A 72,089-nucleotide genomic window follows, 5' to 3' on the forward strand; every position below is an offset into this window, starting at 1 on the left:
TCAAACACACTAAAAAGATGTCAAATTAACACTTATCATTGAACTAGTGAGTTTTAATGAGAGTTCGGAAGGCATTCAATTGTTGCCTAAGAAGGGGTTAGGTTTGGGCCGTAAGAAATTGGTACCACAACTTTAGGTAGCTCAAAGCTAGCTTTGCTCCTCTGACTATGGGCATGATACCTAGGACTAGATTTTAACCAAATCTTGGGAAACTAGCATGTTGTTGGATTGAAAAATAAAGATGATCTATGGTCGGGACTCGGGAGGAGCTGGCGTAAGTTGTGGATCAACTTTATTTTGGTTCCACAGCGAGGTTCCTATATTGTTGAAGATGATTTTGAGTGAGAAAGGTGTAGATTTGGTATATTGAGATAAAAAATATAGATGCTAAAGCGATTATGGATCAGATCAATTTTCCTGGGGTTTGGGTCATCGTTACAAGGGTTGACATGTGAAATCATTTCTTTAAAAAGATGAATGTGGTTTTAGAATATAGATGCCTTAATCTTGGCAGATCATTTTAATTGTCCTTCAAATGTCAGGGAGGTTATTAAAATCTGTATTTGGAATTTGTTTCAAATATTTTAGTGGGCTGTTTGACATAAAAAGTGTCTTTAAAGTTATCAACTTAAGGGAGTAACAGAATTTCTCTCTCCAAGAACATATTTGAAATCTTTCAAAGGATACTGGTGTACTGCAAATTAGGACTGTCATAATTGCCCAATGTAAAATGATGAAAAGTTCTATGTTTCATCTTGGTTGATACAAACAAAATGTCGCTGTATAGCATTCTTTCAAAATGGCGTATGGCAAACCAAATATCATATGCATGCCCCAGCAGTTGATACCAGACTAAGGTGTAGCACTATGTCCCAAGTACAAGATCAATTTCAACAGGGCATACCTTATCAGATGCCTCGCTGCCAAGGTTGTCTGAAAGATTTGGCAGTTTTTCTCCATAGCATGTAACAATTGAATCCAATACAGATCTAGTGTCCTTATTTGATTTCATAACTGCAGCACTGATGCATAACGATTCAAATTAGGATGGAATAAACAGAGTTCATGTTAACATCCACCAAATTAATATTCGTTCTATCCAGATGGTGCAGTTTGAAACAGGAAAAATGTCAATGTGAAATTTAGGGATAATTTCACAAACCTCCCCTGAGGTTTCTGACACTTGCACTGAGACCCTTCCAGGTTTTAAAAATTACACCTAACTCCCCTAGCAGATTATTGGGGCCCAAATCTGACATGCAGAGCACTGAAATGACCTATTTGTCCTCAGAGGATACATTTGCACTGACGTTAACTACCTACACAAATGCATTTGGAGGTTTCTAATTATGTTTAACCAGAATAACAGAAATTTTATGTCTAATGAAGGTGATTAAAAAATGATTACTCTTAGGCGCCAATAGAAGATGTAATTTGGCGCCAATTTCTGATGATGAGTGATGTGACGAGGCTGATTGAACATGTCTTATATAACATGTCTTATAATTTGGCGCCAATTTGGCAGATAACACGTCTTATATCTAAATGCTAAGAAACGGGACAATGAAGAATGCAATGGAACTGGTGTGAAGCTGTCTTCATCTGGTGGAAGTTAAGCTTCTTAGAAGCAGAAATTGAGGTACCAATTTTCATTTTCAGATATGCAGTACTATAATCTCGTCCGTTGTAATGAATCAGTTTGTTAAAAAAGTGCATGTTATCTATTAAGGTACTAATCTTGATCAGTAGATGTGTCAAGAAACTAAAGATGTTTGTTGCTTCATGCAGTACTGTAACTAAAGATGTTTCTTGAAATTTCATGCACGATGGATGCATAGAAGATGTTTTCTAGAAATTTCATTAACTTCTATTAAAAATGTGCATGAATGTATTAGCAAATATTGACTGTTTTGCTTGATCAGTAGTTTCTGTAATGCTGAAGTACGTTGATATGTAGTGAGATGTATGCTGATGTGTTTCTGGAAATTATATGTGTTTCTGTAAGAATGTAAAGGCAGGAAGCATACATTTTTATTTAATCACTACTTTGCATCCAAATCTGAAAATGTAGGATGGGGACTATTGCAGCTGCATATGACATTGTTGTTCACTGTAATGCAAACAAAATCAGGATTCCAAATGTTGATCCAAGTGGCTACTCATACATTAACTTGTTGTTTGATGTAACTGAAAACGCACTGAGCAAGATAAGTGGGAATGTTAACATGATTATGCAGATGAGATGTGAAATTCCTGGAAAAAATTGCACGATGGATGTTAATGATGATTATTCTATTAGTGAGATGTTCAAAATACATCAATCTAAGCTAGTGATAAACTTGCATGTCTCTGATATGGAAATTATCCCTGCTGATGAAGAAAATAACTTAGTAAATCTGACTACTGTGAACATGCAAGATACTCTGGTTATTAGTAAACAGAATAAGAAGACAGCAGCTATAGATGTTGATATCTCAGATGATCAGTGTAACGCCCCTGACCAATATTGTCCCACAGTTAACCACCCCATTGGGCCGTGGGTTTTGTTCTTGGAGGTGGGGTTATACCCACAACAAGTGAAGAGCCCAAGCCCGCAGGTCAAGAAGCCCAGCACCCCTCCAAAAGGCCTCGGTCAGGTGGGAGAGACCACTATAGGCTATTAAAGCAGCCCCAGGACTTCCTCCCTAGCCGATGTGGGATCATTACAATCCACCCCCCTTAGGAGACCCAGCGTCCTCGCTGGCACACCGGGGTCGGGAGTCGGCTCTGATACCACTGTAACGCCCCTGACCAATATTGTCCCACAGTTAACCACCCCATTGGGCCGTGGGTTTTGTTCTTGGAGGTGGGGTTATACCCACAACAAGTGAAGAGCCCAAGCCCGCAGGTCAAGAAGCCCAGCACCCCTCCAAAAGGCCTCGGTCAGGTGGGAGAGACCACTAAAGGCTATTAAAGCAGCCCCAGGACTTCCTCCCTAGCCGATGTGGGATCGTTACAATCAGTATGGAGATTCTAGCTCTGATTCTTCATGGAGACACAATCCGTATAGTGACAATGAGGATGAATTAGTTCTGGATAGGGTCTCAAATGATGATAGTGAAGAAAGTGATACTAATTTTTTTGATTTTGAAGACAATGAAATGGAAATTGTGGTGCCTGATTCTGAAAGTGAGGAAGGGGATAATTCTAGGAGACAGTTAATAAGATCAAAGATGTGGATTTACAATCTTAAAGATGACATAGAATTTGAGAAGGGTCAATTATTCACCAATGTGGATGCATTTAGAGCTGTCTTAAAAGATTATGTTATTCAAAAAGGTTTTCCACTTCTGAGATTGAAAAATGAGAGATCGAGAGTGACTGCTATATGCAATGCTGAGGGATGCCAGTGGAGAATACATGCATCACCAGTGGCTGATAATATAACTTTTCAGATTAAAAGTTACCAATCACAGCACACTTGTATGATGGATAAACACTGTGCTGAAGCCACTTCTGATTGGATGGCCAAGAAGCTGGTTGGTGTCATGAGAGATCATCCTAATATGACCAGCAAAGGTGTAGAGGCAGAGTTGAGAAAGTATGGTGTGAAGCCAAGTAAAATGCAGATTTTCAGAGCTAAGAACAAAGCACTTAATGAAATAGAAGGCACACATGCTGAATCTTATTCTAAACTCCCCTCATATGCTGAACTGTTAAGGAACAATAATCCCAATAGCATTTGTAAAATACATTATGATAGGCCAAATCTGTTAATAGAGCCTAAATTTCTGAGAATATTCATTAGCTTTAGAGCTCAAAAGCTGGGATTCCTAGAAGGTTGTAGACCTTTTGTGGGATTTGATGGATGTTTCTTGAAGGGTCCATTTGGAGGTGTGCTTCTCACAGCGGTTGCTTTGGATGCAAACAACAGCATTTTTCCAATAGCATTTGCTGTAATTGAATGAAAGAACAAGGATACTTGGAGGTGGTTCTTCTATTACTTTCAAGAGTTCTTTGGACCATTAGACAACAACATCCCTTTAACTTTCATGAGTGATAGGCAGAAGGGACTGAATCTTGCTTATGAGGAGATATTTCCTGATGCAACTGGTAGGCATTGTTGTAGGCATATATGTAGTAATTTCAAGTCTCAATTTCCAGGAATATTACTTAGAAGTTTCTTTTGGAAGGCAGCAAAAAGTTATGATGTTGTTGGCTATAATGAAGCAATGGCAAGTATTAAAGATATTAACATTGCTGCTTGGAGATATCTGGACAAAATTCCAAGAAGTTCCTGGTGTAGGCATGTCTTCTCATCTGAACTTAAGTGTGATCATGTAACAAATAATTTCACTGAATCCTTTAATAATTGGGTTGGTGATCTTAGAGGAAAGCCTATACTGACATTAGTGGATGGTTTGAGGAGAAAGTTCATGAAAAAGTTGCACAAGAGGTACCAGAAAGGTTGCACTTTGACTGCTAATATCACTCCCAAGATTGTTGAGAAACTCACACAGATTAGCCAAGCATCAAGAAAATGTGAGATGCATATGGCTAGTGAAGATACATTCGAGATTGGTGATGGTGACAGAAGCTACATAGTTAATCTTAGCAAAAGAATCTGTGATTGTGGTGCTTTTCAGATATCTGGAATTCCATGTAAACATGCAGCATTGGGAATTATTTACAGGAGAGAAAAATTGGAACATTACTGTGAAGCCTGGTTCACGAGGGACATGTATTTGAAGGCATACTCAGAAATGATTCATCCTATTCCTGATGTGAAAAGGTGGCCTGTGATGCCTGATTTACTCCCAAAAACTGTGTTGCCACCTCCTTTGCGAAGAGCTCCTGGTAGGCCAAGAGTAAATCGAAGAAGGGAAGCTGATGAGGGAGCTTCCTCTTCACAACCAAAAAGGAGCAGCACTCTCAAGTGTGGCAATTGTGGAGCTTTTGGTCATAATAAGAGGACCTGCAAAGGACAACCTGTGCACAGAACGACTGCAAACAAAACCACAGCTGAACTGGTAGTTTCTCATTTTATCACTGAACTGCATCATCTTACATTGATTTTTGTTATGTGCTACTCATTTGAAGTTGTTATCACAGATGACAAATAGGAGAGGTAGGCCAGGCAGAGGAATGGCCAGCACAGGCTTATCAGGAGCTGTACTTTGGGTATTCTGCTGCCAGTTTTATGTTTCATTTCTTATCTATTACAATTATATATGTGAAAAGGTTTCCAGGGACTCACAAGTGCTCTCATTTCACAGGATTATGCAGAAGGAGCAGTACCTATAGTTCACTCCAGTCAAGGGAGCAATCATAGTCCTACTGGTCATAATGGAGGTGTTAACGTGCAGAATAATTGTCAAACTACTGCTGCAGGCTCTAACAGAAAGGTAATAACTTGTATATTATAGCTTGTGTAAGAGAATAACAAGTTCAGCATGAATGCACCACCAAATATGAACTCCAATAGCATTAGCAGTACCAGCACTTTCAGTAATTGGTTTTGAGTTGCCAGTTCAGACTAGTTAGCATGTAATGATTAGTTTAGCTTCTTTTGAATTCGGTGCTGCTATTTGGAAATGTACCAGAAGTTAGGACTGCTGAAATATTTTGTTAATGGGAGCTCACACTCTTTTACACTATTAGTGGTGCAATCCTCACCATCTATTCTAGAAACTGTCTTGGTAGATGGTGTTTTGTAATTCTGGATTGCATTGATGGAAATGTTATATGTTCTGTTGGCCAGAAAAGTTGCATTTTAGCATGTGTAATGTAACTGCTGCTATTGTTCAGTTGCTATTGATCAAATTAGCATACTGGTGCTATTCCCTTTCACATACAATGACTGTAAACTACTGCATACATGGATTTTACATTAGTTTATGTAGCATTCTAACTGACATAGCTGGATAACTTTTATTTGGCTTTCACCACAAAAGGCATACTACAACTGCTACATTGTTGCAGCAGATTTACATGAATTCAGGAGCTGATTGATTTTACTATTTGAATGAAAATATATATAGCTAACAGTAGCATATTGGTGATGAGCAGCACGTTTCCTAAGACACTTTGAGCTGGCAATTGTCGTTGCAATTCCACATTAGGTTCAGATTGCCTTTCTGAAATGCCAAGCACTCTAGCTCTGCTAATATCCCTTTCCCTGTTTGTGTCTTGGTTGCTTCTTCTGCTATTAACTTCTTCTTCTTCTCCTCCATCATACCATTTGAAATATCTGCATTTTGAGCAGCAGAAATACAATTTGTCTGGATTCTTTTCGCTCTCTGATATCTTCACTGTGGCCCTGCGATTGCAGTAGCAATATCTATTCTTAATACTGAAAGTTGTTGGTGAATTCCAAAATTCTGTTGGTTGGCTTGAAGAGGCCATGGAATCTGCTAAATGTTTTCAGCTTAGCCTTCTGTGACTGCTACTCATAGTCTTTTGGCTCTTGAGGATAAAATGTGCTTTCCAAATTTGCATGAAAAAATTTGGCTTGAAGAGGCCATGGAATCTGCTATTGAGGATGTTTATATGCACAATCTTTTCCAAATTTTTGGCCGTTGGAAGATTGCATCAGACCGTTGCCTATTCCTGTGCATCAGACCGTTGCCTACTGAAGAGTGCTTGGTGTAACAAAAGAACTTTTCCTAAATTGCATTTATACCCCTTCAACTTTGATAATCATGTCTACCTTGTTATTAACTACCAATCTTGTACTAATAAGTTCCATTGAGGGCATTCATGGAATATAATTATCAACTCTATCATGACAGAAATATTGGATTGCTAATTGGACTGAATTGTTACCAAAATATGAAAAGCAAGGGAGCTAGGTGTAATTTTTAAAACCTGGAGGGGTCTCAGTGCAAGTGTCAGAAATCTCAAGGGAGGTTTGTGAAATTATCCTGTGAAATTTACTATCAACTTTTTTTTTATTTTTTTTCCCAGCTTACTATCAACCTATTTATTTTTTCCCGAAATAATTGAGCATCCATCAAACACCTGAGCTTAATTATTATTTCGTATCCTGTCAAACAAGTACATTTCTGTCCAAAATAAACAAATTCAGCAAACAAACATAAGCAATTGAATTTAAGTACTGATGGACTCAAGGGTTAGTAAAACTTTGCCCCTCGAGCTTTGGGGATACTCACAATTTACCATCCTTAAAAGTATACACCTCACTCCCTATGGAGACTAGTCAACCTTGAAAAAATTAACTCCATGAAAGAAATGTGAGTGTTATGACAACATTGCCTTTTTGTTGTTGACATTATTTGTGATTCACAATTGTTACCCTTTTCGGCTAAAAAAATTGAAGTTTGATTTAATGTCTACTTTCCGAATCTAAATTCAATGCATAACAGCCCTTTTTAACAATTTTGATTAAGGATTTATTATTTGACCAATTTGATAAGCAAAAAAAAGATGAATAATATTCTGTTAACAGTTTACATAGACTAATATAATAAAAAACTATTTTTTAAAGTATAACAAGATTAACATTTTGCTTTAGTTTTCAAAAGTTTGTTACTCAATTTATTGTTGTTACTGTGTTATTTACCTGTATTGTTTGATTTAAAGTCTAATCAATTGAACATATCATATATCAAAGTGAACATTAATCCAACAAGAAAAAATTTAGGGATGATAAATTAAATGCAAATATTTTTTAGCTTTCGTATATTTGATATTTTTTGTATAGTAGATAGTGACAGTTGTCGAACCTGTGTAATAATAAAATTCTACTCACAAAATATACAATCAAGTACAATGGTAAGTAGGGTCATCTTCTTAGGGATTAGGAAAATTTCATTTCTTTTCAAGTGAGAAATAATTGGGGGAGTTTGGAAATTTGAAATTAAAATAAATAATCAACTTTACCCCCTTAACGTTCGGTGTCACTATCAATTTCCCCCTTAACGTTATCTTTTAGTCACTTTACCCCCAAGACTAACGGTTAAATTTAACGGAATTTGTTAATTAAAGTAAAAAGACAAGTTTAGCCCTTAAAGTTACTATCACTTTACCCCCATAAACAATAACCTCATTATCAATTTACCCCATAGAGTTATTTTTTAGGCAATTTATCCCATCATTAAACCAATTTAGCAAGTTGAAAAACTTTAGAAGAAAATACGCTCCTTTTTATATAATAAAAATAACAAAAAAAAATTAGAGTGGCTCTTCTTCTCTTTAATATAAAACAAAATCAAAGTATTAATCTCTTTCTTTTTTGCAATCTTATTAATATTTAAAAAATAGAAAGATCGGGAGGGGAAGGGAGGGGGGAGAGAGATAGAGAAAGAGAGCTCAATTCTTTTTTTAAAAAATATAAATAAGAAAGAATTAAATACTTTTATTATTTAAAATTATTTTACTTTATTGTTTACTATCAGATTTCAATCCTAATCCCAATAACCTTAAATTAATACAATAATGTTAGACTTTTTTATTTTTTTCTTTGCAAAATCTAATTTTCTGTCTCCTTCTTTCCTATCTCTTTTTCTTTTCCTAGTATTAATAAGTGTGAAAAAAGAAATTTGAGAAAACTCTTTTATTTTTATATTTTTGGATCTCTTAAAGTGAAAAAAAGAAGAATAATCATTTCAACTTTTTTATTTTTAATTAAATATATATAAGGGTAAATATATTTAAATTTTTTTATCATACTAGTTAGATTAACGATGAAGTAAAATGTTTAGAAAATAATATTAGGAATTAAAGTGATTATATCACTATAATTTAAAGGAATGAAGTAGTAATAACAATGTAATAATGCTATAAAAGAAAAGGATATTTTTGTCCAAAATTTCTTAACATGTTGAGTTGAATTACTTATAGGGGTGAAGTGACTAAAAGATAATGTTAGGGGGTAAACTGATAGTAGCGATATAGTTGAAGGGGGTAAAGTGATAATAACCCTAAAATTCTACTCACAAAATATACAATCAAGTACAATGGTAAGTAGGGTCGTCTTCTCAAGGATTAGGAAAATTTCATTTCTTTTCAAGTGAGAAATAATTGGGGGAGTTTCGAAATTTGAAATTAAAATAAATAATCAACTTAAATAAAAATAGTAAAACAGAAGAGAATTAAAATTTGATCAATAATATGTAGCTCTAGCCAACAGAAGTGGTTCATACAACTGCTCGTTGATGCAATAATTAATTCATCTATTCTTTAACAAATAAGTTATAATTGCCGAACAAGCGATGACAACCAGATTTTCTGTACCATGACGATAGTTAAGCTACGCCGATTAACTAGTTCTCTAATCAAGAAATAACCAATATTGTTTGATCTGGACTGGACCAGTAGAGACCATGAACCGAATTTCTTTCTGAGTTGGTTTGTAGTACAAAACCGCAAAAACCAATCAAAAGCGTCAAAAATTGGTTAAACCAGTGACCTGATTCAATTGGTGACCCGATTCTCAAACTTTTCTTTCTTGTTTTTTCCAAACATAATTTAAGTTACTTAAATTGTAACACTTTTATTTATTAATAGGAGTATGCAAACGCTACCCATTTAGTGTAAATACCAAAATCACTCATTTTTATGAATGATCTCTAAATCAAGATGTTTCATCCCCATCATCTTTATCAATTTAGCATTAGTGATTCCAACTTGCATTAATTTGTTTTAATTTAGTTTTTCAAATAGTTATGAAAAATGGACATATTTTAGTCATGAATTTACATTTTTATATATAATTATTAGGTGTATATTTGATTACAAGTCTAATATTTTTGGAACATTTTGTATGATTGGCCAAATATAACCAAGAACTTAATTTCAATATTTCTGAAACTTATAAAAATGTAAAACAATTATGATATCATGCTGACATCAGCGCATTTTTGAAAACGGTCCAATCGATATGACCAGTTGACCCCTGATCCAGTAGTTTAGCCGAGTCGATCGATCTGAGTTTAACAACATTGGAAATAACGCTACAAAAGAAGAGAGAGGGCGGCTACTTGTTTCTGTTTTGTGCCGAGACTAATAATAATCTCCCTAAACAAAGATGTCCCTATTAAAAGTCAAAGAAGCAACTCCTCTTGTCTCACGTTTCTGCCTTTCCAAACTACTACTACTATCCTAATTTTCCTAAGAAAAGGATATTCCTTAAATTAACAAAAGATAAGTTAAATTGTTTCCTAATACAAATCGGAAAGATGAAAGACCAATCATCTCGGAATAGGAAACATGGTTCTAAGGACTTCGACTTGAACTAGGAAGCTGCAACGCATGCAAATTTGGATCTCTCTGGACCTGAGGGCTAGACTTGGTGCGCCCACGTGGAACAGGAGAAGAGTCTTCTGCTGGAAATATCTTCATTAAACCACTTTTTTACTTTTTTTTTTCTTGCTATACTCCTACAATCTAACACCAGTTGCCAAATATGAGTAGAATCAATCTAATAATCCAATATTTGGCCAAAATCACAAGAAAATATTATCAATTTCATTAACCAATGTGTATCCTATCAGATATCATGGAGAAGATGCAAGTGTGTTTAACCCCCAATATCTATTGAACATGTGATATGACGACAAGAAGTCTTACTTGGAGAGAAACTTGAATCAACTCTACTTTTTTCCAAGTAACTATATAAATTAATTAGTTACAACTTGTAAAAGTTAATATAAACAAATCTTAATTCTCAAGTCGTAAGACCTTGAGCTATGATCTATAGACCTCAGGTTTAAGTGACCATTGGGTAGGTGATATGAAGTGCCGCACTTGATCCATTTCACAAAAAGATAACAAAATTATATTAAAAAAAGGTAAATAAATGAGAATAAAAAAATGAATGAGAAAATAACAAAGATAAAACAAAAGTTCTTCAACAATAATTGTGTTCGAAGAGGGATTCCAGCTTTCGGTCAATAGACTAATAGTAATAGTAATTAGTCAATAGACTATTAAATAGGTTTTTTGCTTTAAATATATTTATTTAATTAATCCAAGCCTCTTCAAAAGAAGATCCAGCTTTCAGTTTCAGACTGCATAATAGACTAATAGTAATTGACTAATAGTAATAGTAATTAGTCAATAGACTACTAAATAGGTTTTTCTCTTTAAATATATTTATTTAATTAATCTAAGCCTCTTCAAAACCACTACTAATTACTAATAGTCTAATTACAAGAAGGTGGAATCCCATATCCATTAGGGATAAAAACATTATCATATGCACAACTATCACGAAGCTAGGATGATTCTTTAAGCAAGTTTGGACGAGAGGAAAACCTTGAATGTGCGAGACGTATATTCTTCAAGGCAGTTATAATCGTCCAAGAGTTGGCTTCTAATTTTAGAAAAATTTTGTTTTCACAATAAAAAAATAAACATTAGATAGTAACAATAAACCAAAAGAACAGAAAATGTGGCAATGAAACCATTTATTAAAATATGATCCCTAAAAGACATTGAAAGATTCTTTGGCTCCGCAGTTAGCTTCCTTCACTTCATGCTCTTTGACCTTTGATGGTTTTCAATATAAGTGCAAGTTTAATCCAAAATATACCCGTTTGACTGCAAGTATACAGGTAAATTAGTAATTTAGGGCATAAATCGAGTCGATCCCACAGGAGCAACTTTTACAAATATTAGATCCTTTACTTGCTCTATTATTTAGACTAGCTATCAATAAAAGCAATGAAAATCACAATACTAACTAACTACCTAAATTAACTAGATAACTCACAAGTAAACAATGGAGAAATTTCACTAAATACTTGAGTCTAGGAAAATAGAGTCCACTTATGGCCTGAAAGATACAAGTAAAATAGATTTACCTCTTATTACTATTCTTATTTAACTAGGAATTCATTTTCATATTTACCAAAAATCATTCTCATGATGTAATGGCTTAGATTCGACTAGTTTTTCCCATTCTCATGGTGAATAATTAGATCTACTCTTATTTTCTTCGTTTATGTTGTTCCATTATTATTTTCAGTTTTTATTGAATAACAATAACTAAAAACTTGCTATTGGTGATCAAGTAATAACAAGGGATAAGCATGTATAAATAAATAAATTAATACAAAATGTAATAAGTGTAAATCATATTCAACTCATATCAAATGGCCATAAGTTTTATATACTCCCTAAATCTAGAAATGTACCTACTCATGTGATAAAAGACAATAAAGAGCATCACTTCATTACATGCAAACATAATGAATCATAAGTAAAGAGAAAGATAGAGAAAGCTTAGCCAAGATGATGAAGAACCTCCCAATCTTCTATTTCTTCACCAAGATGAATGATACAATGAATTTTTTCCAAGTTGTTCTTACAATTTCTTAGCTAGAGAGAATGAGAAAAGGCTAAAACTAAATTCTACCAAAACTAGCAAGAACTTCCTTGAACCCCCGCCCCCCCCCCCAAATGATTCTTGCATATGTATTGTTAGAAGAGTCAAAAAGTGGTCAATGACAAGACATAAATCTCATTTTTTTTTCTTCCCTAATCACTCTTGAGCATGTGCAGCCGAAATTCTTGTCTAAAATTGAGTTGGAAAGCAGTGTGAAAATAGAATAAGCTGTAGAACAAGTTGTAGAAAAATAGGGAAGAATAGCGGCTCCTCAATACGCGACTTAAACCCATGTATTGAGGTCGCGTATTGGCTTCTGACTTGAATTCTCGATTGTTTTCTGCTACAATTCATCATTAATACCTCAAGCAAGATGTTCATGTTGTTGTTCATGCATTCCATCATCAATACTTGTATTTGATGCTCTTCTACTTTCCAATTTACCGTTGAATCAAGTGCTAAATGACTTCGAATCGGATCCATCTTGAACCAACATTGAGAGTTCACATCAATTTCTGCAAATATAACCAACTTTTACACATTAAGTTGCTCAAATAAAAACTTGCAAAATATAGAAGACTAGGGAGCAAGTTACATCTTAAAACATCCTAATTTGTACTAAAAACACACACCAAATTCTACTAATAACCATATATAATAAACACTTATCAACATTTTTATTGTGAGATAAATTATAACTAAAAAATCTTTAAAATAGAAAGAAACTTGAAGGAGAGTATTTGATGTCTACAGAAACTTGAAGTCAAATTAGGGTATTGAAAATGTAATGTAACTTTAAAGAAAAGACACTAGAAATCTGTAAGCATTATAATAAACTAAAAGAAAGAGGAATTTCAAACATAATAAGCTCAATAGCTCTCAATTCTCCTAACCATTTTATGTTACCAATGTAGCCTGACACAAGATAGTTATAGGTAAGGAAAATAATTTTTCTAAAGATTACTACATTTAAAACTATTTATGCAACTATTTTAGTACTTGATTGTACATTCAAAATCTCAAATATTAGTTATGACAACATTTATATGATGGATTTAATGCCCAAAAAAATTGATGTAAAATAAATGTAAGTTATTGGTTTGCCGGCAAAATTGAAATTTGCCTGAGAATGGTAAAAGAGAAAAGAATAGACCAAAGAAGGCCAAAAGAAGATACTTTCATTGTTCAATAAGAAAAGAATTGTTTTAGGGTGGATGTTAGCCATCTCATACATTGAACTCCTAAAAATTTTGTTTGAAAATTTTGCAAATGATCCTAAGAATATGGTTCAAGCAAATTCAAATATAGATTGATCTTGAATGCATGATAGTAACATTTTCTAAGTTAGTTACATATCTCATCTAAAGTATCAAATCTAATAAAGAATTGCTTTGCTGCAAAACATAATAAATAGTCCAAAAGTTGGCTCACAATTATTACCAGATGCGTATTTAAGAGAGGGAGGGAGGGAGAAAAAACAGCAAAAGCTCAATAATGACATAAAAAAATAAAAGTTTAAACCCTTAAATCTAGTTAGTTTTTTTTAGCAGGAGAAATATGGGATTTAAGAAATGGGGAGAGGTAGGGAAATTAGAACCCATGATCTCTAATTCTTGGAGTCTCAATTTTAACAACTAGACTAAGCCTTTCGAGGCTAATTACACCAAATAGTTCTTGGTGAGGATTTCTCCCAAGAAATTGTAACAAATTGATCCATAAATACTTTTCAATTAGCCATGTTAAGTAGGAGTGAGCAATAACTCTAATTAATATAAGAACATATAAGAAGTAGGGTGGGGTAGGGAAATTAGAACACAAAACCTCTAATTCTTGGGGTTTTAATTTTAACAACTAAACTAAGGCCTCCAAGACTAATTACACCAAATAGTTCTTGGTGAGAATTCTCTAATATATATATATATAGACACACATTTCCCTTTATTTAGAAAAATTGACACTTGATGCACCAAATAAACTTTTCATTCCACAAATCTAACAGTGCTTCTTGTAAGGATAAGAATCCTGGTTTGAAGTTTAATAAGATCCTTCTAACAAGTCCCAAAGTGGTCATTGGCAACACTTTCATCAGATTTTTGCACTTTTCAATTAACTCAACTGCAAAAAAAGGGGATAGATTAAGAAGAATCATTGATAAATACGCGACCTTACTTTTGCCTTTATTCTTGTGTGCAAGGTTTACGCCAATGCTGCTTGATTCCTAACAACTGGAATGTGAACATCAATTGTTAAAATAGATCAAGAGGAATGACGTGTTGGTTAATTGAGTGTGCATCAAAGTAAGGAATTTTTTATGCTGTTTAATCTATAAATACCCGAACTTATTCTATTTCATCCATTGTCTCACAAATTAAATTGTGAGTAAGGCTTTTTTTTAATGATTATTAAAATTAGAAATATATAGTCTAAATTAACCTAAATAAATATTAATCATGACATAATATTGATCATTAAACTTGTATGATGAATTTAGTACAATAGATTATGTTATATTAATCATTATTTAGTTTAAATTATACAATAGATTATATGTGCATGTGATTTTGTCTAGTGCCTTGGATCTCATTTTTATGAAGAATCTCTTGAGGAAACAAATCCAAATCATACTAATTATGTTGTACTAATTCTGTCCTTTTTATTGCTATATTAATTGTTATACTATTTGTCTCATTTTGTTTTGGCTACATTAATACAAGTTTATCTCTTATTAATTCTTGTATCCCAGACATTAAATTTATTAAAAATTTATCATCTTATTAAATTTATCTCACTTTCTTGTGAGATAAATTATAACTAAAAAATCTTTAAAATAGAAAAAAACTTGAAGGAGAGTATTTGATGTCTACAGAAACTTGAAGTCGTATTAGGATATTGAAAATGTAATGTAACTTGAAAGAAAAGACACTAGAAATCTGTAAGCATTATAATAAACTAAAAGAAAGAGGAATTTCAAACACAATAAGCTCAATAGCTCTCAATTCTCCCAACTATTTTATGTTACCAATGTATCTTGACACAAGATAAGTTGTAGGTAAGGAAAATCCTTTTCCTAAAGATTATTACATTTAAAACTATTTATGCAACTATTTTAGTACTTGATTGTACAGTCAAAATCTCAAAAATTAGTCATGACAACATTTATATGATGAATTTAATGTCCAAAAAAATTGACGTAAAATAAATGCAAGTTATTGGTTTGCCGGCAAAATTGAAATTTGCCTGAGAATGGTAAAAGAGAAAAGAATAGACCAAAGAAGGCCAAAAGAAGATCCTTTCTTTGTTCAGTAAGAAAAGAATTGTTCGAGGGTGGATGTTAGCCATCTCATACATTGAACTCCTCAGAATTTTGTTTGAAAACTTTGCAAATGATCCTAAGAATCATGGTTCAAGCAAATTCAGAAATAGATAGATATATACTAAATGCATGATAGTAACATTTCTAAGTTAGTTACATATCTCATCTAAAGTATCGAATCTAATAAAGAATTGCTTTGCCGCAAAACATAGTAAATAATTCAAAAGTTGGGTCACAATTATTGCCAGATGCTTATTTAAGAGAGAGAGAGAGAGAGAGAGAGAGAGGGAGGGAGAAAAAATGGCAAAAGCTAATGACATAAAAAAATAAAAGTTTAAACCCTTAAATCCAGTTATTTTTTTAGCAGGAGAAATGTGGGATTTAAGAAATGGGGAAGGGTAGTGAAATTAGAACCCATGATCTCTAATTCTTGAAATCTCAATTTTAACAACTAGACTAAACCCTTCGAGGCTAATTACACCAAATAGTTCTTGGTGAGAATTTCTCCCAAGAAATTGTAACAAACTGATCTGCAAATACTTTTCAATTAGCCATGTTAAGTAGGAGTGAGCAATAACTCTAATTAAAACAAGAACATATAAGAAGTGGGCTGGGGTAAGGAAATTAGAACACAGAACCTCTAATTCCTGGGGTTTTAATTTTATCAACTAGACTAAAGCCTCCAAGGCTAATTACACCAAACAGTTCTTGGTGAGAATTCTCCCAAGAAATTGCAACAAATTGATCCGTAGAAACTTTCAATTAGCCATGTTTTGTAGGAGTGAGAAATAACTTTAATTAAAATAAGAACTATATATACACACACACTTCCTTTTATTTCGAAAAATTGACACTTGGTGCACCAAATAAAATTTTCATTCCACAAATCTAACAGTGCCTCTTGTTAGGATAAGAATCTTGATTTGAAGTGTAATGAGATCCTTCTAACAAGTCCCAAAGTGGTCGTTGGCAGCACTTTCATCAAATTTTTGCACTTTCAATTAACTCAACTACAAAAAAGTGGAATAGATTAAGACGAATCATGGATACCTTACTTTTGCCTTTATTCTTGTGTGCAAGGTTTACGCCAATGTTGCTTGATTCCCAACGACCGGAATATGAACATCAATTGTTAAAATAGATCAAGGGGAATGATGTATTGGTTAATTGAGTGTGCATCAAAGTAAGGAATTTTTTATGCTGTTTAATCTATAAATACCCGAACTTATTCTACTTCATCCACTGTCTCACAAATTAAATTGTAGGCTTCTTTTTTTAATGATCATTAAAATTAGAAATATACATTCTAAATTAACCTAAATAAATAGTAATCATGACATAATATTGATCATTAAACTTGTATGATGAATTTAGTACATGATAAAACTGTCTCATGAGCATATATTTAGGTGAAATGTGATTATTAGCCTCGCACGCAACAATGAAATTAACGTGGATATGGTAAAAGAGAAAAGAATAGAAAAAAGAAGGCCAGAAGAAAATCCCTTCATTGTTCAATACGAAATGAATACTTTAATGGTGGATGGTTTCCATCTCATTTCTATAGCTCAGAAATTTGTTTGAAAATCATGCAAGTGATTCTGAGATTATGGTTCAAGCAAATTCATATCAGAGGGAAACCTTGAATGCACGGTTGAAATATTCATCTAAGTCAATTACATATTTCATGCACATTATGATAGTCAACAAAGAATTGCTTAGCTGCAAAGCATAGTAAGTAATCCAAAGTTAGCTTCTAAATTTTTATCTTCAAATTGAAAAAAAAAGAAAAAGAAAAAGTTTAGTAGTGACATGGAATCTTTAAGAAAGAAAAAATATATATATATTTAAAACCCTCAAGCTGCTTTTGCTGCATGGAAATCCTAAGCAATTGTTAGTTTTAGCATAAAATTTATATGGTAGAATGCATCAAGTATTACAATTGAAAATTTTTAATATCAATCTTCAATTATTCTAAAAATGTCAAAATTCCATGTAAATCAACATATAATATAGTAGAACAAATAAAACAAAAGTAATCAAGCATATTATGTCCTATAAATTAATCATGGGTAATAGTTAAATTTTATATTAATTATATTCTATTTTGACATCTACATATTGATTATGATAAATATTGGAAAATGAATGAGCATTCCACTCTAACTTGTGTACTAGACACTTTAGAACGGTAAATTTTTTTACCTACCATTATGAGCACATGAAACAAGAGGTTAGATCATCCAATGAGTACTCGTTAAAATGTTTAAAAAGAAATTGTTAACCAATATCATACTATTGTTATATGACCCTTTTATATAGATCACCTATAAAGTATAGAGTAGATACTCTATGACAAAAAACATTATCCAAAAGAAAAAAGAAAAAGATACGATAAGAAATCATGGTCGCACATTGCATTTTAGTCACTTTTCATATTTAATTTCATTTCATTTGGGAGAATTGATACTTGTTGCCTTAAATAATCTTTGTATTAAAAAAACTAGCAATTCATTTTGTAAATATAAGAATCCCGACAATTCGTTTTACACTTTTCACATGTTTTGCGCTTTTCCACAACAAAAAAGAGGGTACACAACTTTGCTTTTCTCTTCATTCGTGTGTGCAAGGTTAACGTCAATAATGTTTTCTGATTCCAAACACTAGAATAAGGAATGCTTTATTCTTTAATTGAGTGTGCATCAAAGTAAGGAACGTATTTGTTGTTTCTAATTCTAAAAAAACAAACAGTTTTCCACTTCGAAATACACAAATTATCAGCTAAAAACCATAAACGATGGCTGAATTGATTGTTCCAAAGATAATTGATCAATTGAGTGATGTTCTCATGAAGCAGTTTGGGGAGAAGGTCAACTTGGTCATGGGGGTTGAAGAAGAGGTGGAAAATATCTCCTCTAAGTTGGCAACCATTGAAAAAGTGCTGCATGATGCAGAGAGACGAAGGCTGAAGGACAGAAGTGTTGGAATTTGGCTAGAAAAGCTTGAGGACATAACATATGAGATGGATGATGTGCTGGACGAATGGAACTTCAAGATTCACAGAGCAAAGAATGAAGGAACTGACCAGAATGCCAGATTGCAGCCAACATTATGGATCAAGGTTCGTTCCCTCATCCCGTCCCTTTGTTCTTGTCTCAAACAAGTTCCTGTGCGTAGTGATATAGCTCAGAAAATAAAGAAAATAAATGCACAGCTAGAATTAACTTTGAAAGAAGCAGATCAATTCAAGTTTATTACAAGTGGGGGGATTCCTGATTCTCAAGATTTTAAGCCAATTATGACTACCTCAATCATCGACGAATCAGAGGTCTATGGTCGAGCATCCGATAAGGATGCTTTACTTGACCAAGTTTTGTCTAAGAGTAGTAGTCAAGGAAGGGATGGGGTTCAAATTATCTCTGTCGTAGGGGCCGGGGGTAGTGGAAAGACCACACTTGCCCAGCTGCTCTTCAATAATGATAAAGTGCAGAACCACTTTGAACTTAGAAATTGGATTTGCGTATCAGATCCTTTCGACCAGAAAAGGGTCGCGAAAGCTATCCTTGAGAATGCTGGAAAAAGTTCTCATGAAGCAGAGTTGGATCCATTGATCCGACGTATAAAAGAAACTTTTTCCGGTAAGAGATTCCTTCTTGTCCTAGATGATGTCTGGACAGAGGACGACTCAAAGTGGAAACCTTTTCAATACTCTCTCAAGGATGGGGCTCCCGGAAGTGTAATCTTGGTAACAACAAGAAGTCATAGAGTGGCCACAGTGGTGGGATCGACTGATACTCACGACCTAGGCATGATCTCTCACTCTGATTGTTGGCTAATAATGCAAAGGATGGCATTTGCCAAAAAATCAGGGGACTTGTGCAAGAAGGTGGAAAGAATTGGGCAGAAAATTGCAGAAAAGTGCAAGGGGTTGCCACTTGCTGCAAAGACTATGGGAAGCTTGTTACGGTTCAAAGATACCGTACAACAATGGCAGAATGTTTTGGACAGTGAGATATGGCAATTGGAGGAAGCAGCCGTGGAACTTTTCCCTCATTTGTATTTAAGCTATAACGAGTTGTCCCCAGAGCTGAAACGTTGCTTCTCATATTGTGCTGTCTTTCCCAAAGATCATAAGATAGATGTAGAAGAGCTTATTAGGCTGTGGATAGCACAAGGTTATGTTCGCCCAAATCGAAGAGGTGAGCGCTTGGAGCTGGTAAGCCTTGAGTACTTCTACAATTTGGCAATGCGTTCCTTTTTCCAAGAATTTCAAAAAGCCAAAGATTTTCCACGTATGAGGTGCAAGATGCATGACATAGTGCATGACTTTGCACAATTTCTCACAAAAAGTGAATGTCATGTACTTGGTGGAATTGGAAGAAATTCATGCAGTAAAAGACCACGTCATCTAACAATTTTGGGAGGCGCTAAGGAGGAGATGTTTAGTTCTCGAGTCGTTGATTTGGGACGGCTCAGGAGCTTTTTAACTTTTCCAGGTGGAATAGTTCCCCAAAATCTATTCTGTAGTTTGAAGTGTGTGAGGACTCTGACTTTAAGTCATTGTTGGCTACCTGAAGTCCCAACCGAGATCGGAAGTTTGATTCATCTTCGGCACTTGGACTTAAGTTGGAATCCTTTCGTGGCACTGCCAGAAGCTATATGTGATCTATATTATCTGGAAACTTTGGATATCAATAATTGTGATAATCTTTCGTGCCTTCCTGAAAGGATTGAAGGCCTTGTACACTTGAGGCACCTTCTCAATGATATTACCTATGAATTAGGTCAAATTCCACAAGGACTCAGGATGCTGACGTCACTTTGTAGTTTGACTCGGTTTATCGCCAGGAGCAACTCTGATGATTTGGCAATTTTGAAGGACCTGAACCAATTGGAAATATTGGGTGTTGTAATTGAAGGAGAAGTAGACTTTGGAAGTGCAGAACTTGGAAAGAAGGTCAACATGCGTGAAATGTCTTTGTTCTTTAGATTCGAGGCCCACTTTATAGAAACTCCAAGTTGCATTGAAACCATGGAACCACCTCCAAACTTGGAAGAACTTGTGCTAATTGGCTGTCCAGGAGCCCAGTTACCCAGTTGGCTTGTGACGATGTCTCACGCCAATAATTTGAAGAAGCTATATATTGAGAACCCCTGCAATATCTCATCCTTGCGTGCCTTGTGGAAGCTATCATCCCTAGAAGAGCTTGAGCTCATGGTAGTGGAAAAGCTGGAATGTTTAGGTAAGGAATTCTTCGGAGTTACAGATGCTCTTGATACTTTGTCGAACACCGAGTCATCATTCTCAGCTGAACCAGTAGCATTTCAGAATTTGAGAAAATTACATTTTCGTTACTTCCTAAATTGGACACATTGGGAAGATTTAAGTGAAGATGATGAAAAAGTTGCTGTCTCTATCATGCCATATTTGGAGGAGCTAAAAATTTGGGACTGTGAAAAGCTTGAAGCTCTGCCACATCGCATCCTTAAAAAGATATCATCTCTCAAAATTTTGGAGATTCGACGTTGCTCCAAATTGAGGGATCATTACTCTGACAAAACAGGAGATGACTGGATAAAGATATCACATATTTCTCGAGTTGACATATCTAATGACTCCTCAGGTATGGTTATTCACACATTTTTTTAATGTATCTATCATCTTTGAAGTCAAATAATTGCTCCTTATAGAATTACAACAAACAAAGGCCTACTTTTGTTTGCAACAAACAAATAATTACTACTTGTAGAATATGACATGTGCTTAATAATGAATCAAGTGTTAACAGAGCCATATGTATAATGAAAATATGAAATATTCATTAATAGTTTAGAATTTTTTTTTTAATTGAGAAGATGCAAGTCATTAACTAGGAAATACAACACTAAATTTCTAACAATATCTAACTGTAAACTCTTGAGTTTGGAATTCCATTTATGTTTTGTCTTTTTATCCTTTTTTTTTTGGCTTTTGTCCTTTGTTTTCCAGATAATCCTCATTGATGGCTCAAAATGAAGCTACAGCAGAAGGCATTGGGGGATCAACCTCCACGTCAACTTTCCCTTGGGTTCATGTAAAATTTCAAATAATTGTAAACATGGTTGAAGAGGCACGTCCACTTGCTTTGTTCAAAAATATTTGAGATAAAAAGGTAATTGGATTGTAAATTATTTGAGATATTTTTACTGTAGCACTTTTTGTGATGTGATGTATGTGAGATAAAAAGGTAATTGGGAAGATAAAAAGGTGTGTTGGAAATTGTAATGATAATGTAAGCAAATAAATTTTGACAAATAATCCTCTATCCAAACAAACCATCATTTGTTGAAAGCGTCTGTAACCTTACCAATTTCCAGATTGAATTCTAATCGTTACACAACTAGTCTTTATTTCATCAAATTATTATTGTCCTAGTGTATGTAAGTTTGTGTAGATTTAAGGGTTATTATCACTTTACCCCCTTAACGTTCGATGCCACTATCAATTTCCCTCTTAACGTTATCTTTTAGTCACTTTACCTCCAAGACTAACGGTCAAATTTAACGGAGTTTGTTAATTAAAGTAAAAAGACAAGTTTAGCCCTTAAAGTTATTATCACTTTACCCCCATAAACTATAGTCTCATTATCAATTTACCCCATAAAGTTATTTTTTAGACAATTTATCTCACCATTAAACCAACTTAGCAAGTTAAAAAAAAATTAGAAGAAAGTACCCTCCACTCTGTATACTCTGTATAATAAAAACAATAAAAAATTTAGAGCGACTCTTCTCCTCTTTGGTATCAAGAAAAAAAGTCAAAATATTAATGTCTTTTTTCTTGACAATCTTATTAATATTAAAAAAATAGAAAGATCGAGAAGGGGAGGGAGAGAAATAGAGAAAGAGAGCTCAATTCTTTTTTAAATAATACAAATAAGAAAGAATTAAATACTTTTATTATTTTAAAATTATTTTACTTTACTGTTTACCACTAGATTTCAATCCTAATTCTAACAACCTTAAATTAATACAATAATGTTAGACTTTTCTTTATTATTATTTTTTTTACAAAATCTAATTTTATGTCTCCTTCTTTCCTATCTCTTTTTCTTTTCTTAGTATTAATAAGTGTGAAAAAAGAAATTTGAGAAAATCCTTTTATTTTTATATTTTTGGAGTGAAAAAAAGAAGAATAATCATTCCAAATTTTTTATTTTTAATTATATATATAAGGGTAAATATATTTAAAATTTTTTGACCATACTAGTTAGATTAATGATGAAGTAAAATGCCTAGAAAATAATGTTAGGAATTAAAGCAATTATATCACTATAATTTAAAGGAATAAAATAATAATAATAATATAATAATGCTATAGAATAAAAGGGTATTTTTGTCCAAAATTTTTTAACATGTTAAGTTGAATTACTTATGGGAGTGAAGTGACTAAAGATAACGTTAGGGGATAAACTGATAGTAATGATATAGTTGAACGGGATAAAGTGATATTAACACTAGATTTAATAAAGAAGAAAATTTGTACATTATGTTTATCTATACGGTGTATTATTGACAATCTATTATTAGCGCATCATTTTATGGTATTATTTATTAGATAACTTTTTTATACATTGCCAATGTAAAGATTTTTTATACAAGTAGGTTTAAATCATGCCACATAACATAAATTCAAATTTAAAATTCAAATCATGCACATGTGATATATATCCAAAATTGCTAGTATAAAAAAAATCACTACATTGTGAGTGTATAAAAAGTTAATCCTTATTCTAATGGTTAAAATTTAACAAGTTGACAAATTATTCTTTAGCTTGTTTCCTTTCTTAAAAAAATGTTTACAAAGATAATTGGAATAACAAAAACTAAGACTACAAAAATGCATGTACACTTAAAGGCACCAAAACTCATGATACTTTTATAGTAGTAGTAGCAGTGGTAGTTCCAGTAGTAGTATTTATTGAACATAAAATAGATTTTGACACATTAGTGTTCATTGTATTTATATTCAACTCCAGTAGTTGGTTATATTTTGATTCTTTCTATAAAGGCTGTTAAATCATTTAATCCATAAAACTCATATTTTAACAGTGAAATTGGGCAAAGCTAGCCTAATGACTTTCATAATTGAAGTCACTCTCTCTCAAGTAGACATTACCTGATCAAAAATTCATCTCTGAAGAAGCAAAATTGGTACTTCCTGTTCAGCTTCCAGAAAATCGAAATATGGAAGAATTCCCAAAGAAAATGCTACTAGATTGCTAGTTAAGTTACCAAGCTTGACAAGAAACTGGCACTAGTTTCACCAACAAGTTTGTTTACAAATTAACAAAAATCCACACAAACATCAAATTAGAAACCAAAGTAGTGCATGAGAGTATAGAAGAAACTGTTTATAAGGTTATAAAAATCCCAACAAATACTCCATGTAACCCAATGTAGCAAGGAATCAATCATTGCAAGTGTACAGGATGGCCCTATTCTGCCTGCTGAGAATTACAGCAGTACAAAGCTCTAGTGTTGGTGGACAACGCCTGCTTCCTAAAATTTCAGATGGTGTTCAAACAAAGAAGCCATTTCAATCTGCAATACAGCCCAAACAAGGAAACAAATTCATCCTTGGTATCGGACCATGAATAGACATTATTAGAGAGGAAAATGCAGATCAGAAACATTTATTTCCAAAATATGACACAACTCATTATTTTGTCAGACCCAAGATACAAAATGAACATCATGCCATTAAATATTCTATGACGGCAAAAACAGACTCTTCCTGCGAGAGTTTCTTACTCATAAGATCATGACCTAAAGAAGGACAAGATTATGAGCAATGATCAATCAGAATTTGATTTAGAAACCTACCGATAACTACATGCACTGTCATAAACTAGATGCAACTTGGAACTAATAAAAGCTAGATATTTTAGAGTCCTGCTGAGAAACTCTGGTTGGGAAACCACCACCATCACAGAGAGACCCACCAATGGTCGTTATGGAGTTCAACCCCTTATTTGCCTTCTAACTCCCATTTTTAACTCAAAAAATAATTTATTTTGGATGATCGATAGCTCACTGCTTAAGTAAGAAGGGTGCTTTCCAAGCATTCCTATTGGCTGTATTATACTAAATTATATTGAAAGAAGGCCAGTTACAAGGGCAAAACCCAGCAGAGATGGAGAAATTCATCAAATCTCCCCTTTCCAATGCAACCAAACCAAAAAGAAAAACAGAAAAGGTTCTTTATTGATGACATTTGATTTAAACGGAACACAAACCAGATACTATTCACGAAGCAAACAATTTGCCAGACAGCAAATAAATACTCCATGGAGTAAAATGACAAGAAAATGAAGAGACAAGAAAGCAACTCAACAAAATGAAATTGACTTACAGCTGTCAGCGCTGCTTCAGCACCTTTGTTTCCGGACTTACCACCAGCTTGATTGAGAGCCTGCATTTATCATAATGTAACTTTAAGAAATGGGGTACCAATGGGAAAATTTGTAGAATACTGGTAAAGATCAGGGCGACAATTTCCGTCAGCATAGAAATTTGACCAAAAATTACCCACAGGAAGATTATCATATTCAGCAACATGAAAATTATATGATGAACTCTTTTATGATTTTCAATGCAATAACTCCCATGAAAAAGAGTATAGGAGATCAGAAAAGTCAACCATGAGTTTTCATTGAGTTGTATTAAGCAAAAGAGAAATTTCATGAATTTACCTGTGCCATGTCATCACAAGTCAAAACACCAAATATGCATGGAACACCTGGAATTCATTGAAAGGAAAATTAAATATTTCACAATTAAGGTACTGTAAATGTTTTGAGACTGCATTCCACGGACAGAATTGTCTGTATTTGAAACACAAAAATGAAGTTATAAGTGTGCACACAACAAAGCAAGTTGATGATTCCTAAACACCTCAAGTACTAGTTATGAGGTATGTATCCGTAAGTTCCTACACTAAACAATTTTCTCATCTTCTGACATTTGAGAATATAAGAACCTCTGCTACTGTGTCTATGAGCACAAAATGGGAAAAACAGGCACAACCACTATGCAGTGCACTTATTACAAATCAGACAATTTCAAAGTGGTTCCAAGTTGCAATAAACCATGAACATCTTTCAACAACACAAGATGACTGCTTTTAACACAAAAAACATCTGCCAACTAGGCAAAAATTTCAATCACTGCTACCACCTATGGATCTGTAGTATTACACAGTTACCAATTTTTTATTCCTTTCTTAACAAAACTCGTTTAACTAAGCTACTGGATATCTAGCTAGCTAATACAATCAAATCTACCAAGGCTCCTCTAATGACTATTTCCCCTAGGGCTGAATTCATGCTTTTAGTATTTCAAGTTAGTAAGAATTGTTTCTCCAGATCATATAGTGGTTTAGATAGAAGCCATTCCTAGTATATGAAAACATCAAGATCAAGTAAACCTGCATATCATTTCCATTATGAAGGGCAAAAATATTATTACAGTTTGTAGGTTGACATTTATTGCTTCATTAGGTATTGAAATAAACCATACCCTGGGCTAGTAATCTATACGGAAATGTAGGCAGGATCTGGATAATTCTCTTTCTTGGAAACCTGACCTCTTCCTCTCCCCTCCAAACGTCTCAACAAATAGAAAGTAAGAGGGAAGAATAAAAGACATTGTATTTTACTTGCTTTGCACAAACTACATTTTCATATACAATAAAGAAAACAAAGTCACTTCTGATAATTATATAACTGAATCATCTCTCTTCTGCCCCCAGTAAATTAACCCTCATGCTTGGTATCCCAAAAATTTGAGAGTCAATAAGCGGAAAAAAAAAACTAGGTAAATCACAAAAATCTATTATAGAAAGTTTTTTTTCTTACACAGCATATGAGGAACAGAAATCTCATGCTGAGTAGTGTACTATGATAATGCATATATAAAAAGTGAATTAGCAAATGTGAGAGATATAATACAGAAAGTTACTGCCAACAGTGGAAAGATATCCAAATAGTATTTCATCATTTCTTTTTGTGTTTGACTGCATTAACATTGACTAACCAGAATTAAGGCTTGCAGACAGTACTCCGGATGCAGCTGAATTAGCCACAGCATCATAATGGGAAGTATCGCCTATAGTCTACTGGCCACAAAAGAATGTAACAGGAAAAAAAACACATTAACATTGATTCATGCACTGACAACTCGCACGAAATAAGGAACTAGTAGCTGGTAATGAAGCTGAATGGTACCATAATTCGATAATTAAAATGAATGAACTCAACCCATGAAGCCTCGTACAAATAACTGAGGATCTAAACGACCTACAAGATGTTTTAGCAGTCATTACATGTTTGTACTCTTTAAGAAAAATAAGATTCATAGAATCACTATTTTAAAGCAGAAGCATAAAGTTACAAAAGTTGAAGTGACAATTTGTTCCCCAAATAGAACATTATCATCCAGATGCTCTCATATCCAGATTCAGGTTTTCAATTCTTCAAATGAGTAAGAAGAAACATAACCACCATTTCTCTCCTTTTAGAAACTATAAGCAAGCTCTTATATTATAGCTCTGTCAAATGTTACTAGATGACTAGCCATCATCCAACAGCTAGGATCAAAAAAATATAAGTACAGGGGAAGAAAATAGGTCCACACATGTTTGTGTGCATGAGAGAGAGACAGAGATATATATATATATATATATAGAGAGAGAGAGAGAGAGAGAGAGAGACGGGGAGGGAGGGAGGAGTTTGAGAGAGAGAGAGCATGACCTTCTCATTATGTTTTAAGAGTCCAAGATCCACTTGTATCCAATTTAGAAAGCAGTATTCACACCAAACCCCAATCCCTCCTCTTTTCATAAGCACAATCAAAATTGTTTCTCTACTTCCAACTGAAATTTACATTTTCAATTTTTAGAATACGGGGTTCAAATGTGGAAGAAGAATTTGATAATGATGGTTGATTTTATCAAGTTTTATGTGAAGTTAGAGCCATCATCACCATTCAAAAGGTAGGAATTATATTACAATTAGTAAATACCAGAGAGTCCACTACTAAATAATCTAGAAGTATATTATCAACTCAAACATAAATCAGAATCACCATGACTGTTGTGAATTTTCATTGGAAGAGCCTTAAGTATGTGATTTTGTTAATGGCAGTAATGACCGAACTTTTCCCTATTATATTTGATGCCTTAGAAAATCTAACCCGCCCATTCTACCCTTTATTTTTTTTTCCGCGGGACAGCCAATACAATCAAGAAAGGGAAGGAAACGAGTGTAACTTAAGGTAATCCTGAAGCTCGCAAGAACAGTCAAAATGCAGATTAAGGGAAAACTTAGAAATCTCATTAGCAGCAATAAGAAACCAGTCCTAAGTAGATATGCTTGAAACAAACAACCTGAAATTAAGTAGCATTTCTGCAAAAACTCTCTGTGTCCTTCTATAATGGAAGTTACATTGCAATTAGTTGGAGCATGCCCTATCAATTGAAGATAATAAGACAGTCAACTTAAATCAGTATCTCAGGCAATAAAGAATCTGTTTAACAAACCATCAATGATACATTGGTAGTAGGAGGATTCTAGAACTTTAGAATGTTAAGACACCAGAGTATAGTCTTCAACTGATTAAACAGATGGAACTGGAGTTACATATGTTGCATTCACCCAATAATTGACCATAGAAATGGTAACTAAAAGTTGCCATAAGATCAAATTGTCTAATTTGCTAAGAAGCCTTAAGCACTCAGAACACGAAAAGGCACATAAAGAACTCAAGTGGAAGAAATGGCATCTCAAGCGACATGACTTACCAAGTGCCAGTCTCTACTAACTCCAATACATTCAATCCATAAACCTCTGCATAAAAAGTTCAGACATCCACCATGACGCTCGACTCCTGAATAACTTCCAGCATCACCTCAATATGATCTGAATATTTATCAATATCCAAAAGGTCCTCAATATAATGTAATGGCAAAGACCCTTCTGAATCTTTCCTACAGATTTCACATATAGGTCTTTTCCTAACCATTAGAGGAAATATAATGACCATAGAAATGTTTATCTCCTCTAATTATAAAAAATTAGTATGCATGACACTGAGGGCGAAGTAGAGTCCAAGAATTTAAAGCTTTCAGAAGTTCTCCCCTCCTAAAAAGCAGCAACCCAATCAATAGCATTAGCTGCATAGATGATGGCATAGCTCAAACTTAATCCTGTCTACTAATTACTTGGCACGACGAATATACCCCATATCTTTTAGGACACAAGTCAGATCTTCATTTAACTGATATAACTCCTCAGTTTTCTCATTAGTGTTATGCTCCATAAAGAAAAATTGAGCCTCCCTTTGAATTTCAATCATGCTATGACCAGGCTCCTTCTTCATCTCAGATTCATTCATCACACTCCTAAGCTCGGCTACATTATCCCACAAACCAAAAGAAACACAAGCATTTGATAAGACATATTTTCCAGCACTTTTGGGTTCCAACTCAAAGAAGTTCTTCACTGCAAGCTTTGCCAAGTCTATATCTTACAAGATCCAAGTCAAGCACCCCATACAAAAGGGTGCTCCTTACAAGGTGAACTCATGACAAACTCATAAGCATCCACTAACCTACCAGCACGCCCAAACAGATCAACCATAAATGCATAATGTTTTCCCTTTGGCTAAAGTACTCCCAGCCTCTGTTCACCAAACCTCCATGGTTACAAGCAGCAAGAACTGCAAGAAATGTAACATGGTTGGGACTAAAACCTTCATCTAACACCCTATGCAAGGATTCTATAACCTCTACCACTCTTCCTTGTTGTCCATATCCAGATATCAAAGCAGATCAGGTAACAACATTTCTATCTAAAAACTTCTCAAATACAAGATGCCCTACAGAGAGCCTACTGCACTTGAAATACATATCCATGAGAACACTATTAACTACAAGGTTTCCACAAATTTGGCACTTGATCTGCAAAGCATGGGCTTGCCTGCCCTGTTCCAGGATTGCTAAAGAAACACAAGCCCTAAAGATTGATGCAAAGGTATAATGGTCTAGTGCCAAACCATTTTTTCTCAGCTTATGGTACATGCTCAAGCCCACCTCTTCCAAACCTTTCTGCACATAGCCTGCAATCATCAAATTCCAGGAGACCAAGCTTTAAATTTGTAACTTATTGACAAAAAGAGCATGGTCTAGATTAAGATTTCTGATTCTACTTGAACCCCTGTGTGGCATAATATCCAAACAGCTTCCACTACTGTTCCTGAAAACAGTAATCCTTCAAAATCTCATCCAACTGAAGGGTAATCTCTCTAGCATCAGCCTGAAAACTGGGAATGTCATCAACGATGATTTAATTTGACAGCAAGAACAATTCTAGTTCCCTTGTTCTTCTTCAAAGAAGAGGAACAGGATGTGGAAAAAATTATTCATTCTAGTTGTATTAATAACAGCAATTACAATCACATAATATGCTCAAGTTGTTGTTTGAAAATCCCTCCCAAGAGTCTTACAAAAGACAAAACTTTAGCCTTTAGTCATTTATGATATATAAAAATGTTCACTAATTGACAAATAGTCTTCACTGGAAAAATTACTCTCATGGCCTTCATTGATACCAGTGGCGGATTTAAGGTGGGGGCTCTGGGGGCTCCTAAAATTTCTATAATACCTATACAATTTTGATATAATTTTAAGTGTGCCCTCAGAGTTTTCTTAGAAAGGATGTGAAAGAATTAGATGGTTTTCTAAATTAGTTCATGAACTAAAATTGTTTAATTACTTACATTGAGAAAAATATGTTTTGTGAAGTTCAAAATGAGAAGGCTATAAACCGTTATCAAAATATAAAAACTTGCCGTGAACAATTGTAAATAGTTTAGTTTATTTTTCAAATAAAATTATTATTACATTCATAATTTTGAGTTTGTCTTTTTTATGTTTTTCATGGAATATATGCATCATTTGTACTTGTTGGTGAATATCTATATATTTTTTTGCTTAAAAAACTAGAAAAAAGAGTAGGTAAAAAAAATTTAGTGTTGCTTTTCCCCCACTAAGAATTTTTTCTAGCTCTGCCACTGATTGATACCATTTACTTCAGCTATATAAACAATTATATACTTGTATCCATCCCTCACGCAGAACCCACATATATTTGTAAAAATTATACAGACTAAAAATAATTTTTTTTTGTTTTGTTGTACTAATACGGCAAGTTGTACTAATACGGCAAATTATCAATACGGCTCTTACCCAAGCACGTATAAGACAGCACAAAACCCACATACATTAGTACTTTTTGCTGTACTAATACAGCAATTTGTCAAGTTTTTATAAGTCCGAGCGTTCAGTTTCCACTAAGAATTTAACAAACTAACTAAAAAGTGCATAATTATATAATGCAGTTGAAGTTTGACAACAAAAAAAAAAAAACTAAAAAGTGCAAGATTATCAAGAATAAAAGCAACGCTAACCAAGATATGGTAATTAGTAAAACAATTGTGAAATTGAAAATTTAAAGAAAGGGGAAACTTACCTTCCATATACTGCTCTCGGTCTAATCCTCCGGAGAAGAGTGGAAGTTTTTCCGGCAAACATGGGTCCCACGATCACGTGAATTTCACCAGAAGAAGAATAAGCAGCAGCAGAAGTAGCTTCTGATTTCAAGCTTCGTATCTGGCAATGCTGATGACTAGGTTGTGGGTTTAGGCTTAGCAGCCAAAGATGGGCTTTTGATGGGGTGGTGGTGGCAGAAAAGGGGATTTTGGAGAACCCATTTGATTCTTGAAATCATCCATCAGCATCTGGGAACACTGTTGAATTTACTGGATTGTTTCTCAGGAGTGGAGCTGGGTTGGAGGGAGGGAGTAACACGTTACAGGGGTATCGGGAAAGGGTCCAGGCTTTGGACTTTGGATCTGAGCTTTGGCTCAATTAATAATTAATAGTTATTGAATTTTAATAAAATAAAAAATAACTAAAACGTAGGTTTATGGAAAAAAAATAGTAATATAATAAAAAGTGAAACAGAGAATAGCACAGAAAATAAGACAAAAGATTCATTGTAGAATTTTTAAATGTTATAATCTAAGGAGACGTTTGGTTTGTGGGTTTCTTGCTAAAGTATGAGTGCCAAAATTAATCAAAGTAGTACTTATTATTTAGTTAACGTTAATCAAAATCAGTTAATGAATATATACTTATTATTTAGTCAATGTTAATCAAAATCAGTTAATAAGTATGATAGATTCATTCTTTGAGTTTGTGATTAACTAGTTCATTTTGTTCAAATTTAGGGATTAATTTAGAGATTAATTTTTCCTATATTGACAGTGTACACACTGTCAATTTTGGATGAATGACAACTAAGTAAATTTTGAATTTGAAATTTAATTTTTGAATATGTATCATGGATCCAACAGTGATAGTGTATACACTATTGATGCACATAACATTTACTCTTAATTTATTTGCAAATTCTAGACACCCATTGAATTGATTTGATTTGGTTCTTTGCAATAGTTTGTGCTATCCTCTTGTTTATGTAAAGATTATTCAAAACGTATAATGCAAAGATTGTTCTAGGAATTTCTTGGAACCATATAAATTAATTTTTTTTAATTGCTCTATGAATTTACTTCTTTCTTTACTGAATGTTTAGACTTTGGAGATGCCAAGGATTTTATGATGTTAACCACTGTAAGAAAAAGGAGACCTCCTAAATAGGTGCTTTGAAGTTCCGGTTAGCTGAGTATTGGCAATTCCTATTTTTGTAGGGAGGGTCATACGTTTGATGTGATAAAAACAATTTAATTAGAAATAAGAATTTTTCTTATTATAATTTGTACCTTATCCCTGTGCACATACAATATATATGAAAGGTGTTTTCCCATCTATTTTTTTTGCTAAAAATGAAGAAGGGAGAGAGGTTGAGGAAATAAGTTTGTGGGGGGATATGATGAACTTCTACTTCCTTTTCTGTTTATCCTTTTTCATCCTGTTAAATTTGTTTTATAATTTCTTCAATTTACAAAAATATTCAATACTACATATTTAAAAAAAAAACACGTTTTTTATTTTTTTTAAACATATTAAAGAAATTTTGAAATGGTTTCATGATATTATGCACTCCACTCAAACTTAATTATAATATGCAATTTCAGCGGGATTCTTCTTTCTAACTTTCACCTATTACGCTAAGAAGAGGGAATGTATTATTTCAATGTTTCCAAAATTTTTATAAAATAAAGTTAATTTTCGGTTAGAAGGTACTATATACCAGAATTAGAACAACAGATTAAGACCACCAAAAATCCCAATCATGAGCAAATAAATTTAGACAATCACTCAGCTTCTTATATTAATATTCGATTGTAACATTTCCAACAACTAATACGGTAATTTGATTATCTTTAATTATCTTATGTACATTAAGAAATTTTCGCTGTGCTAATTTACTAACGCGAAGTGTTTTTTTTTCCCGCCTCAGTTTGGTAGCTGCCTTGTTATTTACTTACTAGCAAGGGCAGAGATGAAATAATTGTGTTAACGGACATTTCTTTTAGGAATTTTGGTTGTTGCCTTTTAAGTTTGGTTGATTAATTGTTCAATTACAACTACTGAAGGTTACATGGGATAGATCTTTGATTGAAAGCTACAGATCGGCGGACAAGCAAGCATTCAGCATATCGTGGACCTGGATTCCACACAGTCCATGGTGTTTTCACATCGGTATTCAACCCACAGTCACATATTGGAGGTATTGGATTTGATCTTGGCATCTTCTTCCTCGCTTCTTCTACCTTAAAGCTGCAAGAGAGAACTCTCTTTTGATTGAAGTAGATAAAGTTGGTGAGAGAAAGAGATTATTATGTCCCTTTAATTTTGGTTCTGATGCTTCAATTATAGTTGGACAAAAATGCCTTTTGATTCCGGCTTGACTTATTGTTAAAATGACCAAAAGTCTTAAAACTATATACTTTTAATTGTTTAAAGGCCAATTAGAGACAACATTTAGATCAAGGGCCAAAACTTAACAACGATGATTAGTTTATGGGGTTTATAGGTTTTAGCTCTTATTATTTAGATTATCACAAGTACAAGAAATTAAATTTACTACAAATATGGAATAAAAGTAGTAGAACTAACAATAGAGATCTCCTAGGATTATGGAATTCCTAACTATTCTTACATGTGAAATTATTAGTTAAATGATTATTATTACCTTAACTAGTTATGGCATAATTTTTAAATATACGTGATACACACTTTTGCAAGTATACCAACCATATTTATAACTACTCCACGTCTACTAATATGATATGAAACTAACTATAGATTCATTAGATTCTATGAAATTATATGGATCAAGCCACCCAAGTCACAAAGGTGCAATCCTACATTAGTAAGTTAACTCCCCAAATTTAACAATTTCACGCACTAATATTGAACCACAATTTTCATTGATTAAACAACATCTTTAGATAATCACAATTAATAGCCAATTAATCGTGATTGTTATAACAAAGGTACTAAATAACTCACTCAAGAAATAAGCTCAAATGGCCATCAGAAACTCACTTAACAATCATGTAAGGACATTCACACCCTAGGTTTACAAACTAGCTAAACATGAAAGACAAGAAAACAAGATCCATACTTATATAATAACTAAACATAAAAATCAATACAAGAAATAAACTGATAGAAGAGATGTTACCCTTATCACTTCAATTCCTAACTCTTCTATCTTTATTCTCAACTTCATATATGTCCACCTATATACAATGATTGGATGAAGTAACTATGCTAAACTGTATTGCACTAATGAACTAAAAGTTTTAGTGAAAGATTACATTTTGTGTAGTTTCTCTAGCCTCCAAAGTTACCAAAATAAGCTCATAAGAAGTCTATTTATAAAATAGTGAAACTCGCAAACAACTTGTTAAAGTCGATGCAAATCGCTCCTTGAAATTGCCAAAAGTTGATTTTGCAAGTTTTCATGATTTCTTGGGCAATTCCCACCGAAATTTGTTCAGAAAAGTGGTCCAAAAGTTGTGTAAATGAGCTGCAAGTTAAAGTTATATAGCGAAAATATGAAATGAGGCATGGAAAACCTGGTCTAGGTTACTTTTTAGGCCGCGATTTGTCCTACCCTACACGTTTGCACTTTTCTAATAATTATGGAAATTGCTTTGTTTCTGCACTAATTTGAACTACAAATTTCTTGATGCAAAAAGACAAACTAAGTCTTGTAGAAAATAAGAAATTGTAGATAATTGAATTTGCTTTCCAATGCATAAAGAATCATGTCAATTAGATCTTTGTAGATTGAGAAATGATAGAAATATCCTTAACTAGGCAGTACCCTATTCCAGATTTTGACATTAAAAATGCACTTCTGTATTTCAGAATTTTGACCATGAAAACATATGAACTGGACTTTTATGTTTCATAAGAAATGTAGCACTTTTTCTTATCTTCAAAATGGTTCAATAATTATCTCAATTCAATGCTTGTAACTTACGTTATAACCGAAATACCAGAAGGTGTCAGAGTAACCAATCTTTTCTGCTTTTGATCTGATTTGCATTTTACACTTTAAACAATTTGTACTTCATGTTTACTTTAAATCATTTCAAATCATTAATAATCTTGCAAATGTCATCTTAGTTTACTTCATTTGATGATTGAACTATTAAAGTCAATAAAAACATGAAGTTTAAACTATTTAAAATTGTAGAAATGCAATTTTCACACTTGAATCACAAAATTCAACATTCACTGGAACCCTAGTTATTTAACTATTAAAAAACTAAAATACACCAAAAATTAAGTAATCAAACACACTAAAAAACTGCCAAATAAACACTTATCATTGGACTAGTGAGTTTTAATGAGAATTCGGAAGGCATTCAATTGTTGCCTAAGAAAGGGGTTAGGTTTGGGCCGTAAGAATTTGGTACCACAACTTTAGGTAGCTCAAAGCTAGCTTTGCTCCTCTGACTATGGGCATGATATCTAGGACTAGATTTTAACCAAATCTTGGGAAACTAGCATGCTATTGGATTGAAAAATAAAGATGATCTATGGTCGGGAGGAGCTGGCATAAGTTGTGGATCAACTTTATTTTGGTTCCACAGCGAGGTTCCTATATTGTTGAAGACGATTTTGAGTGAGAAAGGTGTATATTTGGAATACTGAGACCGAAAATATAGATGCTAAAGCGATTATGGATCAGATCAATTTTCCTGGGGTTTGGGTCATTGTCACAAGGGTTGACATGTGAAATCATTACTTTAAAAGGATGAATGTGGTTTTAGAATATAGATGCCTTAATCTTGGTAGATCATTTTAATTGTCCTTAAAATGTCTGGGAAGTTATTAAAATCTCTATTTGGAATTTGTTTCAAGTATTTTAGTGGGCTGTTTGACGTAGAAAGTGTCTTTAAAGTTATCAACTTAAGGGAATAACAGAATTTCTCTCTCCAAGAACATATTTGAAATCTTTCAAAGGATATTGGTGCACTGCAAATTAGGACTGTCATAATTGTCCAATGTAAAATGATGAAAAGTTCTATGTTTCATCTTGGTTGATACAAACAAAATGTCGCTGTATAGCATTCTTGCAAAATGGTGTATGGCAAACCAAATATCATATGCATGCCCCAGCAGTTGATACCAGACTAAGGTGTAGCACTATATATGTCTCAAGGTCAATTTCAACAGGGCACACCTTATCAGCTGCCTCACTGCCAAGGTTGTCTGAAAGATTTGGCAGGTTTTCTCCATAGCATGTAACAATTGAATCCAATGCAGATCTAGTGTCCTTATTTGATTTCATAAACTGCAACACTTATGCATAAAGATTCAAATTAGGATGGGATGAGAATAGGATGAGATAAACAGAGTTCATGTTAACATCCACCAAATTAATATTCGTTCTGTCCAGTCTCCAGATGGTGCAGTTTCAAACAAGAAAAATGTCAATGTGAAATTTACTATCAACATTTTTAAAATTTTTTTCCCAGCTTATTATCAACCTATTTATTTTTTCCCGAGATAGTTGAGCCTCCATCAAACACCTGAGCTTAATTATTATTTCGTATCCTGTCAAACAAGTACATTTCTGTCCAAAATAAACAAATTCAGCAAACAAACATAAGCAATTGAATTGAAGTACTGATGGACTCAAGGGTTAGTAACACATTGCCCCTCGAGCTTTGGGGATAGTTACAATTTACCATCCTTAAAAATATACACTTCACTTCCTATGGAGACTAGTCAACCTTGAAAAAATTAACTCCATGAAAGAAAATGTGAGTGTTATAACAACATTGCCTTTTTGTTGTTGACATTATTTGTGATTCACAATTGTTACCCTTTTCGGCTAAAAAAATTGAAGTTTGATTTAATGTCTACTTTCCGAATCTAAATTCAATGCATAACAGCCCTTTTTAACAATTTTGATTAAGGATTTATTATTTGACCAATTTGATAAGCAAAAAAAGATGAATAATATTTTGTTAACAGTTTACATAGATTAATATAATAAAAAACTATTTTTTAAAGCATAACAAGTTTAACATTATGCTTTAGTTTTCAAAAGTTTGTTACTCAATTTATTGTTGTTACTGTGTTATTTACCTGTATTGTTTGATTTAAAGTCTAATCAATTGAACAAATCATATATAAAAGTGAACATTAATCCAACAAGAAAAAAGTTAGGGATGATAAATTAAATGCAAATATTTTTTATGCTTTCGTATATTTGATTTTTGTATAGTAGATAGTGACAGTTGTTCGAACCTGTGTAATAATAAAATTCTACTCACAAAATATACAATCAAGTACAATGGTAAGTAGGGTCGTCGTCTTAGGGATTAGGAAAATTTCATTTCTTTTCAAGTAAGAAATAATTGGGGGAGTTTGGAAATTTGAAATTAAAATAAATAATCAACTTAATAATCAACTTTAAACCCCCTTAACGTTCGGTGTCACTATCAATTTCACCCTTAATGTTATCTTTTAGTCACTTTACCCCCCAAGACTAACGGTTAAATTAAACGGAGTTTGTTAATTAAAGTAAAAAGACAAGTTTAGCCTTAAAGTTACTATCACTTACCCCCATAAAACTAATAACCTCATTATCAATTTACCCCCATAGAGTTATTTTTTAGGCAATTTATCCCATCATTAAACCAATTTAGCAAGTTGAAAAACTTTAGAAGAAAATACGCTCCTTTTTATATAATAAAAAAATTAGAGTGGCTCTTCTTTCTCTTAGTATAAAAACAAAATCAAAGTATTAATCTCTTTCTTTTTTGCAATTCTATTAAATTTAAAAAAAATAGAAAGATCGAGGGGAAGGGGGGGGGAGAGAGATAGAGAGATGAGAGCTCATTCTTTTTTTAAAAATATAAATAAAAGAATTAAATACTTTTATTATGTAAAATATTTAACTTTAATTGTTTACTACCAGAATTTCAATCCTAATCCCAATAACCTAAATTAAATACAATATGTTAGGACTTTTTATTTTTTTTCTTTTTGCAATTCATTTTCTGTCTCCTTCTTTCCTATCTCTTTTTCTTTTCCTAGTATTAATAAGTGTGAAAAAGAAAATTGGAGAAAACTTTTATTTTTATATTTTTGGATCTCTTAAAGTGAAAAAAAAGAAAGAATAAATCATTTCACTTTTTTATTTTTAATTATATATAAGGGTAAATATATTTAAATTTTTTTATCATACTAGTTAGATTAACGATGAAGTAAAATGCTTAGAAAATAATATTAGGAATTAAAGTGATTATATCACTATAATTTAAAGGAATGAAGTAGTAATAACAATGTAATAATGCTATAAAATAAAAAGGTATTTTTGTCCAAAATTTCTTAACATGTTGAGTTAAATTACTTATAGGGGTGAAGTGACTAAAAGATAACGTTAGGGGGTAAACTGATAGTAGCAATATAGTTGAAGGGGGTAAAGTGATAATAACCCTAAAATTCTACTCACAAAATATACAATCAAGTACAATGGTAAGTAGGGTCGTCTTCTCAAAGATTAGGAAAATTTCATTTCTTTTCAAGTGAGAAATAATTGGGGGAGTTTGGAAATTTGAAATTAAAATAAATAATCAACTTAAATAAAAATAGTGAAACAGAAGAGAATTAAAATTTAATCAATAATATGTAGCTCTAGCCAAGGAGAAAACTTTAGAAGTGGTTCATACAGCTGCTCGTTGATACAATAATTAATTCATTTATTCTTTAACAAATAGGTTATAACTGCCAAATAAGTGATGACAACCAGATTTTCTGTACCATGTCGATAGTTAAGCTATGCCGATTAACTATTTCTCTAATCAAGAAATAATCAAAATTGTTTGATCCAGACTGGACCGGTAGAGACCATGAACCGAATTTCTTTCCGAGTTGGTTTGTAGTACAAAACCGCAAAAACCAATCAAAAGCGTAAAAAATTGGTTAAACCAGTGACCTGATTCAATTGGTGACCCGATTCTCAAACTTTTCTTTCTTGTTTTTTCCAAACATAATTTAAGTTACTTAAATTGTAACACTTTTATTTATTAATAGGAGAATGCAAACGCTACCCACTTAGTATAAATACCAAAATCACTCATTTTTATAAATGATCTCTAAATCAAGATGTTTCATCCCCATCACCTTTATCAATTTAGCATTAGTGATTCCAACTTGCATTAATTTGTTTTAATTTAGTTTTTCAAATAGTTATGAAAAATGAACATATTTTAGTCATGAATTTACATTTTTATATCTAATTATTAGGTGTATATTTGATTACAAGTCTAATATTTTTGGAACATTTTGTATGATTGGCCGAATATAACCAAGAACTTAATTTCAATATTTCTGAAACTTATAAAAATGTAAAACAATTATGATATCATGCTGACATCAGCGCATTTTTTAAAACGGTCCAATCGATATGACCAGTTGACCCCTGATCCAGTAATTTAGCCGAGTCGATCGATCTGAGTTTAACAACATTGGAAATAACGCTACAAAAGAAGAGAGAGGGCGGCTACTTGTTTCTGTTTTGTGCTGAGACTAATAATAATCTAATTATTAGTCCCTATTAAAAGTCAAAGATGTCCCTATTAAAAGTCAAAGAAGCACCTCCTCTTGTCTCACGTTTCGGCCTTTCCAAACTACTACTACTATCCTAATTTTCCTAAGAAAAGGATATTCCTTAAATTAACAAAAGATTAGTTAAATTGTTTCCTAATACAAATCGGAAAGATGAAAGACCAATCATCTCGGAATAGGAAACATGGTTCTAACTTCTAAGGACTTCGACTTGAACTAGGAAACTGCAACGCATACGAATTTGGATCTCTCTGGACTTGAGGGCTAGACTTAGGTGCGCCCACATGGAACAGGATAAGAGTCTTCTGCTGGAAATATCTTCATTAAACCACTTTTTTACTTTTTTGTCTTGCTATACTCCTACAATCTAACACCAGTTGCCAAATATGAGTAGAATCAATCTAATAATCCAATATTTGACCAAAATCACAAGAAAATATTAGCAATTTCATTAACCAATGTGTATCCTATCAGATATCATGGAGAAGATGCAAATTTCTTAGTAATAAATGAAAAATAATATTAAGTTATAAAGAATAGAAACAATAGTAAGTTATAAATAGTCTCATAAATAAAAAATTAATAATATTATTGCACTCCTTTTTTATGCATTTTTAATTTTGACTACCCTTTGTGGGGCCAAAATAGGTACATTTAAGATTGAAAGTCACAAAGTGTGTCAACTAATAAAGTTCAGGGGCAAAGTGTGTTTAACCCCCAATATTTATTGAACATGTGATATGACGACAAGAAGTTTTACTTGGAGAGAAACATGAATCAACTCTACTTTTTTCCAAGTAACTATATAAATTAATTAGTTACAACTTGTAAAAGTTAATATAAACAAATCTTAATTCTCAAGTCGTAAGACCTTGAGCTATGATCTATAGACCTCAGGTTTAAGTGACCATTGGGTAGGTGATATGAAGTGCCGCACTTGATCCATTTCGCAAAAAGATAACAAAATTATATTAAAAAAGGTAAATAAATGAGAATAAAAAAATGAATGAGAAAATAACAAAGATAAAACAAAAGTTCTTCAACAATAATTGTTTTCGAAGAGGGATTCCAGCTTTCGGTCAATAGACTAATAGTAATAGTAATTAGTCAATAGACTATTAAATAGGTTTTTTGCTTTAAATATATTTATTTAATTAATCCAAGCCTCTTCAAAAGAAGATCCAGCTTTCAGTTTCAGACTGCATAATAGACTAATAGTAATTGACCAATAGTAATAGTAATTAGTCAATAGACTACTAAATAGGTTTTTCTCTTTAAATATATTTACTTAATTAATCTAAGCATCTTCAAAACCAACACTAATTACTAATAGTCTAATTACAAGAAGGTGGAATCCCATATCCATTAGGGATAAAAACATTATCATATGCACAACTATCACAAAGCTAGGATGATTCTTTAAGCAAGTTTGGACGAGAGGAAAACCTTGAATGTGCGAGACGTATATTCTTCAAGGCACTTATAATTGTCCAAGAGTTGGCTTCTAATTTTAGAAAAATTTTGTTTTCACAATAAATAAATAAACATTAGATAGTGACAATAAACCAAAAGAACAAAAAATGTGGAAATGAAACCATTTATTAAAATATGATCCCTAAAAGACATTGAAAGATTCTTTGGCTCCACAGTTAGCTTCTTTCACTTCATGCTCTTTGACCTTTGACGGGTTATCAATATAAGTGCAAGTTTAATCCAGACGACCTTTTGTGGATTCTTTATTATATCCACCATTTTCCATTATATACCCATTTGACTGTAAATATACAGGTCAATTAGTAGTTTAGAGTATAAATCGGGTCGATCCCACGAGGAGCAACTTTTACAAGTACTAGGTCCTTTACTTGCTCTATTATTTAGACTAGCTATCAATAAAAGCAATGAAAATCCCAACACTAACTAACTACCTAAATTAACTAGATAACTCACAAGTAAACAATGGATATATTTCACTAAATACTTGAGTTTAGGGAAATAGAGTCCACTTATGGCATCAAAGATACAAGTAAATAGATTTGCCTCTTATTACTATTTTTATTTAACTAGGAATTCATTTCCATATTTACCAAAACTCAATCTCATGATATAATGGCTTAGACTAGACTAGTTTTTCCCATTCTCATTGTGAATAACTAGATCTACTCTTATTTTCTTCATTTATGTTGTTCCATTATTATTATTATCAATTTTTATTGAATAACAATAACTAAAAACTTGCTATTGGTGATCAAGTAATAACAAGCGATAAGCATGTATAAATAAACAAGTTAATGCAAAATGTAATAAGTGTAAATCATATTCAATTCATATCAAATGGCCATAAGTTTCATACACTCTCTAAATCTAGAAATTTAGCTACTCATGTGATAAAAGACAATAAAGAGCATAACTTCATTACATGCAAACATAATGAATCAAAAGTAAAGAGAAAGATAGAGAAAGCTTAGCCAAGATGAAGAACAACCTCCCAATCTTTTATTTCTTCACCAAGATGAATGATACAATGAATTTTCCAAGTTTTTCTTACAATTTCTTAGTTAGAGAGAATGAGAAAAGACTAAAACTAAATTCTACCAAAACTAGCAAGAACTACCTAGAATCCCCCCTCTCCTCAATGATTCTTGCATATGTATTGTTAGAAGAGTCAAAAAATGGTTAATGACAAGACATAAATCTCATTTTTCTTCCCTAATCACTCTTGAGCATGTGCAGCCGAAATTCTTGTCTAGAATTGAGCTGGAAAGCAGTGTGAAAATAGAGCAAGCTGTAGAATAAGTTGCAAAGAAATAAGGAAGAATATGCGGCTCCTCAATATGCGACTTAAACCCGTGTATTGAGGTCGCGTATTGGCTTCTGACTTGAATTCTCGATTGTTTTCTACTCCAATTCATCACTAATACCTCATGCAAGATGTTCATGTTGTTGTTCATGCATTCCACCATCAATACTTGTATTTGATGCTTTTCTACTTTCCAATTTACCGTTGAATCAAGTGCTAAATGACTTCGAATTGGATCCATCTTGAACCAACGTTGAGAGTTCACCTCGATTTCTGCAAATATAACCAACTTTTACACATTAAGTTGCTCAAATAAAAACTTGCAAAATATCGAAGACTAGGGAGCAAGTTACATCTTAAAACATCCTAATTTGTACTAAAAACACACACCAAATGCTACTAATAACCATATATAATAAACAATTATCAACCTTTTTCTTGTGAGATAAATTATAACTAAAAAATCTTTAAAACAGAAAGCAACTTGAAGGAGAGTATTTGATGTCTACAGAAACTTGAAGTCAAATTAGGGTATTGAAAATGTAATGTAACTTGAAAGAAAAGACACTAGAAATCTGTAAGCATTATAATAAACTAAAAGAAAGATTCTCCCAACCATTTTATGTTACCAATGTATCCTGACACAAGATAGTTGTAGGTAAGGAAAATAATTTTTCTAAAGATTATTACGTTTAAAACTATTTATGCAACTATTTTAGTACTTGATTGTACGGTCAAAATCTCAACTATTAGTTATGACAACATTTATATGATGGATTTAATGCCCAAAAAATTGACGTAAAATAAATGTAAGTTATTGGTTTGCCGGCAAAATTGAAATTTGCCTGAGAATGGTAAAAGAGAAAAGAATAGACCAAAGAAGGCCAAAAGAAGATCCTTTCATTGTTCAATAAGAAAAGAATTGTTTTAGGGTGGATGTTAGCCATCTCATACATTGAACTCCTCAGAATTTTGTTTGAAAACTTTGCAAATGATCCTAAGAATATGGTTCAAGCAAATTCAAATATAGATAGATCTTGAATGCATGATAGTAACATTTCCTAAGTTAGTTACATATATCATCTAAAGTATCGAATCTCAAGATACAAAATGAACATATGCCATTAAATATGCTATGACAGCATAAACAGACTCTTCCCACAAGAGTTTCTTACTCATAAGATGATGACCTAAAGAAGGACAATATTATGAGTAACAATCAATCAGAATTTGATTTAGAAACCTACCGATAACTACATGCACCATCATAAACTAGATACAACTCGGAACTAATAAAAGCTAGATATTTTAGAGTCCTGCTGAGAAGCTCTGGTTGGGAAACCACCAAAATCACAGAGAGACCCACCAATGGTCGTTATGGAGTTCAACCCCTTATTTGCCTTCTAACTCCCACTTTTAACTCAAAAAATAATTTATTTTGAATGATCGATACCTCACTGCTTAAGTAAGAAGGCCCTTTCCAAGCATTCCTATTGGCTTTATTATACTAAATTATATTGAAAGAAGGCCAGTTACAAGGGCAAAACCCAACAGAGATGGAGAAATTCCTCAAATCACCCCTTACCAATGCAACCAAACCAAAAAGAAAAACAGAAAAGGTTCTTTATTGATGACATTTGATTTAAACGGAACACAAACCAGATACTATTCACAAAGCAAACAATTTTCCAGACAGCAAATAAATACTCCATGGAGTAAAAAGACAAGAAAATGAAGAGACAAGAAAGCAACTCAACAAAATGAAATTGACTTATAGCTGTCAGCGCTGCTTCAGCACCTTTATTTCCGGACTTACCACCAGCTCGATTGAGAGCCTGCATTTATCATAATGTAACTTCAAGAAATGGGGTACCAATGGGGAAACTTGTAGAATACTGGTAAAGATCAGGGCGACAATTTCCATCAGCATAGAAATTTGACCAAAAACACCACAGGAAGATTATCATCATATTCAGCAACATGACAATTATATGATGAACTCTTTTATTATTTTCAATGCAATAACTCCCATGAAAAAGAATATAGGAGATCAGAAAGGTCAACCATGAGTTTTCATTGAGTTGTATTAAGCAAAAGAGAAATTTCATGAATTTACCGCTCCATGTCATCACAGGTCAAAACACCATATATGCATGGAACACTTGGAATTCATTGAAAGGAAAATTACATATTTCACCATTAAGGTACTTTAAATGTTTTAAGACTGCATTCCAAGGACAGAATTGTCTGTATTTGAAACACAAAAATGAAGTTATAGCTGTGCACACAACAAAGCAAGTTGATGATTCCCAAACACCTCAAGTACCTTTTATGAGGAATGTATCTGTAAACTCCTACACTAAACAATTTTCTCATCTTCTGACATTTGAGAACATAAGAACCTCTGCTTCTGTGTCTGTGAGCACAAAATGGGAAAGACAGGTACAGCCACTATGCAGTGCACTTATTACGAATCAGACAATTCAAAGTAGTTCCAAGTTGCAATAAACCATGAACATCTTTCAACCACACAAGGTGAGTGCTTTTAACCCAAAAATCATCTGTCAACTAGGCAAAATTTTCCATCACTGCTACTACCTATGGATCTGTAGTATTACACAGTTACCAATCTTTTGATTCATTTCTTAACAAAACTTGTTTAACTAAGCTACTGGATATCTAGATAATGCAATCAAATCTACCAAAGCTCCTCTAACGACTATTTCCCCTTGGGCTGAATTCATGCTTTTAGTATTTCAAGTTAGTAAGAATTGTTTCTCCAGATCATATAGTAGTTTAGATAGAAGCCATTCCGGGTATATGAAAACATTAAGATCAAGAAAACTTGCATATCATTTCCATTATGAAGGGCAATTTGTTTGGATAGAGAATTATTAGCCAAAATTTATTTGCTTACATCATCATTACAATTTCCAACGCACCTTTTTATCTTCCCAATTATCTTTTTATCTCACATACATCACATCACAAAAAGTGCTACAGTAAAAATATCTCAAATAATTTACAATCCAGATCATATAGTGGTTTAGATAGAAGCCATTCCTAGTATATGAAAACGTCAAGATCAAGAAAACCTGCATATCATTTCCATTATGAAGGGCAAAAATATTATTACAGTTTGTAGGTTGACATTTATTGCTTCATTAGGTATTGAAATAAACAATACCTGGGCTACTAATCTATACGGAAATGTAGGCAGGATCTGGATAATTCTCTTTCTTGGAAACCTGACCTCCTCCTCTCCCCTCCAAACTTCTCACAAATACAAAGTAAAACGGAAGAATAAAAGACATCGTATTTTACTTGCTTTGCACCAACTCAATTTCATATACATTAAAGAAAACAAAGTCACTTCTGATAATTATATATCTGAATCATGTCTTCTGCCCCCAGTAAATTAACCCTCATGCTTGGTATCCCAAAAATCTGAGAGTCAATAAGCGGAAAAAAAAACCTAGGTAAATCAGGCAAATCTATTATAGAAATTTTTTTTCTTACAGAGCATATGAGGAACAGAAATCTCATGCTGAGCAGTGTACTATGATAATGCATATATAAAAACTGAATTAGCAAATGTGAGAGATATAATACCGAAAGTTACCACCAACAGTGGAAAGATATGCAAATAGTATTTCATCATTTCTTTTTGTGTTTGACTGCATTTGCATTGACTAACCAGAATTAAGGCCTGCAGACAGTACTCCGGATGCAGCTGAATTAGCCACAGCATCATAATGGGAAGTATCGCCTCTAATCTACTGGCCAGAAAAGAAAGTAATAACATTGTTTGGATACAGTATTATTTGAAATAATTACTGTATCTCTTTTTGTGATGTGATGTATGTGAGATAAAAAGGTGATTGGGAATATAAAAAGGTGAATTGAAAAATGTGTTTATGATGCACTGACAACTGGCAGGAAATAAGGAACTAGTAGCTGGTAATGAAGTTGAATGGTACCATAATTCGGTAATTAAAATGAATGAACTCAAGAATTGTAAAAGGAATTTTGAGTGAGAGTGATAGATAGAATTGCTACTTAAAAGATGAAAACCTTGTAGTTTGAGAGGCTGCCTATCAAGTTTTTCGGAGGCTGTCTCAAGTGTTATCTGCGCGTAAGTTGGAATAAGTCACTTCTGTTAAAGTCTTGTAGTTTGAGTTTCAATGAGATCCTTCTAATTTTTTTTTTTTAAGTTTATTTCCTTAGTCTAAAAAATGTTTCAAGTGTATTAGTTGACAAGTATCTCTGTTTTGAAGGAATTTTCAACCAGTGAGCCTTAGTGAGAATTAGGAAGGCATCTAGCATCTAACTTGTCTCCCCTATGGGGGATAGAAGCAGGTAAGGTGGGGGCATGAGATGATTTTTTATTTTTTTTGGTATGAGATTATGTTATTATTAGATGGCTCAAAACTGGGATTGACCCTAAAAATCTGGAAGTTTAACACTAGGACTAATATTCTTGTTGATTTTTGGGAAGTTAGACATTACATTCTACTGAATTCTAAAATGAAGTCTGTCCGTACTCAGGAGCGGCCGGCCTATGTTGTGGATTGACTTTATTTTGATTCCATAGACTAGATTTCCATATGAATTGTAAAAGGAATTTTGAGTGAGAGTGATATATAGATTTGCTACTTAAAAGATGAAAACCTAGATTGTGGAGTGATTATGGTGCCATTCAATATTCTCAGGATTTGGCTAATTGTCACAATGTGTTGACATGTGAAAACATGTCATTTGTGAATATTCAATTGATCTCAGACTTTAGTTTTAGGGTGTATGTATTTTTTACTGATGGTAGATGTCTTTTAAGGTTTTGGGCAGCAAATGAAAAGGATGGATCTGCTTTTTCTGGGTATGGTTTTGCTAGTAATATAAGGTTTTGGGAAGCAAATGAAAATTTTATATTTGCGCTCTGTTTTCGGGTACTTTGATAAGCTCTTTGGGCTGGGAAGCCTTTAAGGTCATCAACTTAATGGATAACAGACAATCACCTACTTTTAAGAGCATAATCGAAAATCTTAGAAAGTTTTGGGGGTTTCGTCATTAATGACATGGTTAACTGCCTGTTTGTTAAGTTCTTAAGTATTCGTGGTTTCAAAGAGGATTCCTGTCCAACTTCCTCGATTGGAACTGGCAACTTTTGGATGCTCTTCAATCCTGATTATGTCACTTTCATGAAAAAGTAAGACTAGCTTACTAAGACAGGGAGTTTGAGAAAGAGGAAGGTTGATACAGCTGAAAGGATAGTAGGTCGGGGATTGTAGAGCTATACAGTTTTTGCTTGTTATAAAATTCTACTGGTTTTGGAATCTAAAACTTCAATTTATCCAGCTGCTGAGTTCTCATTAAATTTTCGCGTTGGATTTTGACAACTTGAGAATAAGTCTACCATACTGAATATGCTTATGCATGGATAAATTACGTATATGAGCTATTAATTCTTGCTAACACAGAACACTACACGAAAGCAAACAACTGTATCTATGTAAAGCCATGGCAATTTCATTTCAGATGTTTCTTCTAGACATCTGTATGTTTGGAATTCAGTGAATCTATATAATTGATTGTAAATAGAAGTGTTATTAATTAGAGATGATATGATTAAACCTGTTAATTTTCTATAGAATAATGAGCTTTCTAAAACTTTTATTCCTTTGCAAGTTAATTTATTAGAAGCAGAAAGGGCGTAAAGGTTGAAAATTAAATTAAGCAACTGCTTCTATTAATTAGTTCACAAGTGTAATTGTGTTTGAGCATCTACGAGACTAATACATCTTCATTCGGACAACAGTCTTGGGAGTTGCGCTGTTACCTTTGAGCTTATTTTTCCTATAGTGATTATTGGGGAAAAAGTTTCAATTGCATACTTTGATGAGTATCTCTGCAACATAATCTTTAGCCACCGAGCCCAATTGAGAGCTGGGAAGGCTTCTCTGTAACTGGTTTTCGCTAAGAAATTGTAACATGCACCTTAGATGGCTCAAGGCTAGGATTGGCCCTAAAAGTATGGAGATCTCACAAATTGGACTGAAATTTCAATTGAATCTTTGGAAATTAGATATTTTATATTTCATTTTATTGTAAAATAATGTTTTCTTATCCATGGTAGGGAGTGGAAGGTCTGGATGTGGGTAGACTTTACTTCAGTTCAATAGACCGGAGTGCGGTATGATCGATAGAGGTGATTCTGAATGTGAGGCAGAGAAATTTGGCACTTGAAAGATGAAAATCTATATATTGACGTAATTATGATGCATTTCAGTATTCTTGGGTTTTGGCAAATTTTCAAAAGGATTTGACAAGTGAAATTATGTGGTATGTGCATATACAACTGGTATTAGATTGTAGTTCAAAAGGTATATGTGTGTTACCTTTGAGCTTATTTTTCTTATATTGATTAGGGTTAATTCCACTTTGTCCCCCCAAACTTTGGACGATTAACCATTTTAGTCCCTAAACTTTAAAATGGGACACTTAAGTCCCTAAACTTATAAATTGGGACACTTAAGTCCCTAAACTTATAAAATGGGATACTTAAATCCCTAAACCCTTATAAAATGGGACACTTCGACCACCACGGCATTTAGGATTCTGTTAACAATTTTTCTTAATTAGGAGGTATTTATAAGTTTAGGGACTTAAGTGTCCCATTTTAAAGTTTAGGGACTAAAGTGGGTAATCGTCCAAAGTTTGGGGGGACAAAGTGGAATTAACCCTTGATTATTGGGGAAAAAGTTTCAGTTGCATACTTTGATGATGAGTATCTCTACAACATAGGTCTTGTTTGGCAGACAAGTTTTTGCCAAGTTTGTCTGCTGCAAGTTTTTTAAAAACTTTAGCTACAGTAACCTTAAAAAACTTCTTAAATTTTTAAATTATACACTTCAAAATATTCAAAAGAAAATAAACTTTAAAATTTTTTTAAAAAACTTCTACAGTAAGTTACAATAAAAGTTTTAGACAAACACCCCAAAAAACTCACTTGCCAAATGAGGCTATAATCTTTAGCCACCGAGCCCAATTGAGAGCTGGGAAGGCATCTAAGAACATAAGCTAGGGTTGAGAGCTGGGAAGGCATCTCTGTAACTGGTTTTCGCTAAAAAGAGCCAGGTGATGGGTATGAGAAATTGTAAGATGCACCTTAGATGGCTCAAGGCTAGGATTGGCCCTAAAAGTATGGAGATCTCACAATTTGGATTGAAATTTCAATTGAATCTTTGGAAATTAGATATTTTATATTTAATTTTATTGTAAAATAATGTTTTCTTATCCATGGTAGGGAGTGGCAGGTCTGGATGTGGGTAGACTTTATTTCGGTTCAATAGACTGGAGTGCGTTATGATCGATAGAGGTGATTCTGAATGTGAGGCAGAGAAATTTGGCACTTGAAAGATGAAAATCTATATATTGATGTAATTATGGTCCATTTCATTATTCTTGGGTTTTAGCAAATTTTCAAAAGGATTTGACAAGTGATAACTTATTAATGTACAATTGGTATTAGATTGTAGTTCAAAAGGTATATGTGTGTTTTATCTATGTACGGTATTTAAATTTAGATATTAGACGTTGTAGAAAGGGTAATGTCTATGTAACATAACCATTATGTTGTAAATTAATTTCAATTATACATTTTGAAAGAGGGGATGTATTATTTAAGGTAATCAAAATGTTAATTATAGGGGAGAAGATACTACGTACCAGAATGAAAACAACCAATTAAGACCGCAAAAGTCTCAATCATGAGCAAATAAATTCTAGACTATATTCTAACATTTCGGATAACTAATTCAGTAATTTAATTATCTTTTAATTATATTGCATATGTTACGAAGTTTTTTGTTGTGCTAACTTATTAATGCAAAGTTTTTTTCTCTTTCCCTTTGGAACCTTTTCCCTTGTTTCCCTTTTCTTGTTAATCTTTGTCAATGCGTCGAAGGGTCGAAGCTAGTTTTCCACGAATGGAATGCCAGCTTTTCTGGCTCCGTAGCTATAGGGAAAATATTCGAGGGAAAATGTAGATAGCTTTTTGACCGGAAATTATTCTCTACCGCTATACTTCCTATTAATGCAGGATTCTTGTAATCTAAACTTGCTTCAGATTGCTACTTTTTTCAAGAAAATGACAATTTTCCTGGACAACAACATGGACATGATTTCTCCGCCCAAATTGAGTGTCTTGCCGTTTAGGTTTAGGTTTCAACCGTATGTGCTTCAGTTGGTATACTGTAGATAACCGTTTTTCATATCCAGACTTAAGTCATGAGGTTTTTCATTCGCTAGGGGCCTTGACCATTCTTTGATGCTAATATCAGCCTGAGTCCTGTCACGCCCTAGGCCCTTAGGCCCAAGATGCGACCTGAATTTCAGCAAACAAGTTCAACTGTTTGGTTTTCGTTCTCACCGGTCCAAAATGGATATTTTAAATTAGATTCGAATGCTCACACTCTATTTGTATATTGTATTAGTTTATCGCACTAACTTATTCGATGTGAGATGGGATATTACATTTATCCCTCTTTTTTAGGCTTTGCGTCCTCTAACCCAATTTCATTTCGTGCAAAGGTCACGTGAGATTCGCTCTAATGCCATAATATCACACCAAGACCAGAATCTCAGTAGCCAAGTCCAACTATTTAGACTCCGTACTTGTTAGCTCAAAGCAAATATTTTAAGTTGGATTTGAATGCTCAAATCCTATCTCCGTGATAAGCTTATTCTACACACACACATATGCCAAAAAATTATAAAGAGAGTATATATCTTACCTTACCAATGTAAAAGTGGGAATGAATATATAAACAGTAATGAACAGTTGCAGTGGTTCGGTTATGTTGTTGCTTCTGTGGATTGCGGGGGTGTTGGAGTCTTTTGGTGTTGCCTGGGTTGGGCTTCTTTGGAGATCGGTGATGCCCATGTGGAGCGGTGGGCTTGTGTATACATAAAATCGCTACATAATCTTTTTTCTAATTTTCTTTTCAATCTAAAGTTACTCATTTCTCACAGTATGAAGATGGCTGCATTTTTTTAATGTCAAATCGTTACATAATCATCTCCTTCATACCTTTTTTTTCTTCCGACCTAAATCTTTTGCTTCATATTTGCAACTTGTCCAGAATATAAAAGGCAAAAAGATTCGCCCTTACACCTTTAGGATGTCGATCTCAAGTTTTTAAATTAATATAAACAACGTGAGGGTTTTTCCAAACCACAAGGAAGGAAATGCTCAAAGGTCTTGTATGTCCAAAAAATTTGTTTGATTGGGACGGCTAAAATTGCTCGAAGGTCTTGCATGTCCCAAAAAAAAAAAATCTATAGCCATGTTTGCACATCTTGATGACTTGATTCTATTGCCTCCGTTTGTGATTTAGCTTTGCGTTTGGGGTTGGTTTTTCTTGGTACAAAAGTTGGTTTTAGTGCCTAGCGAGCGTCAAATATCTCAATTTTTATGACTTTTTTTTTTTCAAGTTTTATAAATTTAATCTTTTCTATTTCATAGAAACTCTTTTATGCTATGTATACAAAAGAGAAATTTGTATTTTGAATAAAAATTATGTGTCATGCATCCAAACCTACTAATGCAAAAAAAAAAAAAAAAAATCCACTAACACATAACCCTATTTAGGAATACGTGTGTGACTCGGGGATTATAACTCTATTTATAGATAACTTTCCTATTATTTTTTAGATTCCTATTTCAACCCATCATAGAAATATAAATTACCCTTAAATAAAGAACCACATCCTATTAGATACATTAAAGTTCAAAGTATGATTGATCACTTTAATTGAATTTAATATTATTTAACAGTCTAAGTCCAACGTTAAGCTGCAATAATTAATGCTATATTAAGAATGTTAGATAACCTGATTTCAAAGGTCTTGTTTCTCCGTATAATGAGGAAAAAACACACGCACAAACATGGCACAGCAGCAAAATAACGAATCTAGGTACCAGACGCATGGCGTCCGGGCAGGCAAAACTAGTCTATCTATCATTATGCTGAAAGAAAGTGTGAGTTGCCTTATGAACAGTGAATGTGGACTGTTTATGGCATAATTTCCAGCAACTTGGTGGTCCTTTGTTCTGTTAGCTACGCGTGAACTTCGTGGAAATTGGTCCAGCCATCTGTGCACCCTTGGATTGCTTCCAATTCAAAATTTGACCATCGATCATCATTTAGGAACGTTAGTTGCTAGAGTTGAAACGCTGGATGGTGGTCGTACGAAGAAGTTATAGTGGGGGGACCTTGCTGCCGACTGATTTTGATGCATTACCAAGAAGTTATAGTGGGGGGACCTTGTTGCCGACTGATTTTGATGCATGCATGCATTCCTTCAGACTGGGTTAATGAATGCGTGTACGTTCTTGGTAATGAGTATAGCTTTTTATTGATTTCTTGTCTTCCTCAGTATACTGGTTGGACCCGTGTCCTTCTAGGAGGGGATCGTCTTCAAAGGTAAGTTTCTTTTTTTCTTCCCTACTGATTTCTTGTCTTCCTTAATATACTGGTTTGAACCGTGCGTTTGTGATTTAGCTTTTTATCATAGAACTCATAGTTGCGCCGTGGGTGTTACCATGTGTTTGTAATATTACCATACTTTCAGAAACGTGTCTTGAGGTGTCTTACATTTTCACTCGACGCTCTTAACTTTTGAAAAATCTTACTTGGCTCTTCTACTTTAAACTTTTTGTAGCATTTAAAACCCGTTTTAGAATATAATATTAAAATTTTCATTTTGGAAAAGAGAATCCAATTTCACTCCAAATTTTCCCTTTTCGTGTGATTTCTTAATTATCACAATACATCAAATTTATCTCCTAACTTTTGTAAATTGATCGATGTAGTCCTTTAAAAAAAAGTAGACTGTAAGATTGAAAACCTCTTTAATGTTTTTGTGTCATTGGTTCGAACAAAAAAATGCTAATTACTTAAATTTATAAATGATTTATAATATTCTTAAAAAATAACTAGTAATAATTTACAACTACAAGAATACCTTTGTGCATCAGCTTAAAAAAAAACACAAACAAGTTTATAAATAATTTTATGATGTTGTATCCTTTTACTTTGCAAACCATTGACTTGGAAAAAAATTAGAAAAATAAAAAATATGCAAAAGATTTACAAAACTTCTTAAATTAACTCAAAACACTTACAGTAAAAAAATATTATCTTTATAACTTGCAAAAATTTCAAATAAACTTTAAAATATTGACTTTTGGTATTCAAAAAATACACTATATTTTGTCCAATCAGAATAAACATTCCTACATTTTGTTTTTGTTTTTATTTGTTAATAATATACTTATTGTTTTGGGAATAAAAAGAAAGACAACAAAAAAACAAATTTGGAGTGAGAGTAGATTTACTCTTCCAAAATGAATTCTTTAATATTACATTTTAAAATGAGTTGTAAATGATATAAAAAACTTAAAATAAAGGAGATAAGTGGGATTTTTTAAAGTTTGAAGGTGACAGACGAGAGATCGTAAACCAAACTCGCAACCTTTATGTCTTGCCAACTTGCAAAGGTTAACTAATTGAACGCCACCAATTTGCCACGAGGTACCTAACAAAACAAATGACCCCCCAAGTTGCTGGAAATTACGCTATAATCGATCCATTGTGCACAATGATTGTGTGTACAACTTCCTAACACAATGCCATTGTTCACCACACTATAAAAGGGTAATAGGTTAGCAAAGCCAGCACAAGCTTATTGATACGACATATAGGCCTACATTCAAGCAAATATTCATCAGGATGGATGCCTCGCTGCAGTTTGAGATAATTTCTGAAACAGTCATCAAGCCTTCCTCACCCACTCCTCCTCCTTTGAGATACCACAAGCTCTCATCGGTAGATCAAGCAATGCCACCAAACTATCGGATCCGGTTGGCTTTCTTCTATGCTAATATTAAGGGAACTCGTTGGCTTGCCAATGAAATATCACAACTGCTTAAAAGTTCTCTCTCAAAAGCTCTTGCCCAGTATTACCCTTTCGCCGGAAGGCTGATGAAAAACGGCTATATGATTGATTGCAACGACATGGGCGCTCAATTTACTGAAGGCCGAATTAATTCTCGAGTGGCTGAGATTCGCAACCAATTAAGTTCAAGTTCTGAAAAAGTGCAAGATCTTATCTTTGCTAGATCTCTATTCTCCGGGCCAGCCTCAGCTAATCATCGTAGTCTAGTATTTGTTCAGCTCAGTTCTTTCAACTGTGGAGGCATAGTATTGAGTGTGTCTATAAATCACAGGATTGCTGATGCATCCAGCGTATCAACTTTCATGAATGATTGGGCAGCAATAGCTCGTCAAACGAGTGACATCCCATCTCCTCATCTTCACGGAGCTTCTCTATTCCCCCCTGTTGACGGTCAGCAATATCGACACCCATTTCCTCCTAAGCCGGATCAAGGGAAGTACGCGAAAAGGATATTGGCGTTCCATGCTTCTAAAATTGGAGAACTCAAGGCTGCTGCTCTTAACTCAGGAGTAGAAAACCCTACTCGGTTTGAAGTTGTGTCAGCCCTACTTTACAGTTGTTTTATGTCTGCAGCATCAAAGGCAAACTCGGGATCACACATCCGCCCATCAATCTTCTTTAATGCTGTGAATTTTCGACAAATAATTGTCCCTCCACTTCCACAAAATTCAGTTGGGAATTTTGTCACCTCTTTCCTGACATCAGTTGACAACAATGCTGAAGTTAAATTACCAGAGTTAGTTAATAAACTGAGGGAAGGCAAAACAAAATTGCGCAAGGAGTGCACAGAAAACATCAATGCCATTCCTAGTAAGCTAAAAGCATCCCATTCAGCATCGCAGACAGCAGCAATTGAAACAATCAACTCTGACTGCTACGGGTGCTCAAGCTGGTGTAGGTTTCCATTTTATGGTGTTGATTTTGGCTGGGGAACACCTTCGCTGGTATACCCAGCAATCATTCCAGAGCAAAATGCCAACATTTTGGTATTGATAGACATGGAAGATGGTAATGGAATATATGCACATCTTATCCTAAAAGAGTTGGACATGTCACTATTGGAAGAAAATGAGGTGCTGCTTGCTTATGCCTCTTTGGATGCTTAAACATGTCCAAGCATTACAACAGGAAAATGAAATACTTATAACTATGATAAGCATTCATATATTATGCATCAGCATCACAATCTGGTAATCCTGAGTTGCTGCCGTGCATACTCAGAGCTTCGAAACTCCTCAAGGGTGAATTGAGTTATTTCTCTTTATGTTGTCGACATATCTACAGTTACGTTACATACACATTGCTCCATGTCTGCTCAGTCGAGCTATTTGAACCTTTGAAATAAAAAATAAAAAAAAAAAACTATCAAATTTGTGGCAAATTTCATGTTGTTTTACTTGAATAGCATAAATAAAATTAGATGATCCTACATTGGATTTGATACCAATATTATTATTTTCAAGTATTATGTCGTTCCTTACTTAGATGCAAGTACTTTAAGCCATTCTGCTACGACTTCAAGTTTGTTTGTTATTTTTCTCTGCCATTTGTTGCAAGTTCAGAGTACATCCCCGCACTTTTGAAAGGAACAGAATTCAATGGCTCGTCATTGCAGGTTTTGAATTTTGAAATTTATATGTCGAAATAGAATTCAATGGGTCTGAAGCACTATAGTTTGGTTATGTGTTAATTTTACCTTAGGGTGTACCTAATTAATTAATTCGACACTTTACAAAATAATGTAGTAGGGAAATGAGGGCACTAAAGATTAGGGAATAAATTACCTGTTAGATATTTTATAACTAACATTATTATTGAATGTATGACAATTCATTTGAATTTAAATTTAAAATTCAAATTCTACGCATGTCTTATACATTCAATCATAATGGTGCATATACTACCAACACACATATATATCTTTATCTTTCCTTATAATATATAAGAAGACGTTTGGAGGGTTACTGTGCATTTTTTTTCAACCGCTCTCTACAGGGGTATTTTTGTCCTTCTAGGCTTTTGCTTGTGTTTTCTGTCGGAGCTATTAGAACTGGTTGTTGCATATTGTAAGCCTTAGCCGAATGTTAGTGGAACATTGGTTGGTGTGCAGCATTAACAAGCAGCATTAATGAGATATGATGTTTATTTCTATCAGCCAGCTCATTGTCTTGTTTAATTCTTTTATAATCTTTATATCTTATAAGAAGACGTTTGGAGGGTTCCTGTTCATTGCAATTTCATCTGCTCTCTTCAGGGCCATTTTTGTCCTTACAGCCTTTTGGTTGTTCTTTTTCTTGGAGCTAAGACGTTTGGAGGGTTAGTGTTCATTACAACTTTTTGCTTTATCCTACAACCTTCTGCTTCGTTTATGCTTCCTTTATTCATGCTATAAACTGTAAACCATGGCTTCAACTGATGCACTTGCACAGTCAACGAATAAGAACATTGTTCGCAACCGAAGATAAAGAGAAAAATATGCTTCCTTATCAGTGGAAGAAAAAGAAGCTCGTAGAGCTAAACAAAGAGAAGCTTATCAAAAAGAGGAGAGGAAGGAAAGCTGCTGCATCCATGTCTTCTATGAATCAACAGCAAACTGATGGTATCTAATTCAGTTTTGCCTTTATATTGTGTTTTTGTATGTAGCAGAAAGCAGTAATGCGTCGTCTGAAATAAAAGAACAATAACGTAGTGAATAAAGGTGCTTCTCATGCATGCAATACTTAAGAATTTTATTATGAGAAACCTGCTCACGAGAAAAACATAGATCGAGTAACCGATAACAAATTGCTCCCCAACAAAAATATATTATAAGAACTACCCATCAGTAAGACAAACTACAATCACACTACTAATCTGGATTGTAGCATACAAAAAATATAATACTAACTGAGCAGTACTTGAAATGTTAATACAGCTAGCAGAGGTGTTGAAATTTAAAACTGTTCCTGCTTCACTTTTCTATATGATTTCATGCTTTAATTAATTAATGGCATTTAATGTTGACATTCTTGTCAAGTTAACAACTAAGCTGATGTTTTTCCCAAAAAAAAAAAAAACTAAGCTGATGTAAAATAGTAAACGTGCATAATGCATATAAATATATATGCAGCATACACATTTGTTTTTCCCACTAAGATTCCATATTATCCAGCCCGTCAATGCCATGCACCTCTTTTTCAATCACTGACTTATGCTTCTAAATTACTTTCTTCATAAATAAAGAGGAAAAAAAAATCTTCTATAAGCAATGTGAATTATGAAAATCTTGTATATCAGGTATAGAACTTCCAGTTGGGTGTGACGTACAGCAAAACAATGAGCACAATAACCAACAGAGTATTGCTGTTAAACAACTTCTGCAACAGAATAGAAACAAAGAGACTAATCTGCAACAATCTATTGCTGTCAAAAGTAATTCTCTGTGCAAAACCAATGGTAAATCAAAAGGCAAGCTGAAAAAGCATGATTCTGTATTTTTGACATTTGAACAAGGTTTGCCTACTCAAATTAATTTTGTCTTCTATGTTTACACAAGTAATTCTGTATTCTATGTTTACCTTAATTCTGTATTTTTTTTGCTCTTCTAGGTTCTTCATCAAAAAATTCGTCCAACTATAAATGCAGAAGAATCAATAAACTAAATGTGTCAGGTATATCTTGTTATTATCATATTTATCACTCTATGTTTCATATAACAATTTCTTTGTTTTTATCTGGTAGGTGATCCTCCTATATGCGATAGCTGCTCTAATTTCTTGCATGAAACAGTTGATAATCTTGCAGGTTTAACCCCTTAATACTATTTTTACAAATATTTGCTCAGTGTTGGTTGGTCACTGAATTTGATTTATGTTCTCACACTTTTTTATTTACCTAATCAGGTATATCAATGACAGTACAGCCTCAGCCAGTGGAAACCAATGTTTCTAATGTCATAAAAAATCATCCAAAAGGTATGTATAACTAAAATGTATCTGAAAATGTTGCAAAACTTATATGTCCTTATCAGCAAAAAACAGAGATTAGTGTTCATACATTTCATCTGCCCTTATTACTGATTCTTGTAGTCATATGTTCAGAAAATTCATTATATATTAACATTACTCATTCTTGTAATTGTATGTTCAGAAAATTGATTACTAAGTCTTTATCGTTTTTGCAGTGAAAATGTATATAAAGATGAGAACTTTGATGAGACTCAGAGGCAACTACCTACATTACAGGCCTCAAAGATTCAAAGATGCTTTTTTGTTGGAAGTTTTTGTTTTAAAGCCCACTTCTACAGACTGCTCGTCTCCTTCATTAATATTTTAGCATTCATTTTATCAGGTTATATAAAATGCATTTGAAGAATAGGAAGCATAAGTTCTTTTTGCTTTCATATGTGTTCATTATTTATAACAAATCTCTATCTCCCCTCTCAGGTCTTTTGTTATTTGAATAAACTAAATCACTCATTGTTGTGATTCCTTGCAGTTGACCTTCTATTCAATGTATCAGAAGATTCAGATTATGTCCGGACTATTCTAGGTAGCATGTTATTGTTGAATTCTGCCTTCTAAATTTGTTAAGTATTTCTATGTATTGCATCTATAAGAAAATAAATCATGGTTAGATAAATACTGATTTTGCACTATAAAGTAGCACTGGTATTACATAACTTAACTATGCATTTCTTTTTAACCATGCCATGCACATCTTACTTCATTTTCTATTATATACTTTTGTCTCAGCTAAAGCTATAGACAAACGTCCTGACCTCAAAACTAAGGCTGCTGAGTCAAATAAAGCAGCAAAGATAGATGCAAGATCAAGTCATTATTGAAAGGATGCTTGATAAGTATGTAAACTTCTGAAACATTACATTATACTATACATTTCAAATTTTTCTCATTATCTCATTTTTTGACCTCCCTGTAGAATAAGCATAAAATACCAAAGATTGGATAAGCTTCAGCAAGCACTTACAAGAAGTGACAACATTCAAGTAACCCTATACTATTGTAATCATGTCTCTCACAATTTTGCCAGCTCTAGAGAATATCAACGTGATGTGATTATATCTACTATCCAATTCATTCTTATAAACCTTATTCCTAATTCTAGAAAATGTTGGTCCAAGTGTATCAGATGTCAAAACTTCAGAAATTCTAACCTCAACTACTTTAATGCATATGTCACCTGATTATTTAAGCATATGTCAGCTTCTCATGTTTTTGGATAGACCACAAGACATTGCTGCTGTATTTGAGACACTCTTAAGAACAAAAAGTAAGAATGATGGTTTATTGGGATTTCAAATAGCATTTGACCTTGTAGAGAATGAACACCAAGCTTATCTTTTGAAAATGAGGGACTAACTTTCCAGTCCCAAGGAAGATATTCAGATAACAGAGGGTAATCAAAATTCTGAAAGAAACTATTTATGCTGCGAAGTTACCAGAAATAAAACGAATGCTGTCTCGAGAGACTTCCATACAGTTGACATTGCAATTCTTATATAGTTATAATAACTAAGGTATTTTTCCTATTTTCTTTTTTTTCCTTCTCCAGATAGTTTCTCAGTTTACTAGATTTCTTTGGAATATTTCACTAATTGTTACCTTTTTGCATATCAGATTGCATTTTGTAATTCTCAACACAATAAAACAATCTGTTGAGATGAGAAATAATATTTGTCATAATGCAACTATACACACTAATAGCATTATGGATGCCGTCACAACAGTCAACACATTACTCTGCACCTACTTTCCTCATTGTTTTATATGCTGCATAACGATAAAACTTATTATTTCTATCTAACATTTTGTATTTGTTTAAACTATCAGAACTAGGTCACCAGGACTACAAATTGGACTAAGTTTAGCGCAACAGCAGTACAGGTTATTAACAGAGACCATCTACAGCAAGGAAAATCACTTATAGGTCCTTGTCACACAGTGGAGCTGGTGGTGGTGGCAGCTCATATTCAGAAATATAAGCATTGTCTGCTATGAGGAAGGCATGAATTAGTTCCTCTATCATAGTCTAACAAACACTAACGCTGAAGTATTTGTCTTATTGCATTATGTAAAAAAGTACCTATTTTTATCTTTCGACTTTTCTGTCTTTTTTTAAAAATTGTCTCCTACACGTTATTCAGCATAGTACCTACCTTAGCAGTATTGGAAACTCCTAATGAAGATATTTTTCATGATATAAAAAATGTCATGTAAAAACTTATTAAATTAAAAGCTATAATATATTTCTAGAGTTAAAAGCTGAATGAATTCCATAATCTATTTCTAGAATTAAAAACTTAATGAATTCTTTCTTTTTTTGACAGTTTACGGAACAGAAGAAGCACATAATCGATAAATGTATGGATTAGCATTTGCTTACAATGAAACTGCAAACAAGAAGACGATTTGATACCTGCTGCATTTTGGTGCATCAGAATTAAGCAATGGTGTTAGGTAAACTGCAATTTTGGCACTTGGTTAGTTTGTCTTATGTTTAGGCTTAGCACTGGTTTATGGTTTATGTTCTGGACTATAAGAACTTGACAGCAAAGCTTTGCTTGTCCAAACAACTTTTCATATGATGTCTTTGCTCTTAACTTTTTCTACCCTTGTTAGTCATTCTTGTAGATATATGTTCAGAAAATTCATTATATATTTACATTGCTCATTCTTATAATTGTATGTTCAGAAAATTAATTACTAACTGTTTATCGTTTTGCAACAAGAGTGTATATGAACATGAGAACTTTGATGAGAGTCACAGCCAACTAGCTATATTACTAGCCTCAAAGATTCAAAGATGCCTTTTTGTTGCAAGTTTTTCTTTTAAAGCCTACTTCTACAGACAACTCATCTCCTTGATTAATATTTTAGCATTCATTTTACCAGGTTATGTAAAATCCATTTGAAGAATAGGAAGGATAAATTTTTTTTGCTTTCGTATGTGTTCATTATTCATAATAAACCTTTAAGAAAATAAATCATGGCTAGATAAATACTGATTTTGAAGTATAAAGTGGCACTGGTATTACATAAGTTAACTATGCATTTCTTTTTAACTATACACGTCTTACTTTATTTTCTACTATATCCTTTTATCTCAGCTAAAGCTATAGACAAACGTCCTGATCTCAAGACTAAGGCTGCTGAGACAAATAAAGCACCAAAGATAGATCCAAGATCAAAGGCCATTGTTCAAAGCATGCTTGATAAGTATGTAAACTTCTGAAACACTAGATTATACTATAAATTTAAACTTTCTCTCATTATCTCATTTTTTAAACTCCCTCTAGGTATATAATTAACAAGAGATATCAATAACCTGTGAGAATAGATATAAAATACCAGAGATTGGATAAGCTTCAGTAAATACTTATACAAACTGACAACATTCAAGTAACCCTATACTATTGTAATCATGTCTCTCACAATTTTGCCAGCTCTAGAGAATATCAACGTGATGTGATTATATCTACTATCCAATTCATTCTTATAAACCTTATTCCTAATTCTAGAAAATGTTGGTCCAAGTGTATCAGATGTCAAAACTTCAGAAATTCTAACCTCAACTACTTTAATGCATATGTCACCTGATTATTTAAGCATACGTCAGCTTCTCATGTTTTTGGATAGACCACAAGACATTGCTGCTGTATTTGAGACACTCTTAAGAACAAAAAGTAAGAATGATGGTTTATTGGGATTTCAAATAGCATTTGACCTTGTAGAGAATGAACACCAAGCTTATCTTTTGAAAATGAGGGACTAACTTTCCAGTCCCAAGAAAGATATTCAGATAACAGAGGGTAATCAAAATTCTGAAAGAAACTATTTATGCTGCGAAGTTACCAGAAATAAAAGGAATGCTGTCTCAAGAGACTTCCATACAGTTGACATTGCAATTCTTATATAGTTATAATAACTAAGGTATTTTTCCTATTTTCTTTTTTTTCCTTCTCCAGATAATTTCTCAGTTTACTAGATTTCTTTGGAATATTTCACTAATTGTTACCTTTTTGCATATCAGATTGCATTTTGTAATTCTCAACACAATAAAACAATCTGTTGAGATGAGAAATAATATTTTAGTTAGCACAAGATAAGATGTGCATAATAGTTTAAAAACATGGTTAGTTAGTTCAAAATAAGATCTGAGTACAATCACTCAATGACATTTAGTAAATCAAATTTGATTACAATGAAAAAAATATCAAAGACAAATAGCAAATAGCAAGCATTCTCAATTTCAAATTTTGTATGCTCGGTAACTTTTTCACATGAACAAAGTTCAGTTTTCAGAATTAAATCAGAGGCTGTTTCTCCAAATCCCACATTAACTACTTTACATTCCATATTTACAAGGGGAAAATTTTTTTATTCAAGGGGAAATTCCAAAACTTACAAGGAGGAAAAGGAATTGAAAGTCAAGTTAGTTTTCAAAACATTTGTAAAATATGGTGCTTTGTTTAAAAGTTAAAGTTTGATATCAAGTTTTTGATATCATAGCACAATCATAGGAACGGATATCAAGTTTTTGATGCTCATATATTTCATTGTATGATAAACAACTATGAAAATATGGTGCGTTACTGAGAATACTGATTCTATGATGGAGAGGACTCAAAACATCTTGTAGTCATTGAAAAATATTAAGTTGTTTAGTGATGCATTTTGTGTCAGTTGATGTTTCTTAGCATATAAAGTTTTTTTTGCATTCGACAATGTTGCACAAACATACACTTTTTAAGTACAAATTTTAAGTACACAGCACATCCATCCATACATATAATTTTAAGTACAAATTATACTATAATATGCACTAAAATATAAAATATAATACCTACCATAATATGTATGATTAGGACTATCAATAGGTCTAACTAGCATGAGTTCGGCCTATTCAACTTGAGAAAAGTATGATTGAATCAGTAAGACTCGATTTAAACATGAGTAGAGCCTGGGTGTCATTTGGCTCGATCCAATTAGAATCTGATCCATTAAAGGTTACATTAAAAGTGTATGTTTTGTATGTAATAATGTGTATATTGTGTTTAATAGTGAGTTTGGGCCAATTGTGAAATAGGCCTGAAATGGACCAGTTCAAACATGCTACTGTGCACCTACTTTCCTCATTGTTTTATATGCTGCATAATGATAAAAGTAGTTATCTCTATCTAACATTTTGTATTTGTTTAAACTGTCACAACTAGCTCACCAGAGTTACAAATTGGACTAAGTTTAGCGCAACAGCACTACAACTTATTGACAGCGGCCATCTACAACAACGAAAATCACTAATGGCTCCTTGTCACAGAATGAGGCTGCTGGTGGTGGCAGCCCATATTCAGAAACATAAACATTGGTATTTGTCTTATTGCATTATGTAAAGAAGTACTTATTTTTATGTTTCCACTTTTCTACTTTTTTTTAAAAATCATCTCCTACAGGTTATTCAGCATAGTACCTACCTTAGTCTTGGTTTACATTTTGCTGCATCAGAATTAAGCAACGATGTTAGGCAAACAGCAGTTTTGGCATTTAGTTAGTTTCTCTTACATTCAGGCTTGGCACGCACTTATGGTTTATGTTCTGGACTATAAAAATTTGACACCAAACCTTTACTTCTCCAAACAAGTTTTCATATTATGTCTTTGCTCTTAACTTTTTCTAGCCTTCTACAAGAATCAATGAATATGCACAGATTCAATAATTCATCTAATTGAGTTGCTAACCTTAAAATACACATGTTATTGCTGAAGCCTTTAACATCAGATGTAATTGATTTTATTCATGAAGAAGCTTTTATAACAATGACCTGAGTGATTCCACTGTTAATGCATTCAGGTAATTGGAAAAAATTATTCTGGTTAAGCATGAGGATGCTATGAACGAGATCCATAAATTGCTTTGAAAGACAAAACATAACAAAGTAACTGCAGTTGTTGTTCTTACTATTTTTAGCCAATCTTGGTACTGGAATCTGCTCATATACTTCCTTAGCTTATGCTCTAGCACTTCAGCTATCATGAGAAACAAAAAGACAAAGCAGAGTTATATTCCATCATTTTTTATCTACTTCTGTAATCAAGAATGAAAAACACACCATTTTCATTTGACATTCAGTCACAATAGATCTATCATACGTTCAAAGTTTTTCAAATTATTACAGGCATTACTCACAGATTATTATGTGATTGGCAGATCCACGGTAGTGCCTAATTTTTATTTTAAACGTTTTTATCATGACACAAACGTTATAAAGCTCACCATTAGTTTGCAAGTAATGTATTTTCCCTGTAATTAACTATTACCTTTGCTCTTCAGCTCCACTCACCCCAAAAAAAAAACCTATTATCTTGCTTCCCAGTTGAGAGTTGTAACTCACTGTTGTGAATTATTACCCCATGTTGTCTGTGGATCTATCAGCCATGTTCTTTTTCTCTCACCTTTCTCACACTCCCCTCTTCTCATTTCTCCCTTGCCCAGTCTCCCCTGCACACACTACACACAGCGGACACCAGGCATAGATGTGTGCAAAAAACGTACAGACATGGCTGTCGTGAACCAGAGTGGCATGGCTCCAATATTCACGTTCATGAGAAGTGACAATATGGGTTAAGCGTCATTTGGGTTCGCCTCTGTTCAGCCAAAAAGATTAGAAAGATGGTCTGGTCACGGCTCAAATATGGCTTCATCTATTTCCAATCAGATTTTAATTTTCCCTATTTTCAAACCCTATTCCTTAGAAATCATCGATAAGATAACAAAATTGACCCCTCGGCCAAAGTATCGACCGAGAAATGAAAGGGATGAATTTCCCACCCCTCGGCTACCCGCCGCACAAAAAACACAGAATTTGAACAGAAAAAATTAATCAAATTAAATCATACTGAAAATATTACCACTGCCAAGATGCAATAAGCTGAGAGGGCGACAAGACTTCTGGAAACACGAACCGAAGGGTACAGCGAAGCGAGAAGGAAGCCCTGCAGCAGCCGCAGACCTAAATCAGGACAGCGAAGGTTTAATCGACGACGCCATGGATAATATCCTCACCATTGTCACTCTATTTCTCTGTTCTCTGTTCCCCGCTCGCTCTCTCGTACATATGACCGAATTTCTATATATGCAGAGCAAAGAAGCTCTGAACTCTGAAGTGAAGCGTAGTGAAACCAAGCAATTAGATGCGCAAATTATTTGCGAACTGAGGACCCAGGACCCAGGACCCAGGACCCAAGACCCAGGACCCAAGACCGAAAAGCCCGTGTTCAATTCGCAGCTGATTGGTTAAATCTTAAATTAGTTTCGCAGTCAAAGCAATTGCTCATCCACAATCATTGTACCGTGCTTATTCTGCTTATACATTGCGTGTTATATCTAAAATTTCTTCAGTCTTCTCATTAGATCTCAATTTCAGTTTTGAACTTGAACTAGTTGGAAAGCAGATCTGAGGGAATATTTCAGATTTGGATCTATCTCGACAGATCTCATCATTCTTATTGGACCTTACAACTGTTAATTAGCAGATCTGACGATTACAGCATGCACAAAGAGAGCTGAAGCGACTTATTCTGTGATGAAATATTTTTCAAATTTATGATACTATTTCGATCTGTTCTTAATTTCTCAAATTTTATGTATTTGTTAAATTACAGATCTATAATTTTAGTGCATGTTTTTTTTGATAATAAAACATATTTCATTCAAGAATTACTGGAAATCGTCCAGCACAATTGAGATACATTACTGCCCTGGTGGCAGATAAACATGCACTAAAATTATAGATCTGCAATTTAACAAATACATAAGATTTGAGAAATTAATGACAGATCTAAAAAGTACCATAAATTTGAAAAACATTTCATCATAGAATAAGTCGTTGCAGCTCTCTTTGTGTATGCTGTAATCGTCAGATCTGCTAATCAACAGTTGTAAGGTCCAATAAAGATGGTGAGATCTGCCGAGATTGATCCAAATCTGAAATATTCCCTCAGATCTGCTATCCAACTGGTTCAAGCTCAATATTGAAAGTGAGATTTGATGAGAAGACTGAAGAAATTGTAGATCTAACATATAGATCTAAAAAAACTCCAAGATCTGAAAAAATAAAGAAACAAAACTAAATAAAACTCTCACTAAGATAGTTTAGGAGACACTAAAACTCTCAATAGGACATCCTAGGAGAGAAGAAAATTCTCACTAGAATAACTTAGAAGAGACTTTATTGAATGAAAGGAAAAACAAAGGACAAAGGAAGAGGAAGGGAGACCTTGGCTTAAGGCCAAGATCTCCCTCCTATGGAGGAGGAAGAGTAGAGTAGGAAGCCTAGAGAGAAGGAAGAGAATCCCTCCGCTAGAGAGAAAGAAGAGCCTAATAATGTAAGGTCCAATAGAATCCCTAATTTTAGTGCATGTTTATATATCAATTGTGCTGGCGATTTCCAGTAATCCTTTAATGAAATATGCTTTATTATAAAAAATAAAAAAAAAATCTTCGCTTCCTTTTCTCTTCCAATTTTCACCCTTCACTCATTCCTGCATAATTGCTTGTGATTATTTCAACTCCATACCTTCTAAATTTACAATTTACCTTTTCACTGAACCATGAACAAATAAATAAAAGAATAAAAAAAAATTACATCTTCACAATATTTCCTAACATTAATATCATTTTATATACTTCCTAAACCTCTCTGCTCCTCTTTGTTTTGTATCAGCAACCAAGCATCTTATCTATCAACACTTAGCTCATTTTATCAACTAATATATATTGCTTTTGCATGGCAGAGACGCTTACTAACGGGTCTAAAGCTCCCATGCCTTGCGTGGGAAGCAACCCCTAGTATAATATAATATAATATATAAGAAGGCGTTTTGGGTTCCTGTTCATTGGGCATTTTTGTCTTTAAAATTTCATCTGCTCACTTCAGGGGCATTTTTGTCCTCCTAGCTTTTCATCTGCTCACTTCATCTGCTCATTGCAAGCCTTTGCCGAATGTTAGTGGAACATTGGGTGTTTGCAGCATTATTAAGAAGCATTAATGAGACGTGTTGTTCATTTTTTGGAGCCAGCTCATTTTGTGTTGTTTAATTACATTTTGCTCCCTCAAAATACTCATTGAATGGACTATATATTTTCAACTCATGTCTAACATAGTCATTTTACAATAGCTTTTTACTTTTGCTGTCAGACTTTAGAAAATTGAGCCTTCTCTTCTCCTGTTCTTGGTTTTGCTCGCTTTCCAGCTCATTGTTCTTCTCAGCTTCTTCTCACTCTCTCTGTCTCTGGTTCTTGCCGAGAAGACAAATGGCGTTTGGAGCCAGGAACGAGCAGAAAGTTAGAGAGATCGTGAAGCCTCGCACCGACAAAAGAGACTACCGAAGAATCGTTCTTCACAACGCTCACGAGGTCCTCCTCATCAGCTGTCCAGAAACTGATAAGGTACTAAATTTCAATCCATCCGGTTTCTTCTTTTTCACCCTGCTTAATTTATTTTCAGAAGGTCTTGAAGGCCTCGCGCATTTTCTTGGTATGATATTTTGATTTATTTTCTACTTAAACAAAATTTTGGCTTTTCTTTGTTTCTTCGTTCAGCTTTATCATTTTCCTTAAATAATTTTGGGTTTCTTCATTCTGTAGGTCTATGCAGCTGCTACTGTCTTTCTTGTACCATTTTTGGAGAGGAAAGGAAATTTCCTGAGGTGAACTTCAATTTCATTATTTTTGGGTTGTTTTCTTGCGTTGCTTAGGTAATTTCTTTTAACCATGTAATACAGAAATTTGAGGAAAGTTTCATGGTTTTAAGTATCTTTTACCTTGTTTCGCTTTCAATCTACATGTATGGTAAATCTCCCTTGCCGGAAGTCATAAAAGATTTCCTGTTTTGCTTTAAAATATTTGGCTATGGGTTCAACATCAATTTTACACTACAAGCTTCTACTTTATCCCGGTGGTTTCCTTAATGCTTTATACAACTCCATTTTTCTCGCCGTTATTTTTGGGCTTGCAAATTTTGTCTGCCGCTCTGATTGTAGTGTAATTTTTTCCCTCATTTCTTTGCGGATTCTAATGCCTAATGTATTGGGTCCCCCTTTTTTTCAAAAATTTTGATTTTGTTATTGGTTTCTTTTTTGGACAAAAAAACTTCATTTATTTCAATGGACTTAAATTGATTTATCCCCTTTTTTTTTATTTTTTCCCTGAATAAGAGAATTTTTTTCCCTTCCCTAAATTCTTAAATTTATATGCTGATAGGAAAATTAACATATTTAGATTATCTACTAATTGCGTTCTTTTGTTTATTTGATTCTATGAAGAGATTGTTTTCCTCAACAAGAAGGTGCTGGTTGAAGGTTAGGAAGTCAGAATAGAAACTTCCACGGGGTTGATACATTTGCTTGTGAAAGTTAAAAATAACATATTGAATAGTTGTGCCTTATAATTTTCTTTGCCTTTTCTACTCTCGAATTATGATTTGGACTGGGGCAATTTCTTTTCTGGCCTGTTATTTCTTTTTTTTTTTTCCAGTTCTCTTAGCTCTTCAAAGAGCCTATTACTTTGGTTATTACTATAGCATGGTTAGGTTGCACATTTTGTTTCTCCAATTTAATGGGTAGATTTTACAAACTTACTTTTCTTCTTTGCATCTTAATCTTCATAACATCTCATTAATGTTTTAAAAACTAGAAGATCAATTTTTTAGCAAATGCTTTTACATTTTGAGCATTATCGTATAATTACATGGCCTTTGTTCTAGAAGCGTTTGTGAGCAAGTTGGGTAAAGCAGAGTTGACAACTGAACTATGTGGTTCATTGCCTACAATAGTAGTCGATTCTGCCCGTAGTAATTGTAAGATAAAACAGCCAAGTTTAGTCTGATAATAATTGTTTATTTATACTTTTTTGGTTTTTTTTAATATTATTGACAATATGTTACTTGTGCTTTTATTTCCTTTGTATGTGAATTTGCCAAATGAGATTTTTAAAGCCCTTTTTTCTATGGTTAGTCATTATTGGTGAAGTCATTTTGTTTAGTGTATGTGGTGTATGGTTCTTGGTATCTCAATGTTATAGTATTTAAATGTGAAAACAGTTTGAAAAAATGGATGGAATATCTACTGAAAGGAGAAAAAAAATTTAACTTTTCAGGTTGTGAATGTTTTTTGATTTATTTCCCTGTCATTTTTCCAATTTTACACTAGATTGGACCTTCAAGTTTCTGCTTCCTTTTCATTTCTTAAATTTTTGCCTACTTCTTTAGTTTTGTTGCTCCTCATAATCTTAGATTGCTGCCTATTTGATAGATTGAGGAAAATCACAAGGAAATACTAAAAGGAGGAGAAAAAGATTTAGCTTTTCAGGTTATCGTCTTTTCTTTTTATTTTGCATTCATGTTTCTAGATTACCTTAACTTTGAATTTCAAATTTCTGATTTATGTGCTATTTAGTGGTTGTGACGAAGTTTTGGTGCATGTTGAAATTGTTAATTTTACCAATTTCTTTTTTTTAACTATTGCATTCTCAACACGAATTGTTATGCATCTGAATCATATATGAAGCTGGGAGGTTCAGTTTGAATTATTCTTGGGGAGGATATCTTTTCTCATAATGGTTATGCATTATACTCATTAACAATGCATTATACTCAAAAAGACTTCTTTTTTGGTCTCTTTGTTTTTCTTTTTTGTAAAAAAGGGCTTGATTTTGTAATCATGCTGTTGATTTTGCAAAAAAAAAAAGGTTTAGAATTTTCCTTATTGGTATTTTGGATGTGGAGGATGCAGAGGAATAGGATGTGGAAGAGTAAATAAACAGAACCCAGTGAGTTTGGGAGAACGAAGTAGCTTGCTCCAAGCCTGTACATCTACTTTTGAGAAGGTACACACATCAGCTTGATATTCATTGTTTTATTGAGCATATACTGCTACAAGAAAATTTTCAACGTCATATGTGTTTCTTGTTTCTAAAAGAAATTTTTTCTTTATTGCCGTACTGTGAAAACTTGTATCTGCTGAATGGGTATTCGTTTTGTTAGTTTTGCTACTATCAGATTTCCTTTGTTTCTAATGTTTAGGATTCTAATTTTCTGCTGCAGATGGTTTGGACTTATAAACCCAAGATGTAGACAGAAGCTTGAACTAGCTGGTCAGTGATTACAGTTTTTTTATAGGGAGTTACATGTAATTCTTGGAGTTCTATTATAGGAAAGTGACTCTATTTTTATCTTTTTTTTTTCAAGTTTACTGAATTCAGAGGTGTACACAGACCCTAACTGGAGTGATAGAGACTTTTAACATATATCACTTTTCCAAGTTTGAATATCTATTTGTTTCTATCGGTTTTATTCCGGCAAAATTAGTCGAAAGACTGTATTAGAGAATTGAATAGATGGTTTCTAACAGAGTTTGGTTGTAAATTGAAGTCAATTTATTTACTAGAACTGGTTGTTGATTATTGCAAGCCTTAGCCAAATGTTAGTGGAACATTGGCTGTTTTGCAGCATTAACAAGAAGCATTAATGAGATGTGATGTTCATTTCTATCAGCCAGCTCATTTTGTAGGTAAAGATTTGAGTTTTTTGATGCTTCTACATCAGTTAATTCTTTGGAGAAGTAGTTGTTACTGATGAAAAAAAGCAGTTGATAGCTTTAAATTGAATGCTTCCAAAATTTTGGTGTGATTTTCTAAGTATATAATCTGTTTCTTAGTGAGAGTTGAATTCTGATAATCAGCGCATGGGACACTTTTTTGCTGATACCATGGTGACATTTGCATATATGCATCAATCTACACGTGTGCGTGTGCATATTATATATGTATATGTGTATTTATACACATATGCATACATATCATGTACAGGCAAAGATGCAAAAACAAAGTGAGCGTGTGCATGGATATGGATAGGAAATGGAATGTAGTGTTCTGGGTGTAGCTTATTCACCTCTGCTTATATGCTCATATTGTCATACGTGCATTAAGGTTAAATTTTGTTACTAATTGCAAGGGAATATCTTTGAAACTCTGAATTTGCCAGGTACAGTTAAAAGCTATATAATTTGCACCCGTGGTGTATTTGAGATTTTTGAGGGCTGATTTTCTGTTATATTTTAAAATTTCTTTGTTGTTACTAGCAATAAAAGATGTTTAATTAATATTCCAAATTCTGTAAACAACCTGCTATATTGCTGAATAATGTTATAGAGAGAAGTGTTGAATTCTAGAGGGGCAACCCTCTCTTTTGTTCTGTACTTTAGGTGCTGCCTCTGATGCTAAGCGAATTTTGTTCTGATTTTAGGCTTCTGAAGAGCTTAGCTTTTTTGCAGCTGGCACTGATTTTAGGCACTGGAGAAAGAAGATAGTGAAGATGGAAATAATTCTGATTCTAGCAGTTATTCTAATGATAATGAGGACGAAAGGCCGGAGAGCAAATCTATCACCACCTCTTGGCCTCAAAGTTACAGGTG

General features: G+C 33.4%; 5 protein-coding genes, 1 long non-coding RNA gene and 1 pseudogene across 14 annotated transcripts in view; 5 read left to right on the forward strand and 2 right to left on the reverse strand.

Moving 5' to 3' along the window:
* The first annotated feature begins 19,385 nt into the window (after positions 1–19,385).
* LOC113772148 (putative disease resistance protein RGA3) lies at positions 19,386–21,827 on the forward strand. The gene is made up of 2 exons (XM_027316714.1): positions 19,386–21,265; positions 21,631–21,827. Exons 1-2 carry the CDS (start codon positions 19,450–19,452, stop codon positions 21,642–21,644), a joined length of 1,830 nt encoding a protein of 609 aa, XP_027172515.1. The 5' UTR covers positions 19,386–19,449; the 3' UTR covers positions 21,645–21,827.
* Positions 21,828–23,906: 2,079 nt separating this feature from the next.
* Positions 23,907–28,032, reverse strand: LOC113770210 (6,7-dimethyl-8-ribityllumazine synthase, chloroplastic-like). The gene is made up of 5 exons (XM_027314615.1): positions 27,434–28,032; positions 26,718–26,796; positions 25,376–25,422; positions 25,036–25,095; positions 23,907–24,224 (listed from the first exon to the last, which is right to left on the reverse strand). The coding sequence occupies exons 1-5, from the start codon at positions 27,521–27,523 to the stop codon at positions 24,183–24,185; spliced, it is 318 nt and encodes a 105-aa protein (XP_027170416.1). The 5' UTR covers positions 27,524–28,032; the 3' UTR covers positions 23,907–24,182.
* A 794-nt stretch (positions 28,033–28,826) lies between these two features.
* On the reverse strand, positions 28,827–33,455 carry LOC113771053 (annotated as a pseudogene).
* Positions 33,456–54,396: 20,941 nt separating this feature from the next.
* LOC113771054 (deacetylvindoline O-acetyltransferase-like) lies at positions 54,397–55,728 on the forward strand. The gene has a single exon (XM_027315681.1). The coding sequence runs from the start codon at positions 54,397–54,399 to the stop codon at positions 55,726–55,728; it is 1,332 nt and encodes a 443-aa protein (XP_027171482.1).
* An 846-nt stretch (positions 55,729–56,574) lies between these two features.
* LOC113770209 lies at positions 56,575–60,842 on the forward strand. Its single transcript, XM_027314613.1, has 9 exons — positions 56,575–56,582; positions 57,052–57,221; positions 57,899–58,114; positions 58,210–58,272; positions 58,343–58,405; positions 58,504–58,575; positions 58,785–59,152; positions 59,356–59,462; positions 60,454–60,842. The coding sequence occupies exons 2-7, from the start codon at positions 57,098–57,100 to the stop codon at positions 58,934–58,936; spliced, it is 690 nt and encodes a 229-aa protein (XP_027170414.1). The 5' UTR covers positions 56,575–56,582; positions 57,052–57,097; the 3' UTR covers positions 58,937–59,152; positions 59,356–59,462; positions 60,454–60,842.
* Positions 60,843–60,954: 112 nt separating this feature from the next.
* LOC113770211 lies at positions 60,955–64,565 on the forward strand. The gene is made up of 3 exons (XR_003468398.1): positions 60,955–61,080; positions 61,731–61,839; positions 63,837–64,565. It is a non-coding gene; the product is annotated as an uncharacterized LOC113770211 (long non-coding RNA).
* A 2,976-nt stretch (positions 64,566–67,541) lies between these two features.
* LOC113770207 (amino acid transporter AVT1C-like) overlaps positions 67,542–72,089 on the forward strand; it is a 7,454-nt gene continuing 2,906 nt past the window's right edge. Inside the window, exons 1-8 of one of the 9 annotated variants that reach the window (XM_027314605.1) lie at positions 67,542–68,067; positions 68,266–68,327; positions 68,943–68,978; positions 69,930–69,986; positions 70,410–70,503; positions 70,721–70,770; positions 71,126–71,186; positions 71,949–72,086. In XM_027314605.1, coding sequence (XP_027170406.1) covers positions 71,144–71,186; positions 71,949–72,086 — 181 coding nt within the window. In that variant the 5' untranslated portion in view covers positions 67,542–68,067; positions 68,266–68,327; positions 68,943–68,978; ... (2 more) ...; positions 70,721–70,770; positions 71,126–71,143. Of the gene's footprint in view, positions 68,068–68,122; positions 68,156–68,265; positions 68,328–68,942; positions 68,979–69,910; positions 69,987–70,402; positions 70,504–70,720; positions 70,771–71,125; positions 71,187–71,948; positions 72,087–72,089 lie in introns of those variants that run through there. The other 8 variants (XM_027314610.1, XM_027314607.1, XM_027314608.1 and 5 more) reach the window with 8 other exon arrangements.

The sequence above is a fragment of the Coffea eugenioides genome, chromosome 5, assembly GCF_003713205.1.
Source record: "Coffea eugenioides isolate CCC68of chromosome 5, Ceug_1.0, whole genome shotgun sequence".
Taxonomy (NCBI): Eukaryota; Viridiplantae; Streptophyta; class Magnoliopsida; order Gentianales; family Rubiaceae; genus Coffea; species Coffea eugenioides.

Bases quoted from the DNA above. Each gene is read 5' to 3' on its own strand.
- LOC113770209 (XM_027314613.1), top strand. From the start codon at position 57,098: ATGCTTCCTTATCAGTGGAAGAAAAAGAAGCTCGTAGAGCTAAACAAA. The intron at 57,222-57,898 runs GTATCTAATTCA...CTTGTATATCAG, and splicing joins GAATCAACAGCAAACTGATG to GTATAGAACTTCCAGTTGGG. The intron at 58,115-58,209 runs GTTTGCCTACTC...TTGCTCTTCTAG, and splicing joins ATTTTTGACATTTGAACAAG to GTTCTTCATCAAAAAATTCG.
- LOC113771054 (XM_027315681.1), top strand. From the start codon at position 54,397: ATGGATGCCTCGCTGCAGTTTGAGATAATTTCTGAAACAGTCATCAAG.
- LOC113770210 (XM_027314615.1), bottom strand. From the start codon at position 27,523: ATGAAAAGAGGAGGGATTGGGGTTTGGTGTGAATACTGCTTTCTAAAT. The intron at 25,423-26,717 runs GTTAGTCAATGT...AATGAATTCCAG, and splicing joins GTCTGCAAGCCTTAATTCTG to GTGTTCCATGCATATTTGGT. The intron at 25,096-25,375 runs GTAAATTCATGA...TGATAAATGCAG, and splicing joins CTTGTGATGACATGGCACAG to GCTCTCAATCAAGCTGGTGG.
- LOC113772148 (XM_027316714.1), top strand. From the start codon at position 19,450: ATGATCTCTCACTCTGATTGTTGGCTAATAATGCAAAGGATGGCATTT.